The 72089-nt window shown below is 44.4% G+C and overlaps 2 protein-coding genes and 1 long non-coding RNA gene across 4 annotated transcripts; all 3 read right to left on the bottom strand.

Moving 5' to 3' along the window:
- Positions 1-19486: 19486 nt before the first annotated feature.
- LOC142731591 (uncharacterized) lies at positions 19487-22829 on the bottom strand. The gene is made up of 2 exons (XM_075849446.1): positions 22729-22829; positions 19487-21747 (listed from the first exon to the last, which is right to left on the bottom strand). The coding sequence occupies exon 2, from the start codon at positions 21735-21737 to the stop codon at positions 20025-20027; it is 1713 nt and encodes a 570-aa protein (XP_075705561.1). The 5' UTR covers positions 21738-21747; positions 22729-22829; the 3' UTR covers positions 19487-20024.
- Positions 22830-35514: 12685 nt separating this feature from the next.
- LOC142731590 (uncharacterized) lies at positions 35515-38999 on the bottom strand. Its single transcript, XM_075849445.1, has 2 exons — positions 38894-38999; positions 35515-37910 (listed from the first exon to the last, which is right to left on the bottom strand). Exon 2 carries the CDS (start codon positions 37898-37900, stop codon positions 36122-36124), a length of 1779 nt encoding a protein of 592 aa, XP_075705560.1. The 5' UTR covers positions 37901-37910; positions 38894-38999; the 3' UTR covers positions 35515-36121.
- Positions 39000-61026: 22027 nt separating this feature from the next.
- On the bottom strand, positions 61027-64485 carry LOC142731594 (uncharacterized). Of its 2 annotated transcripts, none has more exons than XR_012879034.1 (3): positions 64169-64485; positions 61346-61466; positions 61027-61206 (listed from the first exon to the last, which is right to left on the bottom strand). It is a non-coding gene; the product is annotated as an uncharacterized LOC142731594 (long non-coding RNA). The 2 variants fall into 2 exon arrangements; XR_012879035.1 differs by having other exon boundaries at positions 64184-64485.
- Between the last annotated feature and the right edge of the window lie 7604 nt (positions 64486-72089).

The raw sequence follows: 72089 nt of genomic DNA, 5'->3' as shown, positions 1-72089 counted from the left end.
AGGGGCGGGCTCAAGCCTGCAATAAAAGTCTATGCACGGAGCTCAGCGGCCATTTTAGAGACAGGAGCTGTAGGGATAGCATCTCTGTGCAGTAAGGGAAAGCTTTAGGAATCCAGCAATCGAAGGGGCTCATCCACTACAGCGGGAGTCTACTCTACTCAACAATCAACATCAAAATTGCAATACAAATTCTCCATTTGCCAAGCCAGTGTGTGAATAACCTTTTATAAGGGGCTCATCCCCGTAGCATGGGTTAACATCCAACTTGCAATCCAGGCAGGCAGCTGTAGTACTACAACGCCCAGCATTCCCTGAGTGCACAGTGGCTGATAGAAATTCTCATTCATTGCCATTTGCCAAGCCAGTGTGTGAATAAGCTTTTAGAAGGGGCTCATCCCCGTTGCATGGGTTAACATAACAATCCAACTTGCAATACAGGTAGCCTATGTAGTACTACAACGCCCAGCATTCCCTGAGTGCACCGTGGCTGATAGAAATTCTCATTCATTGCCATTTGCCAAGCCAGTGTGTGAATAAGCTTTTAGAAGGGGCTCATCCCCGTTGCATGGGTTAACATAACAATCCAACTTGCAATACAGGTAGCCTATGTAGTACTACAACGCCCAGCATTCCCTGAGTGCACCGTGGCTGATAGAAATTCTCATTCATTGCCATTTGCCAAGCCAGTGTGTGAATAAGCTTTTAGAAGGGGCTCATCCCCGTTGCATGGGTTAACATAACAATCCAACTTGCAATACAGGCAGCCTTTGTAGTACTACAACGCCCAGCATTCCCTGAGTGCACAGTTGCTGAGAGAAATTCTCATTCATTGCCATTTGCCAAGCCAATGTGTGAATAAGCTTTTAGAAGGGGCTCATTCCCGTTGTATGGGTTAACATAACAATCCAACTTGCAATACAGGCAGCCTTTGTAGTACTACAACGCCCAGCATTCCCTGAGTGCACAGTTGCTGAGAGAAATTCTCATTCATTGCCATTTGCCAAGCCAATGTGTGAATAAGCTTTTAGAAGGGGCTCATCCCCGTTGCATGGGTTAACATAACAATCCAACTTGCAATACAGGCAGCCTTTGTAGTACTACAACGCCCAGCATTCCCTGAGTGCACCGTGGCTGATAGAAATTCTCATTCATTGCCATTTGCCAAGCCAGTGTGTGAATAAGCTTTTAGAAGAGCTCATCCCCGTTGCATGGGTTAACATAACAATACAACTTGCAATACAGGCAGCCTTTGTAGTACTACAACGCCCAGCATTCCCTGAGTGCACCGTCCGTGGCTGATAGAAATTCTTATTCATTGCCATTTGCCAAGCCAGTGTGTGAATAAGCTTTTAGAAGGGGCTCATCCCCGTTGCATTGGTTAACATAACAATCCAACTTGCAATACAGGCAGCCTTTGTAGTACTACAACTGCCAGCATTCCCTGAGTGCACAGTGGCTGATAGAAATTCTCATTCATTGCCATTTGCCAAGCCAGTGTGTGAATAAGCTTTTATAAGGGGCTCATCCCCGTTGCATGGGTTAACATAACAATACAACTTGCAATACAAGCAGCCTTTGTAATACTACAACGCCCAGCATTCCCTGAGTGCACCGTCCGTGGCTGATAGATATTCTCATTCATTGCCATTTGCCAAGCCAGTGTGTGAATAAGCTTTTAGAAGGGGCTCATCCCCATTGCATGGGTTAACATAACAATCCAACTTGCAATACAGGCAGCCTTTGTAGTACTACAATGACCAGCATTCCCTGAGTGCACCGTGGCTGATAGAAATTCTCATTCATTGCCGTTTGCCAAGCCAGTGTGTGAATAAGCTTTTAGAAGGGGCTCATCCCCGTTACATGGGTTAAAATCCAACTTGCAATACAGGCAGCCTTTGTAGTACTACAATGACCAGCATTCCCTGAGTGCACCGTGGCTGATAGAAATTCTCATTCATTGCCGTTTGCCAAGCCAGTGTGTGAATAAGCTTTTAGAAGGGGCTCATCCCCGTTACATGGGTTAACATCCAACTTGCAATACAGGCAGCCTTTGTAGTACTACAACGCCCAGCATTCCCTGACTGACCGGTACCTTATAAGTCACTGATTTTCCGCCAGTCTGAATAACAATTTAAAAGGGCCTCATTTCTGTCTAAGGGTTTAATTCAACGTGCTAATTAAGTACAGCCGGTGCCTTTGGTGCTATTATACAAGTCACAGCATACACTGACTGCCACCTATTCACAGTCACTCATTTTCAGCCATATTTTATAAGTGCCTCATTCCTCTAGTAGGGGTAGGGGTTTTGATTAAACTTGCTGCACGCCAGCACAGCAGTGAAATGTCTGGTAAAAAAAAAGTTGTGAAAGGACGGAGTAGAGGAAAAAACACCCATGCCATGTCATCTTCCAGTTCAAATGTTGGATCTGTTGGTGCCAGACCTAGTACCAGCATTTGTGGCACAAGACATGTGCCCAGTTCTACTAGTAGCAGCAGCCATGTCTTGTCCATCTCCTCCGGTGGGTGGGTTACTTTAGACAATACGGCCATTGTGGACTGGTTGGCTGGCTCGCGGTCATCTCAGCAGGAAGACTCTGATGATCTGGCTTCAAGTCAGGTTTAGTTGGATTACAGATGCTCTACAGTTCCTTGGCACAGTGACAGTAGTAATATGGCTATTTCTAGCGTTTCCATTCCATCATCTATGTCTTCATTCCCCCTTCCTAGCGGGAAGCCATCTTTCCTGAGAGTCCTAAGAGACATCTCCTCGGGTGCGAAGGAAGATACTGAACAACATAGTGATGATGATTTGTTTTTCGCGAGTCAGCCAACGGAGTGTGTTGCGGCGGTGGTGGAGGTGGAAGCGGTGTCCGAGACGCATAGCTGTGCTAGTGGGGGTGTTGGTGGTAGCCGTGGTGGCAGACGCAGTAATGAGGGGGGGGGGGCATGGAGCCCGCCATGATGTCACATCACATTCACAACACAGTGACAGAATTTGCGGGGATGATGAGGAGGGCTATGATGATGTTGTTTTAGACAGGACGTGGGAACCAGGTGACGAGGTGATGACGGCGTCAGAGGAGGAGGGTAGTAGTGGCGGCACTGGCAGTGATAAACAGCCAAGCCGAGGTAGGGGCAGAAGTCAATCTGCAAAACGTTGCAGCGGTAGGATCAGCTCAGGAGCCGGTGACGGCGACACTGATGCTACTGGTGTAGGCTCCCGAAAAAAGCCTGCCAGACAAGGGGCAAGCTCGGGTGGTGGTGGACGTGGTACTACCTCTTTACGGTACTCTGCCGTGTGGCAATTTTTCTGTACCTTCCCGGAGGACGAAAACAGTGCCGTATCTGCAAGCAGAAAATAAGGCGTGGGCAGGGCAGCAATGTAGGAACTACCGCTCTACGTAAACACATGGAGCGGCATCACAAGGCCATGTGGGACAATCGACATGCCCCACCATCATGTACATCTAATGAAGACCCCTCTTCCACTGCTGCTGCTGCTCCGAGTCCCTGTCATCTAAGTAGTAGCCAGGCCTTATCCACCATGTCGTTGTCATCATCATCATCACTGTCATCTAGTGCTCCTCCTACGTCCCGTCAGTTATCCATTACAGAATCGTTGTCCAATAAGCAACAATATATACCCAGTCATCCACTTGTCATGCGGCTTAATTCACACCTGGCTAAGTTGTTGGTGGTGCAGTCGCTGCCGTACCACCTGGTCGACTCCGCCGGCTTCAAGCAATTGATGGCGTGCGCTCAGCCTAGGTGGCGAATACCTAGCCGCCATTACTTCTCCAAAACAGCTGTCCCTGCCTTGCACAAGCACGTGGAGGAAAAGGTGGGCCAGTCCTTGCAATTATCCGTGTGCAGCAGGGTACATGCCACCGTCGACACGTGGAGCAGCAACTATGGGCAGGGACAGTACATGTCTTTCATGGCCCACTGGGTCAATATTTTGCAGTCCGATGCACCACCGCAGCAATGCCAGGCATTACCACCTCCACGCTTGTATCTTTCTGGTTCAACTCCGGACACCAGGCGCCTACGATCCTCCTCCTCCTACTCCTCCTCCTTGCCCTCCTCAATGGAGGTCTTCCCGTCCCCGTCAGGACACAGCGTATCTTCCACTCCTCCTCCCTCCTCTTTTCATAGGTGCAAGGTGAAGCGCCACAACGCTATCTTACACCTGCTGAGCCTGGGCGAGAAAAGCCACACAGGGCAGGAGCTGCTGCTGTGCATCAAGGAGGAAATCGCACGCTGGCTGTCTCCTTTGAAACTCACACTGGGCAATGTTGTCTCTGATAACGGGAAGAACGTTGTGGCTGCACTGCGTCTAGGTCACCTGACACATGCTCCTTGCATGGCACATCAATCTGGTCATAACACGCTTCTTAAAGTCATATGTTGGTTTGAAGGGTGTGCTGGCCACGTCCAGGAGGGTTTGCGTTCGCTTTAGACGTTCGTATACATTTAAGCACACCCTCCTGGACTTGCAGCGTCAAAACAATCTCCCAGAACATAGCCTGATTTGCGACGTTCCAACACGCTGGAATTCCACCCTGCACATGTTGGACCGTCTGTACGAACAACGGAAAGCCGTGAATGATTTCCTGATGCAGCAGACGGGCAGCGTTTGGAGCCAGTGTAATTTCGAGCTCAGGCACTGGCAGCTGGTTAGAGACGCATGTCGCGTTTTGAGGCCCTTTGAAGAGGCCACACGATTTGTGAGCCGTGACGCTAGCGGAATGAACGATGTTATGCCGCTGATATTCATTATGGAGCAAACGCTCACAGCGATGATTCAGCAAAGGATGGAGGAAGGATCACATCTGGCTATGGATGTTGAGGAGGAGGAGGATGAGGATGAGGAAACAGGACCTGAAGAGGAGCTGGATTTGGAGATGGAATCACAGGAAGGGATAGGGGACGAGGCAGCCGCACAACATGACAGTGATGGTGATGACGAGTCTGACGACGACCTTGATGATGGACAACAATGGCAGTATGGGGCGGAGATGGAACCAACCGGGCCCTCTGAAATGCTGGCCAGGATGGCAAGCTGTAAGCTTCGTTACTTGAGCGCTGACTGTCGTATTGTTAGCATGAAGCAAAAAAAAAGATTAGTACTGGATAGCCACACTTTTAGATCCTCGGTATAAAGCCAGAATGGGGGAGTTTTTTGCGCCTTCCGAGAGGGAGGAAAAATTGGCTTATTATCGAAAGAAGCTATGCAGCCAGCTTGTCACGGCTTTCAAACGGCAAACACCTGCTGCAAGCATGTCTGATCGGGGGGCCACTCTCCGCTCCCCACTTGACCTGCCTAAGTAGAGTCATGTGTTATTGAACCTTCACTTATCCCTTTCTTTCCCCCCACCCCCACCTTTTAGAAAAGACACGTGACACTGAGGTTGGATGTGAAATGGCCACAGCAGCCGTTTATTAATTTCACAGTTTTTGAAAATGCAATTTAAATCCGAAACATTCGGATACTAATTAGAAATCCAACCAGAGAATTCCTCCTAATAATTCACATGACCCAACATGGGTCAGAATCATAAATAACAATTTAACGTTAACATTAATCCGAGCAGGGGAAGTCCTTGAAGACATTTTAGATATTCCTTTTAAACACTCGAGTTAGCCATCTGCAACACCACCAAGACCTTACCTCCAGCCGTAAACCAGCTCGGAGGCACCGCTCACCTCTGCAGATGGCTCCAAACACCAGAAGACCACTTCAAAGGGATAACACCCGATGAAGTCTTCAACCATGTACCTTTTTTGGGGGACGCATACCCCCGATGCGACCCCCCCACCATTTTGTACTGACCGACCTCAAGGACTCCCCCCGCCACAGCGAAACAGGCCTTGACCACCTTAAGCCTGTGAGTTCCGCCACACCACCACCGCCCTTTCAATTCCCTCTGCTATTGCCAGGCTCCACAGATCAATCCCAACCTTGGTCAGATGAACCCCATCACTCCTCCAGTAGTTCCCCACTCCTGACTCCAAATCCCTGTGCCGCACACAAATGCCCCCATTCTTGGCTACAAAACGGGACACAGCACGGTTAACCTTTATGCGAGCCTTATTGACTCTTTCCACTGACCTAGCCAGCCGCCAATGCTTCCTCGGAACAATGTCCGACCACACTATAACCAACCCGGGATAAGAAACCCACAAGCACAGCATATCGTGCTTGATATCCCGCACTAACTCACGAAAGGGGCGGACCCCCAAATCATTCCCACCCACGTGCAACACCAAGACTTCAGGAACCCTATCCAGCCGGGCGTATGTCTGGAATTCCGCTAACACCCTGCTCCACAACATACCTCTAAATCCCAGCCAATGCAAAACCGCGTCCTGCCGCGGAATGCGCAACTGGCGACCGTCCGGGCGGACGTCCGCCCTCAAAGCCCCCCAATGAACGTAAGAGTGGCCCAACAACCACACAAGACACGGAGGCTGATCTGAAACGGAAAAGAAAGTTAGATACCAGCACGCAAACGTTTTTTAACTGCTAACATGACTCATAACAAATGGGGGCGCACATAGGACCTAAATCTGTTGGACTCCCAACGACCGATGCGCCGCACCCCCTCATCATCCAACCCCCAGCGCCCCGCTTCTGTTGCTGCGCCAATCCTGAAGGAATGAGATGAATACGGACCCTCTGCGACACCGATCGCCGCCAAGCATTTCTTAAATACAGCTCCAAATTGAAATCTGGACAAAAATGACCCATCCTCGTGACATAGCAATGGCAACTCGGGAGACCCCCCCCCCCCCCGTGGCTTAAAAACCTGCATGCAAGCGACCGGGCACATCGCCGACCCCGGGAGGGCGAACAAAACAATCAGCTCTCCTTTTCCCAATTGGTCAGTTTTTGACCGGCGCAACCATACCTCGAGCCGATCCGCATACAGGCTCACCTCCCCCAGTCTCAACCCCCCTACCCGCTTGGTACTAGGTGACACCAGCTCACCAATTCTAAATGCCCCAAAGAACGCTAAAGAAAATGCTAACCGAAACAACTCCACCTCGGACGAAGAACGACAGACCGATACTAATGATACGCCCAAAGAGCTAAGCAGAGAAAACGACACAGGCCTTCTACAATCCACTTCGACCCTACCTCGGCGCAAACCCTTTAAAGCCTGTCCCACTAAAAATTATTTTGATACATCCCGAAAGCCACGTAACTTAAAACCAAAAGCCACCGCAGACATGAAACGATTAACCTTTGCCAACGAAAACCCCACCTCCCAGGCGTCCCCCAACCAGTACAAAAGTGCCACCAACCTGTCTCTATCCGTGGTGACGTCACCCAACTCTCTTACCCACTCCTCCCGCTGCCTCCAACAAGCAGAATAAGCACTCCACGTTGTGCGCGCCAAAGACCTTTCCACCAACCGAGACCAGATCCCAGAGATGTTCCGGACAAGCCAAACCGAGGCGGTCCGCTCCCGGTGCCAATTGCCGAAACCGGTCCACTGTGAGCGAGAAAGAGCATCAGCGATACAATTCCGTACCCCCGGCACATGCACCGCCACCACCCACGCGTTCAACGACAAGCACACCAACACTAAATGTCGCAACAACTGAACCACCGGAGGAGAGGATGCAGTGATGTTATTAATGGCCAGTACCACCCCCATGTTGTCGCAGTAAAAACGAACCTTCTTATCCCTGAGCCTGTCCCCCCAAATGGTCGCCGCAACCACGATAGGGAACAGCTCGAGCAGAGCCAGATTCCGCGTGAGTCCACTGGACACCCAGCTAGGCGGCCATTGACCTGCGCACCACGGCCCTCCCCCGTACGCTCCAAAACCGCCCGCCCCAGCCGCATCCGTAAAAAAATGTAAATCACTCGTATCCTGCGCTTGAGCCATCCATAGCGAGCGCCCGTTATACTGCCCCAAGAAGTCATCCCAGACCTGCAGATCAGCTCGATGCTCCTCCTTGAGCCGCACAAAATGATGTGGCGCACGAACCCCCGCCGTTGCAGCCGCCAAACGTCTACTAAACACCCTCCCCATTGGCATAATCAGGCAAGCGAAATTCAACTTCCCCAGCAAAGACTGAAGCTCGCGCAGCATAATTTTCTTTAACCTACAAGCCCGACGAACCTCCTGATTCAATGCCCCCAACTTATCCGCGGGAAGACGACACTCCATCGCCACCGAATCAATTTCAATTCCCAAAAAGCAAATCGTCGGTACCGGGCCCTCAGTCTTATCTGGCGCCAAGGGGATCCCAAAATCCCTCGCGACTCTCTGCAGTGCATGAAGCAAATTACCGCAAACCGGCGAACCCCCCGGGCCGACGCACAAGAAATCGTCCAAGTAATGTATCAAAGAGTCGACCCCAGCTACTCCCTTCGTCACCCACTCGACAAAGCTACTAAATGCCTCGAAGTATGCGCAAGAAAGGGAACACCCCATCGGAAGACACCTATCCACGTAAAAAGCCCCATTCCAAAAACAACCCAACAGCCGTTGGCTCTCTGGATGAACTGGCAACAACCGGAAAGCCGCCTCGATGTCGGTTTTCGCTAACAGTGCGCCGGGACCCGCAGCACGGACTAACCCCACCGCCTTATCGAATGAGGTATAAACTACAGAGCACAACTCGTGATCAATCCCGTCATTTACCGACGAACCCTTGGGAAACGATAAATGCTGAATCAAGCGAAATTTTTGGGGCTCGCGCTTTGGCACAATACCCAACGGGGACACCACTAAATCTTTTATTGGCGGATCAACAAAAGGCCCCGCCATACGACCCAACGAAACCTCTTTAAACAATTTTTCCGATACGACCTCGGCATGCAAGTAGGCCGACTTAAGATTCCTCCGCGTAAACGGGACCTCATAAGGAGGCGGAGGAATAATAAAACCAACACAAAACCCTTCGAAAATTAACTTGGTCGCCGCCCTATCCGTATACTCATTTAGATAAGGGGCCATCCTTTCCACCCTCACCGGTGACAACCCCTTGACTAGCCGAGGAGGGCTGGTTCCCTGACCTCTTCTTCCGCATACATTTCGCAGCCCCGTGGGATGCACCGTTACACTCTGAACACACGTGCTTGAAATTGCACGTGGCCCCGAACTTACACTGGCCATCGTTGAATTGCCAGCAGAATCCCAACTTTGCCCCTGCACCTGGCCCGGCCTGACTGGACTGGCCTCCCTGGCAAGGACTGCCTAACCGGAGCCGTAACCCTTAACCAAAGAACAATATCCTTCTGGTCCCACCGAATCGCCGGCCGAACCGCTTTTCGCTGACGGAATTGCTCGTCGTATCTTAGCCACGCCTGCCCCCCGTACGCCCTATGGGCCTCCCCAATGGCATCAAAATAGCAAAACAACGCCGAACAATTTTCCGGCGCCTTTTCCCCTATCACACTGGCTAATATGGCAAACGCCTGCGACCAATTGACGAACGTCTGCGGGATAAGCCTATACACGTTCCTCCTCATCCTTCTTACTCTCGTCCCGCTTGCTCTTATCCAAATTGAATTTAGCAAGCGGCAGGAGAGAAAAAATCTCGACATATTCGTCCTTCCAGATACGCTCACTCACCTCCTGCTTTAAATGCGTCCCCAACGGACCTTCGAAGCAAACGTACACCTCCCCACGAGCGCGATCATCAATACGCACCCTATCGCCATCTTTTTGGGCCTCAGTCTGTACTGACACCGCAACCGCCTCCTTAGCCGCCATCCCAGAACGCGCCTGTAATGATCCAACTTCCCGGGGACCCTCCCAAACTACCGCCGGGGACACCTCCATAACTACTGGAGCCGCCGCCCTATCTAGACGTCCGACCAGCTCCCACAAGCAACCCACTAAATCCACTAGACCCGCATCGTCGCGCCCGACCGCGCCGCTACCGGCAGCCAATGCTACACTTACCGCCCCCCAACCGACACCCGACATTAAAATCGCTGGATATGGCAAAGACGGAGTTATACACTCACCGGGCTGCCCAGGCGCTGTGTTCCCGTCAGCCGGACCATCCTGACCTCGCCTATAAACGTCCAGTTCGCCTTCTTCCAGATCCTCTCTCGCAGACGACTGGCCATCCCACCGACATCTCCTACACGGGGACGACGACGCGCTGGCAGATGGGCCGGCAACCTGCCGCCCGACCGCTGGGACCCAGAATTTCCGACCGGACCTGTTGTCTCGTCGTCGCTGCAGCTCTAGGCGTCCGTCTTGACGATCTCGATGAAGCCTGCCTCCGGCCAGCCTGCCTCCGGAACATCACCAGGTGGGGCGGCCGTAGATAGTCCTCCAACTCTTGCATCCGATGGGGGAGGGGTGACAGGGCGCCCGGCCTGCGACTCCCTGTTTATCGCCGGACCTCGTCGCGGCTGGGGATTCCTGCCAGGACGCAGGGCCTGGGAAGAGGCGGCCCTCCCAGCTACCTGGCCTGCAGCGTCCTTTGTAGGGCTCCCCCTGCGACGCCGTGTCCGCGGGACCACCTCAGGGCTGAGGCGTTCTGGAGGGCGGGACCGCCAGGAGCGACGGGGAGACCCGGCCTGAGCCACCGTCGCCCCTGGAGACGCTCTCTGCCTCCTCTGAGCAGGAGCGGGTGTTGCCGACTCCCCCCCCGCCGCCATATTACTAATATGGAGGGGGCCGGGGGAGGGGAGCCTGTCCCCATTTGCAACAGACCTCGGGTGCCGGGCCTGACGTGGCGATGCTTCGGCCTCCGGGATCCTGGTAAGTGCCGCCACGGTCTCCTCCAACCAGCCGGGACCGTGGTGAACAGCTGCAGCATGCAGCCGCTCGAGTATGTCGGCATCCGACATTACAGGGCACAGAGCGGAACAACGCAGGGAGCTTAAGAATTTTTGTGTTACTCCTCCCGCTGCTTCCGGCTCAATGCCGAAAGCAGCGGGAAGACCAGTAACGGCCCCTAACTCCTCCCTGCCTCCCATCCACCTCCCCCTACCTCTCCCTCACAGTTAACTCTTTCCCTACTAGGTCCCGTCATGGAGGCTTCCCTCTGAAGCCCTGCAGGCTGCGTCCAGCCTCTTCTGTCTCATCGTTCCACCGCCTCTGGCAGAGCTACCTCTGCAATAGGCAGCGGCAGCAGCAGCAGCAGCCAATTCAGTTTGGAAAATATGATGACAACATTTTTACATCCAATACCCCGACCTGACACACATCGTAGTCACCAAAGGGATGTTCACCATCACCAGCACCTAAACAACCAGGTTCACTCATACCTAGACTGTGCCCTTTCTCCGTCAGAAATCCTGATCCCAGACCCCATGGACTTCTGTGTCAGCAGATTGGATCATTGGCAAGAACTGGCCCAGTTTGCCATGGGTGTACTGTCTTGCCCACCCTCCAGTGTAGTGTCAGAGAGGGTATTCAGCGCGGCAGGGGGCTTCGTCACCCCTAAGCGAACAAGATTGTCTGCCAACAGCTTGGAAAATCTCACGTTTCTGAAAATGAATCAAGCGTGGATCGGTGAGGATTTTAAAACTCCTGTGCCTGATGCCACTGATTAGATCTGACACTGCCGCCTGCTACTACGGGATTCTGTCCTGTCCACTCTTTTTTTAATGTGCCGCTGTTGGTGCTGCTACTACTTCTACCACCAATCCACCTCAAGTGCCGTCTGCTACAAGCAGGCCTGCCCCACCACAGGGCTTTGTCCTGTGACTGTCCAGTGTCTTTTAATGTGCTGCTACTACTACCACCACCACCCTTGCTGTCCGTTGGCTACCTCTACTACCACCAATACACCTCCACTGCCGTTTGCTACAAGCAGGCCTGCCAGAAGAAATACAGGAGGAAAAAACGGGATACACGGCGCTGCTTAAGGTAAATGATTTAATAACGATAATTGCTACGCGTTTCGATACCGGACCGGCATCTTCATCAGGCATATCAAGGGGATAGTACAAAAAGACACATATATATATACACAAATGTACAAAATTGAAAGCAAGTTCATTGGGCCAGTTCAGACCAGCCTCCTGGCCAGAAAAACAGCCAAAAACAGCAGGTCAAAGTTCAGCAATGTCAAAAAATAAAAAACATAGTAAACTGTAAAAATGGGGTGAATAAAGTCACAAATGGGTTGCTAACAGATAATAATTGATATTAAAGGCCACATTTAATTCAGTTAATAAATAAACATAATGATCCGTTCAGTCAAAGAACCACAGGGAATTGCGGCACTCAATACAAACGTTATGTTGTTCATACAAGTGTTTTATATGTAGTATGTGGAAGGGATAGATGATGTGGAGTTCTCAAGGGGATGGTGAGAAAGTATGTTGTCAAAATAATGTACGAGATCTTAATACAGCGCATAGTAGCGCGTTGTCATGGTAACCTGTAAACACAGACATACCGGAAGAGAAGGGAAACTATGTTGGAACGCATAGTGAAGCGCAAAGCGCGCAGGGGGGAAGTTTTACAAAAAGGCTAATGAGCCAGTCTTCGTTTTTAATCAGTCATAAATGGCAAAATAGAAGCAGCAGGGTATGTGTTTATTATAAGTGTAACAAAACTACTATAAAGACTATGTCAAATAGTAAGGTATTGTAAATAAAGTGGTCATGACGAACACTAACAGCTACAGTGGCCGAACAGGTTCAATGCAGGGAAATATAACATGAGTCAAATGGGCAGCTTGCAGGAGCATATCGCATAATTATATCATAATTAAAGCTATTAGACAAAAATGCAATTGTATATGCAGTATAAATGTATAAAAAATAAAAATTATATAATAAAAATAACACTTAGTTGTGAGGATATATGTATACCCTCAGCATCGGACAGATCTGGAAATATTAGTAAATATAAATAACTAGATGTAGACATTAAAATATAATATATCAATGAAATTGAAATTAGTGCATAAACATTAATAAAATTAGATTAGTATAGACATTAAAATGCAACGTATCAATAAAATTAATAAATAAAATTAATACATTATAATAAATGAAATTAAATTAAATGGTTGAAACTGTAATGAGGAGTATTGACATTAGTCCAACGCGGACTCTGCAATGTCATTAAGGCCATTGGGGTATAAGGTCACCAGTTTATATATCCAAAAATTTTCTCTTTGCTTTAATCTAATAAATCTATTAGATATATCAAGGGGTATTTTTTCAATGGGAGTCACAGTGATAGAGTCAAAATTGCACTTATGTTCAGTAGCACAGTGACGGGACACTCTATGTTTTTCAAACACTGTCCTAACATTGAATCTATGTTTGTTAACCCTACATCTAAGGGTTTGGGTGGTACGACCCACATATTGTCGATCGCACGTGCATTGTAACAGGTAGATGACGTAGTCACTACCACAGTTGAGAAAACTTTTTATCGGAAAACTTTCATTCGTAATCATGGAAGTGAAGTGCGTTTTTTTATTTGCAATATTTAGACAACAAAGACATCTAGATTTGCCACAACGATACGACCCATTAATAATTAATGATGTTTTTGGAGGGTCTTGAGTAATTTTATGCAGTTTGCTCGGCGCTATCATATTTCTTAGCGTTTTTGCCCTTCTATATGTGATCTTAGGCCTGATGGGAAGGATACTTTTCATGAATTGGTCATTTTTTAGAATGTGACCAATGCTTCAGAAGTATAGCATTAATTAGTTTACTCCCTTTATTAAAAGTAGTGATAAAATTACAGTTAAAATCGGTCGGTTTCACAGCAGCTTGCGCTTTGGGGTTGATACACTCAGAATGCGTTAATGCCTTTGCTCTAGACTCTGCTCCCTTAATCAAACTAGTTGGAAAGTTTTTTTGTTTAAATCTTTTTTTCTAAATATTACATTCAATGGAGAAATCTTTATCGCTAGTACAATTTTTTCTTATTCGTTTGAATTGGCCAAAAGGTACATTCTTAAGCCATGGACGATAATGTGCACTTTTAAAATTTAGATAGCTGTTAACGTCAACTCCTTTAAAATGTGTCTTGGTACTTAAAAAGCGGCCATTTTTTTCAATTGTTAAGTCTAAAAAGTCTATTCGTTCAACGGATGATGTATGCGTGAATGAAATACCAAAATTGTTGTTATTAAGGTGGCTAACCCAATCAAAAATTACAGTTGCATCTCCTTTAATGAAAAAAAGGTCATCTATATAGCGTTTGTAAAAAATAATATTATCCTTAAAATTATGGTCACCGTATATATAAAAGTCTTCAAAGGCCCCCATGTACAGGTTAGCGTACGACGGGGCAAACCTTGACCCCATCGCACAACCCTTTACCTGTCTATAAAATTTGCCCTCAAAAGTAAACACATTGCGTTTAAGTATAAAATCAATACAGTCCATCAGAAAATTGATCTGATTATTCGGGAAAAGAGGGTTAGAGGTTAAATAGGTTAAAGACGCTTGCATGCCAAGATCATGTGGGATATTCGTATAAAGCGATGTCACATCTACAGTTAAAAACCATAGATCAGTAAAATCGTGGGCGGTTTGTAATTTGTACAGTTCTCTAATTAGATGGGTAGAATCTACCACCACAGGGCTTTGTCCTGTGACTGTCCAGTCTCTTTTAATGTGCATCTACTACTACTACCACCACCCTTGCTGTTAGTTGGCTACCTCTACTACCACCAATACACCTCCACTGCCGTCTGCTACAAGCAGGCCTGAGGCCAGCCCCACCACAGGGCTTTGTCCTGTGACTGTCCAGTCTGTTTTAATGTGCTGCAACTACTACTACTACCACCACCCTAGCTGTCCGTTGGCTACCTCTACTACCACCAATACACCTCCACTGCCGTCTGCTACAAGCAGGCCTGAGGCCTGCCCCACCACAGGGCTTTGTCCTGTGACTGTCCAGTGTCTTTTAATGTGCTGCTACTACTACCACCACCCTTGCTGTCCGTTGGCTACCTCTACTACCACCAATACACCTCCACTGCCGTCTGCTACAAGCAGGCCTGAGGCCTGCCCCACCACAGGGCTTTGTCCTGTGACTGTCCAGTGTCTTTTAATGTGCTGCTACTACTACTACTAGCACCACCCGTGCTGTCCGTTGGCTACCTCTACTACCACCAATACACCTCCACTGCCATCTGCTACAAGCAGGCCTGAGGCCTACCCCAACACAGGGCTTTGTCCTGTGACTGTCCAGTCTCTTTTAATGTGCTGCTGCTACTACTACTACTACTACCACCACCCGTGCTGTCCGTTGGCTACCTCTACTACCACCAATTCACCTCCACTGCCGTCTGCTACAAGCAGCCCTGGAGGGCTTGTGAAAAGCCATTGCTTGTTGCTTTTACATCCATGTATGGATGAACCCCGGCAGGCATCTGCCAATAAAAAGGGTAAATTTTTGGAGGGCTTGTGAAAAGCCATTGCTTGTTGCTTTTACATCCATGTATGGATGAACCCCGGCAGGCATCTGCCAATAAAAAGGGTAAGTTTTTGGAGGGCTTGTCAAAAGCCATTGCTTGTTGCTTTTACATCCATGTATGGATGAACCCCAGCAGGCATCTGCCACCATAAAGGGTATATTTTTTGAGGGCTTGTCAAAAGCCATTGCTTCTTCTTTTACCACCTTATTTGTATGAACCCTGGCAGGCATCTGCCGCCAAAAATGGTTAATTTTTGTATCTTTTTTAACAATGCATTAAGCATACAACATGCACAAGTGCAGTGGTTTCTGTTAGTTATCACCGTGTCCCATCCGTTTTCCTATAGCCATACATGTTGGCGTAATTTTGACACTAACTTTGCCTTAAAGGCAGCTCAAAAGTACTTGGATACACTCATGGGTGACCTAAGAGTGTTATACAGGGCTTCTAGGGCTTTTAAACAGTGTTATACACAGTTTTTAGGGGCTTTCTTGAATTACAGGTTCGGTCAGAACTAGTTCGGTCCGAATCGAACTTTTTCATGAAATTCGGCGAACCAGCCGAACCGAACTTTTCATAAGTTCGCTCATCTCTACTGGCTAGTGCCAGGAGAAAGGAAGGGATTGAATGGTCAAACCTCCTACACTGTGTGTCGCCATTTTTTGAGCTAACACACAGTGTAGTAGGTTTACATACAGTAGTAATCACACACTAAAACATGTACATACACAGACCTAACTTACCTGTTCCTGCCGCCGCCGCTCCCTCCGGTCCGTCCGCTCCGTCTGCTCCCTCCGCTCCAAGTGCTTGCTTCAGAACACAAGTCCGGAAGCCGCGACCGGAAGTAGTAATCTTACTGTCCGACCGCGGCTTCCGGTCCACAAGAAAATGGCGCCGGATGTCGCTCGGCCGAAGACCTTCAATTTGGACTGTGTGGGAGTGGCGCATGCGCCGTTCCCACACAGACGGCGTACAGCATAGTGGATGGAACGGGTCCCGTTCGCATTCACTATGGGGCTGTATGTGCCGTATTCCATGTCTGTATGTGTCGTTAATCGACACATACAGAGATGGAAAAAAAAATCGCAGCCCCCATAGACAAGAAAAAGTTAAAAAATAAAAAAAAGTAAAACACAAACACACAAATAAATACAACATTTTTTAATAAAACACTAAAAGCAAATTGATATAAAAACATTTTTTTGCGACACTCGTCCTTTAAGGACCAATGATGGGCAGATAAAATAAAGCAGCTGCAGCCTAGCATCACCAGGGTGGGAAGGGCCACGTTTTTTGACCCTTCCCAGCCTCATAATACCAGCCTGCGGCCTAACCGTCGTTTCAGATGGTCAGGCACTGAATTGAACTCGACTCTTTCTGGTATCCCTGGCGGCAGTGGGATTGGGGTAATAATAGGGGTTAGTGATAGCCTTGTTACTGGCTAATGCTAAGCCCCAGCCTTAGTAATTGAATGCTGTCAATCAGACAGCAGCCATTACTAAGGCCATAATAAAGTATTAAAAAAAACAGCCATAAGAATTTTTTTTTATTGAAATGAAAACTCCCCCATGCAACCCTCTTTCACAATTTTTTTTATTTTTTTTAAAAGTAGATCATTGAAGTAGTCCAATGAATCTACGACGTAGTCCAAACGGTCCAGCGGAACCTACCAAAAAAAGTTAGCAGTATAACATTTAAAAAAACTTAAATTTGCCCCAATTTGCCCTGATCCTCCTTTTGCTGCGTTGTTGATCTATGATACTAAAGTAACACAGTAAGTAGAATTCTTAAAAACTTTTCTATACCTCAAACAGCACTTTAGCAAATAAACAAAAAATGTTTTCCTATTTAACCCCTTAATGACCGGGCCATTTTGCACGTTAATGACCAAGGATTATTTTTTGCTTTTTCATAGTTGCATTCCAAGAGTCGTAACTGTTTTTGTATTCCGTCTATATAGCCGTATAAGGGCTTGTTTTTTGCGGGACGAGTTGTATTTTGTAATTGTACCATTTTTAGATGCTTATAATATATCGATTAACTTTTATGAACTTTATTTTAGGAGAGAATTGAAAATAAGCAGCTATTCCAGCATTGATTTTCACGTTACAAATTTACGCCGTTTACTATGCAGCGTAAATAACATGTTCACTTTATTCTATGGGTCGGCACGATTACGGGGATACCAAATATGTAAGGGTTTTATATGTTTTCCTACGTTTACACAATAAAAAGCCTTTTAGAAAAAAAATACTTGTTTTTGCATCGCCGCATTCCAAGAGCCGTAACGTTTTTATTTTTCCGTCAATGTGGCCGTATGGGGGCTTGATTTTTGCTGGCCAATGTGTAGTTTTCATTAGTACTATTTTGGGGTACATAGGACTTATAGATTAATTTTTATTTATTTTTTTATGGGGGAATGGGAGAAAAGAGAGAATTTTGCCGTTGTTATTTGCGGTTTTTTTGGACGCCGTTCATCCGGCGGTTTAATTAATGTGTTCATTTTATTTTTCAAGTCGTTATGATTGCGGGGATACCATATATGTGTATGTGTGATTTGTTTTGACACTTTTACTAAATAAAACCACTTTTTGGGTTTTATTTGATTTTCACTGTAATTATTATTATTTTTTTTCACCAACTTTATACTGATTTACATTTTTTTTTTTGTACCACCAGGGGACTTCCCTATGCGATCTGCTGATCGCATATATAATGCTTTGGTATACTTAGTACACCAAAGCATTATTGCCTGTCAGAGTAAAACTGACAGGCAATCTGTTAGGTCATGCCTCCGGCATCGCCTAACAGGCAGATGCTGAAGGCAGACCTGGGGGTCTTTGTTAGGCCCCCCGCTGCCATGGAAACCCGACGGCGACCCGCGATTTGTTTGCGGGGGCGCCGATGGGATGACAGAGGGAGCTCCCTCCCTCTGTCAAACACATTAGATGCCGCTGTCACTATTGACAGCGGCATTTAATGGGTTAAGCTGCCGGAATCTGAGCGCGCTTCGATTCCGGCAGTTGCAGCAGGAGCCAGGCTGTGTATAACAGCCGTGCTCCTGCCGCTGATCGCGTGGGTACAGTCTCAGTACCCGCGCCATCACAGGACGGATATATCCGTCCTCCTGCGCGAACTAGCAGCTGCAGAGGACGGATATATCCGTCCTTCGGCGTTAAGAGGTTAAAAAAATTAAATGCTGCGTGTTTGTTGTGTAAAGCTAGTAATGAGAAAACTCTGATAAATGGGGGGGGGGGCGTCTTTTTATAGTTCGCCTCAGGCAGCAGAGGGGCTTGGTTCACCCCTGCTCATAGTTCTGGGTGGTCATGCACCAGGCTGATCAATTTCTCCACATCCATCTTGCTGGGAACTTTGGCACGCCCTGCCGTTGCTTGGCAACGGATTCGTCAAAAACTTACCCATAGGCTTCAATGGCCGTCTAAAGAGTTATTCCCAACTGGTGAGGCGCCCATTGGCCACAGATTCCAAATGGAAACTAGCAGACAGGGGGCAACGGCCTCCTGTTCACTAGTTCCAGCCTGGAATCTGCAGCCAGTGGCAGCCCCACTTCAGTGTGTGAACTACGGCATTAGGAATTTTCTCATTAGAAAGGAAATAAATTTCTTGTTTTCAATAATTTTCATTCAAGCATTGACTTCTCACTTCTGTTCAGAAACAGAACCATTATCAAGTCATTTAAGTAGTATTATAGTCAGTTCCGTCATTAATTCTGGCCTATTAGGCATCACCCGGCAGTAACAGGATCCCAGCATCATTATTCTTCATTGTTGTTCATACTTAGATGGCCAGTGGAATTATTAGACCTGACATTCCCCAATATAAAGATAAATGATATTAAGGTGTACCTTTTGTACCATTTGTGACCCGCTTAAAAACCTTTTAGGATATGAATCTCAGTGTAAAAAATTCAAGAATCTAGTCTACAATAAAAAACAATGAGTGCATTATACTTTTTATTAGCTTCAGTCACTTGCAGGCTACACACCCATTAATTTCAATATAAAACAGAGTAGACTTTTATTTTTTGATGTGTCATTACATCTGTATATTATATGTGGAGTTGTCATTATACACCGTCTCTATGATCTGATGACGGGCATATTCCCCAAACTGCACCACCATGCTGCCCATACACTGACTGTATAGTCTGTCTCGCCAGCTAAGTCCTTGGTCTCCGTCATCTAATGTTGACGGATAACTGGCATCGCTGGACTCCACCGGCCGGTGAGTCCGCGCCTTGTTCACACTCCTCGATGTAGGCCTGAGGCTCGTTCGCAAGTCAGACTGCTAGCTCTGCCCCCTAGATGTTAATATTGATGTTCAGGTCTTGACAGCTGATATTGATGTCCACAACCATTGGATAGTACATGGGGAAGTGATCTACAACCTTGATGTCTCTGTCCTCAGCGTTTCATCCCTGATAAATGCATTTTATTTGTTGCCACTGCCGATGTAAAGCCACTTGGTGGCCAGGATGGAGATGGCTCTTTCAGTGGCTTTTCTGATATTACATGAGAAGCCTTCGCAGTGCAGTGTGGCCAGAGCTAGGCTGAGACTATATAAGTCCAGGTCTTACATGACATCATGGTTGATGGCATCTTTAAGAAATTCAACATGTCTGACTACAGCCTCCTTGTCCTCTGAGTTGACCAGATAGCTTGGGATCTGGAGGTGCCCGTCTTCATCAATTTTGGGTGGTTATGAGCCAGACAGCTGTAGATGGATTTCAGGTCATTGATGTTTGGAGAGATTTCCGTCCGGAAAAATCCCCGAATGTTGGCTCCTTTGATGTAGGAGAGGCAGCTCTGCAGAGATGAAGTACTGGCTGCTACTATCTCCTGGTTGTCACTATGTAATTTCAGGAGTAAAGTTGGTATACAGCTCCTGACTTTGTCTGTAAAATATCCAAATAGCGGAAGGCGGCAGCTCTCTGTCAGATCCCTTAACAGGTTTATGGCCGCAATCTGGACTTCTCCATCCGGATAGTCCATATGCTCCCGGGATATTTTAATGAATAGTCTACTGAGGACAGAAAGCTTCAGGCGTCTGATAATGGAGGACAGCGCCCTCAGTGCCGCCATGATGATCTTGATGCTGCTGGTTTTTGATAGTCTAAACTCCATGTGGGCAATGATCTTATTCTTGTAGCTCTCCACCAGTCTTGTAGCTCCGGTGGTGGCATTCCCCAGTGCCTCCATGGCGATGCTGCACAAGATGTTATCGTCCTCTTCTATGATCTTCAGCAGATGTTGGATTGCACACTCTTGGTATTTCTGCTTCATAAGTCTTGGATGCTTCAAAGCCTCATTGAAGAACATAGCTGCTGTCGTTTTGGCCTTTGGGTCCGCATTCTTCAGGGCATTGAGCAGAAACTGAAGGAAATCTTTTGTTATTTTCCTGCCAGATACCAGAGATGTCACAAGCATGTTCATCCCAATACGCTGCTTCTCTGTATCTTCCAGTTCCTTATTCTCTGCCGCAACTTGCTCCCTGTACTTTTCTAGGAGCTCGGCGTGAGGAAGGGTCTGTAACTCGTCATTGACTGGCTCGGTCGGCTGGTTCTCCGATGATTCGGGTACAGTAAAGAATTCCAGGGCAACTTTGGTGGAGTCTTGAAGCTCAGCATGGACATCAGGCAACCAGGTTGAAATGTTGGCCTTCATGTTGCTTATGGCCTTCATAAGTTGCACTTTGCAGCTGCCACCCTTCACAATATATTCTTGGATGCTGCCGCATAAACGTCTTATAGCATAGCACAACGTCTCCTTAGATAGTTGGTCTGGAGCATTTTTGACCACTTGGCCCAGCACTGGCAGCATGTCCAAGATGTGTGGCATGATGACTGTAGCACACAGAGATGTCACTTCTGTCAAAGTGTCGACAATGGCAGCATTGAAATCCTCATAAACGATGTTGTATCTCAGTTCCCCGACCACCGCTTCAAGATGGAGGATGCTCAGCCAGACAATAACCTTCTTAGTCATGGCGTAGGAATAGTATTGTCCCTTCATGTACTCCACCTTCAAGTGCTCACATAGCACATTGATTATATATTCCTTCAGGTAGTGTGCCGCGTCTCTTCTGTACTGAATGACTCTGATGAAGAAGCGGCACATGGCGGCGTTGTATTGAGATGGCAACAGGCTACTCAGAATGGCTTTCTGAAACACATCCGTATAAGTGAGGAGATCTTCAGCCACCTTCTCCTGGATGAAATAAGGGACACAGGCTCCTAAGACGTCTTCTTCCACCAAATTCCAGGTGTCCAAAGCATTTCTGAGCTCTTGATTTGTGTCCACACAGAATGTCTGATGTTTTCTATTCATGATCTTCATATCCACAAATCTGCTGAGGCGAGAAATCATCGTGTGGTTACTTGTTTCTAAATCATCTTCCAAAAAGAAAATAGATTCTAGACTTCTCTGTCCTCAATTATCAGCCCCCTCCCCAATAAACATGTGATAACTGCATGAAGAGCGCCCTCCCAAGGCAGAGACAGGACAGTGCAGCCAGAGGAGACAGCGGCACTCCTCTACACTGCGCCCTCTGGTGGTGTAAGAATTTAAAGGTTTCAGAAAATGAAAGCCACATATAAGATTATATGTAATATTATATAGGATATTTTATTTGGGTAAATCAAAGATGGGTATAGTTGCGTTTCTTAATGAAATGCGTCTCATCCGTTTACAAGATTCCTATTGTTTACCCTGATTCTCACAATAAATGACCCCGACTTTCACAGGTATCTCTTACAGGTGCTAACCAGTAGTGTGAACCCAGTCTTACCCATGGACAAACTCAGGATGTCATAAATGCTAAAGGTGGTTGATAAGTGGCACCAGTATTCTATATCCGCATGTTACATGAGGGGGGAGTTCTTTTTATCAGGAGGTCACACTATTTGTCTCTAAGAGGGGCAGACAAGGGGGCATAAAAGACCCAAGCATGACATGAGGGCAGCCACTTGGGAGGCCACTTGAGGAGGGACATACTGGAAAGGAGACTTCCTGGAGTGTGGGGAGACCATGGATGGTAACTATAACCTGCCATGTAATTATTGATGATAAGGAAAAAGTGTCTCTGTAAAGTTCCTTGTTTATGGCTGTCGCTATGTACAAATCTCCATAGAAGTCTCAGAATAACTAACAGTCATTTCACTCTTTATACAATATACATTTTCATACACTCAATCTTGTATTTCATTTATTGCGCCTGACCTTAGAATCTAACCCAGTAAGAGGGTGAAAGAGAAACATTCTTACAGTGGCAGCACATGGAACTCGCTGCAATACTTCACAAGAAACATTCTACATGTTCTCCTCTTACCTCTGAATCGTGGATCTGAAGCTTCTGGATAAAGCAAGATTTCTAGAAGTCACAGGACTCAAGAAAAAGTCAAGTGAGAGCGACGTACCAAAAAGCAAGAAACTATTGGTCTATAGCGGCTCAACGGAATGTGACTGATCTGCAGCTTTTATAGAGAAGGTGAATTATGACATCACTGATGACCTCACACTTACCTTACATTCTAACACACATCAAATCAACATCACATCAAATCACACATTTCAATATCCAGTGATTATAAATATCATAATGCTCAACAATTTATCTGCACAATTTACATCAGACAACATATATCTCCCCAATCCCATCCCCCTCCCACCCCAAAGATCATTAAGTACCATAAAATTATAACCTTTTTATGATAAAATAATAATTATACCTTCCTATAAAACACCAATCAATTCCATATCCCCAATATTTCCTCCCACTTTTTTATACAATTTTTCTTGTCTGCTCTTATTTTCTCATATTCTTTAATTGTCTTAACCAACTTCAACCAATCCATAAAAAATTGGGGATTTACCAGCCATCCAATTTCTTGCAATTATTATTTTTGAGTAAAAGAGAACATTAACCCCTTTGTGCACCGTGACGTGCTGTTACATCCGGGTGCGGGTGGTGATGTTTGGAGTGCGCTCCATATGCTGCGTGTGTCGGCTGTGTTTTACAGTGGACACCCGGGACTAACAGTCGGGAGCAGTGATCGTGCTGCTCCTAGCTGTTTAACCCCTCAAATGCTGCGGTCAATCGCGAGCATCTGAGGCATTGAAAAAAGGGGGGCGGCCCCCTCTGACAGTTCATCACCCCCCCAGTTAGATCAGGGGGTGACAATGATTGTAATGGCAGCTCATGGGCCTAATGATGGCACCCAGAGCTGCCTTCACTTAACTTAAGCCTGTAAAAATGACAATATACTGCAATACGTTAGTATGATCGCTGGTTCAAATCCCCTAGGGAGGCTAATAAAGTAATGTAAAAAATAAAAAAGTTTAATAAAATTGGTATTGCTGCATGCGTAAAAGTCTGAACTATTACATTATAGCGTTATTTAATGTGCAAGGTGAATACTGTAAAAAATAGAAAATGTAAAACGTCAAAATCGCTGTTTCTTGGTCAACCTAGCTCCAAAAATTTTTTCATGAAAAGTGAGCAAAAATTTCTACGTACCGAAAACTGCTACCAATAAAAACTACAGCTCAACCCGCAAAAATTAATCCCTCACACTGCTCAATCAGTCAAAAAATAAAAAGTTATGGCTCTTAGAATGTGGCGACACAAAACATTTTTATTTTAACTAAACATTTATTATCAATAAAAGTAGTAAAATATAAAAAAAAAAGTATATAAATTTGGTATTCACCGTAATCGTATTGAGTCACAGAATAGAGATAAGTTGTCATTTGTACCGCACGGTGATCTGACATTGCTGCTGCTGCTGCCGCCTGTTGCTGCCGCCTGCTACTACGGGATTCTGTCCTGTCCACTCTTTTTTTAATGTGCCGCTGTTGGTGCTGCTACTACTTCTACCACCAATCCACCCGCTGTGCCGTCTGCTACAAGCAGGCCTGCCCCACCACAGGGCTTTGTTCTGTGACTGTCCAGTGTCTTTTAATGTGCTGCTACTACTACCACCACCCTTGCTGTCCGTTGGCTACCTCTACTACCACCAATACACCTCCACTGCCGTCTGCTACAAGCAGGCCTGAGGCCTGCCCCACCACAGGGCTTTGTCCTGTGACTGTCCAGTCTGTTTTAATGTGCTGCTACTACTACTACTACCACCACCCTTGCTGTCCGTTAGCTACCTCTAGTACCACCAATACACCTCCACTGCCGTCTGCTACAAGCAGGCCTGAGGCCTGCCCCACCACAGGGCTTTGTCCTGTGACTGTCCAGTGTCTTTTAATGTGCTGCTACTACTACTACTAGCACCACCCGTGCTGTCCGTTGGCTACCTCTACTACCACCAATACACCTCCAATTTTTGGAGGGCTTGTGAAAAGCCATTGCTTGTTGCTTTTACATCCATGTATGGATGAACCCCGGCAGGCATCTGCCAATAAAAAGGGTACATTTTTGGAGGGCTTGTGAAAAGCCATTGCTTGTTGCTTTTACATCCATGTATGGAAGAACCCCGGCAGGCATCTGCCAATAAAAAGGGTACATTTTTGGACGGCTTGTGAAAAGCCATTGCTTGTTGCTTTTACATCCATGTATGGATGAACCCCGGCAGGCATCTGCCAATAAAAAGGGTACATTTTTGGAGGGCTTGTGAAAAGCCATTGCTTGTTGCTTTTACATCCATGTATGGATGAACCCCGGCAGGCATCTGCCAATAAAAAGGGTACATTTTTGGACGGCTTGTGAAAAGCCATTGCTTGTTGCTTTTACATCCATGTATGGATGAACCCCGGCAGGCATCTGCCAATAAAAAGGGTACATTTTTGGAGGGCTTGTCAAACGCCATTGCTTGTTGCTTTTACATCCATGTATGGATGAACCCCGGCAGGCATCTGCCAATAAAAAGAGTACATTTTTGTAGGGCTTGTGAAAAGCCATTGCTTGTTGCTTTTACATCCATGTATGGAAGAACCCTGGCAGGCATCTGCCAATAAAAAGGGTACATTTTTGGAGGGCTTGAGAAAAGCCATTGCTTGTTGCTTTTACATCCATGTATGGATGAACCCCGGCAGGCATCTGCCAATAAAAAGGGTACATTTTTGGAGGGTTTGTCAAAAGCCATTGCTTGTTCCTTTTACATCCATGTATGGATGAACCCCGGCAGGCATCTGCCAATAAAAAGAGTAAATTTTTGGAGGGCTTGTGAAAAGCCATTGCTTGTTGCTTTTACATCCATGTATGGATGAACCCCGGCAGGCATCTGCCAATAAAAAGAGTACATTTTTGGAGGGCTTGTGAAAAGCCATTGCTTGTTGCTTTTACATCCATGTATGGATGAACCCCGGCAGGCATCTGCCAATAAAAAGAGTACATTTTTGGAGGGCTTGTGAAAAGCCATTGCTTGTTGCTTTTACATCCATGTATGGATGAACCCCGGCAGGCATCTGCCAATAAAAAGAGTAAATTTTTGGAGGGCTTGTGAAAAGCCATTGCTTGTTGCTTTTACATCCATGTATGGATGAACCCCGGCAGGCATCTGCCAATAAAAAGAGTAAATTTTTGGAGGGCTTGTGAAAAGCCATTGCTTGTTGCTTTTACATCCATGTATGGATGAACCCCGGCAGGCATCTGCCAATAAAAAGAGTACATTTTTGGAGGGCTTGTGAAAAGCCATTGCTTGTTGCTTTTGCATACATGTATGGATGAACCCCGGCAGGCATCTGCCAATAAAAAGAGTAAATTTTTGGAGGGCTTGTGAAAAGCCATTGCTTGTTGCTTTTACATCCATGTATGGATGAACCCCGGCAGGCATCTGCCAATAAAAAGAGTACATTTTTGGAGGGCTTGTGAAAAGCCATTGCTTGTTGCTTTTACATCCATGTATGGATGAACCCCGGCAGGCATCTGCCATAAAAAGAGTACATTTTTGGAGGGCTTGTGAAAAGCCATTGCTTGTTGCTTTTACATCCATGTATGGATGAGCCCCGGCAGGCATCTGCCACAATAAAGGGTAAATTTTTTGAGGGCTTGTCAAAAGCCATTGCTTCTTCTTTTACCACCTTATTTGTATGAACCCTGGCAGGCATCTGCCGCCAAAAATGGTTAATTTTTGTATCTTTTTTAACAATGCATTAAGCATATAACATTCACAAGTGCAGTGGTTTCTGTTAGTTATCACCGTGTCCCATCCGTTTTCCTATAGCCATACATGTTGGCGTAACTTTGACACTATCTTTGCCTTAAAGACAGCTCAAAAGTACTTGGATACACTCATGGGTGACCTAAGAGTGTTATACAGGGCTTCTAGGGCTTTTAAACAGTGTTATACACAGTTTTTAGGGGCTTTCTTGAATTACAGGTTCGGTCAGAACTAGTTCGGTCCGAATCGAACTTTTTCATGAAATTCGGCGAACCAGCCGAACCGAACTTTTCATAAGTTCGCTCATCTCTACTGGCTAGTGCCAGGAGAAAGGAGGGGATTGAACGGTCAAACCTCCTACTGTAAAGGATCTGCCAGGCACAACTTCTGTGTATACGCCCATAGGTAATCAGTCTGCACCTGAGTCTATGTCTCTGAGACTGACTCCATCTTCCACCACTCAGGATGGCAGGCTTAGGAGTGGGAGAGCCTATCACAGCCTGGCCAGACGGAGCTAGCTAGCTAGTATTTATACCTGCCTTTCCTGTTCCTCCTTTGCTTGTGATTCTTCTCGTGTGGTTTCCTGGCCCAGCTACAGCTTCTACTATTTGATCCTGCTCCATACTGACCCTGGCTTACTGACTACTCTCCTGCTCTGCGTTTGGTACCTCGTTCTCTCCTGGTTTGACTCGGCTCGTTCACCACTCTTGTTGCTCACGGTGTTGCCGTGGGCAACTGCCCCTTTTCCCTTAGCTTTGTGTACCCTTGTCTGTTTGTCTCGTGCACTTACTGAGCATAGGGACTGCCGCCCAGTCGTACCCCGTCGCCTAGGGCGGATCGTTGCAAGTAGGCAGGGACAGAGTGGCGGGTAGATTAGGGCTCACTTGTCCGTTTCCCTACCCCCATCATTACATAATCACAAGCCCATATACCTAGTCTACCCTGGTCCCTGACACTACTATGGACCCCCTTGAGACCCTGACCCAGCAAATTCAGGGTCTCTCCCAACAGGTCCAGGTCCTGGCTCAGAGGGTCAACCATCCTGACGCTGCCATGGTATTACCCCTCACCTCACCTCTTGAACCCCACCTCAAGTTGCCTGACCGGTTCTCAGGGGACCGGAGGACTTTTCTCTCCTTTCGGGAGAGTTGTAAGCTCTACTTTCGCTTAAAGCCCCACTCCTCAGGTTCTGAGAGCCAGCGGGTGGGTATAATTATGTCCCGGCTCCAGGAAGGGCCCCAAGAATGGGCCTTCTCCCTGGCTCCTGACGCCCCTGAACTTTCCTCCGTTGACCGTTTCTTTTCTGCTCTCGGACTCATTTATGACGAGACTGACAGGACTGCCTTTGCCGAGAGTCAGCTGGTGACCTTACGTCAGGGTAAGAGACCTGTGGAGGAGTATTGCTCTGACTTTAGGAAGTGGTGCGTAGCTTCTCGGTGGAATGACCCTGCCTTAAGGTGCCAGTTTAGGTTGGGTCTGTCGAACGCCCTGAAAGACCTGCTAGTTAGCTATCCCTGTTCTGACTCCTTAGACCAGGTTATGGCTTTAGCGGTACGACTTGACCGACGTCTCAGGGAACGACAACTTGAACGGTTTTGTGTTTTCCCCTCTGACTCCCCCATGATGCCTCCCGAGGTCCCGTTGCTTCGCTCTTCCACGGAAGACTCGGAGGTACCTATGCAACTCGGGGCCTCCGTGTCCCCTAGACAACGTAGAGAGTTCCGCAGGAAGAATGGTCTCTGCTTCTATTGTGGGGATCACAAACATCAAGTGAACACCTGTCCTAGGCGTAAGAATAAGCAGCCGGAAAACTTCCGCGCCTAAGTGATCATCGGGGAGGTCACTTGGGCGCACAGGTATTTCCCGTAAATATGAAACGTAATAAAATCTTGCTTCCCTTTCAGGTCTCTTTTGGTGGTAGGTCTGCTACTGGCAGTGCCTTCGTGGATTCAGGGTCTTCTGCTAATATCATGTCTGTGGAATTTGCTATGTCTCTAAGCCATGCCTTTGATTGATTTGCCTAAACCTGTCCCGGTAGTGGGTATCGACTCCACTCCTCTTGCTAATGGTTATTTTACACAGTATACCCCTGTTTTTGAACTCCTTGTTGGCTCCATGCTTTTGAAGCAGTGCTCTGTACTGTTGATGCAGGGATTATCGTCTGATTTGGTTTTAGGCCTTCCCTGGTTGAGGTTGCATAATCCCACGTTTGACTGGAATACTGGGGAGCTTACCAAATGGGGTAATGAATGCTTGACGTCATGTTTTTCTGTTAATTCTATTTCTCCCCCTGAGGAGGTGAACACGCTACCTGAGTTTGTTCAGGACTTCGCTGATGTTTTCTCTAAGGAGGCCTCCGAAGTGTTACCTCCTCATAGAGAATACGATTGCGCTATCGAATTGGTACCAGGAGCTAAGCTCCCTAAGGGTAGGATATTTAATCTTTCTTGTCCCGAACGTGAAGCCATGAGAGAGTATATCCAGGAATGCCTGGCCAAGGGTTACATTCGCCCCTCTACTTCTCTGGTGGGTGCTGACTTCTTCTCAGTAGGGAAGAAGGATGGTGGTCTTAGGCCATGCATTGACTACCGTAACTTGAATAAGGTCACTGTAAGGAACCAGTATCCCCTTCCTTTGATTCCTGATCTCTTTAATCAGGTTCAGGGGGCCCAATGGTTCTCTAAGTTTGATCTACGGGGGGCGTATAACCTTATCCGCATCAAAGAGGGGGATGAGTGGAAGACTGCGTTTAACACGCCCGAAGGTCACTTCAAATACCTCGTCATGCTCTTTGGGTTGTGTAATGCTCCTGCGGTCTTCCAGAATTTCATAAATGAGATTTTAAGAGATTACCTGGGGGTACCTTCTCCCACATTGAGCATGTCAGGAAGGTGCTCCAGGTCCTTCGGGAAAACAAACTCTTTGCTAAAACCGAAAAATGTGTGTTTGGGGTACAGGAGATACCATTTTTGGGTCAAATCCTCACTCCTCATGAATTCCGCATGGACCCCGCCAAGGTCCAGGCTGTGGCGGAATGGGTCCAACCTGCCTCCCTGAAGGCGTTACAGTGTTTCTTGGGGTTCGCTAATTATTACAGGAGATTTATTGCTAACTTCTCGGTCATCGCTAAGCCTCTTACGGACCTCACTCGCAAAGGTGCTGATCTCCTCCACTGGCCTCCAGAGGCTGTCCAGGCTTTTGAGGTCCTTAAGAAGTGTTTTATCTCGGCCCCGGTGCTGGTTCAGCCCAACCAAATGTAGCCATTTATCGTGGAAGTTGACGCATCCGAGGTGGGAGTGGGGGCTGTCTTGTCCCAGGGTACCAGGTCCCTCACCCATCTCCGCCCCTGTGCCTACTTCTCCAGGAAGTTTTCGCCCACTGAGAGTAACTATGATATTGGCAACCGCGAACTCTTAGCCATTAAATGGGCATTTGAAGAGTGGCACCACTTCCTGGAGGGGGCTAGGCACCAGGTAACGGTCCTTACCGACCACAAGAATCTGGTTTTCCTAGAATCTGCCCGGAGGCTAAACCCGAGACAAGCTCGATGGGCGCTATTTTTTACCAGATTCAACTTTTTGGTTACCTATAGGGCTGGGTCTAAAAATATTTAGGCCGATGCACTGTCGCGTAGCTTCATGGGCAGCCCTCCTTCGGAGGAAGATCCTGCTTGTATTTTGCCTCCTGGTATAATCATTTCTTCTATTGATTCTGATTTAGTCTCGGAAATTGCGGCTGATCAAGGTTCAGCTCCCGGGAACTTTCCTGAGGACAAGCTGTTTGTTCCCCTGCAATTCCGGCTAAGGGTACTTAGGGAAAGTTATGACTCTGCACTATCTGGTCATCCAGACGTCCTGGGTACCAAACACCTCATTGCCAGAAACTATTGGTGGCCTGGGTTGCCTAAAGACGTTAAGGCCTATGTTGCCGCTTGTGAGGTTTGTGCTAGGTCCAAGACTCCCAGGTCCCGACCAGCGGGCTTACTACGTTCTTTGCCCATTCCCCAGAGACCTTGGACACATATCTCCATGGATTTTATCACCGATTTGCCTCCATCTCAAGGCAAGTCGGTGGTGTTGGTTGTAGTAGACCGCTTCAGTAAGATGTGCCACTTTGTGCCCCTCAAGAAACTACCTAATGCCAAGACGTTAGCTACCTTGTTCGTCAAACACATCCTGCGTCTCCATGGGGTCCCTGTCAATATTGTTTCGGACAGAGGGGTACAATTTGTTTCATTGTTTTGGAGAGCCTTCTGTAAAAAGTTGGAGATTGATCTGTCCTTCTCCCCTGCCTTCCATCCTGAAACTAATGGCCAAACGGAGGGGACTAATCAGTCTCTAGAACAATATTTAAGGTGTTTTATCACTGACTGTCAATATGATTGGGTCTCATTCATTCCCCTCGCCGAATTTTCCCTTAATAACCGGGTCAGTAATTCGCCAAGGGTCTCCCCCTTTTTCTGTAATTTTTGGTTTAATCCACGGTTCTCCTCCGCTTCACCTGATAGTTCCAACAATCCCGAGGTAGAGGTCGTTCATCGGGAACTGTGCACAGTCTGGGCCCAGGTTCAGAAGAACCTAGAGGCGTCCCAGAGCGTACAAAAAACTCAGGCTGATAGAAGACGTTCTGCTAACCCCTTGTTTATGGTCGGGGATCTAGTGTGGTTATCATCTAGGAACTTGCGCCTTAAGGTCCCGTCCAAGAAGTTTGCTCCCCGGTTTATTGTGCCGTATAAGGTGATTGAAGTCCTCAATCCTGTCTCCTTCCGACTGGAGTTGCCCCCATCGTTTCGGATACACGACGTGTTTCATGCCTCCCTCCTTAAACGCTGCTCCCCGTCCTTGGCTCCCTCGAGGAAACCTCCTGTTCCCGTTCTCACCCCTGAGGGGATGGAATTCGAGGTGGCCAAGATTGTGGACAGCAAGATGGTCCAAGGCTCCCTCCAGTACCTGGTCCATTGGAGAGGATACGGGCCTGAGGAGAGGACTTGGGTACCCGCCCGGGATGTTCACGCTGGGGTATTGGTCAGGAGGTTCCACCTTTGTTTCCCCAATAAACCAGGTCCACTTAGAAAGGGTCCGGTGGCCCCTCATAAAGGGGGGGGTACTGTAAAGGATCTGCCAGGCACAACTTCTGTGTATACGCCCATAGGTAATCAGTCTGCACCTGAGTCTATGTCTCTGAGACTGACTCCAGCTCCCACCACTCAGGATGGCAGGCTTAGGAGTGGGAGAGCCTATCGCAGCCTGGCCAGACGGAGCTAGCTCCCGCCCTCTGTCTAATTATACCTGCCTTTCCTGTTCCTCCTTTGCTTGTGATTCTGCTCGTGTGGTTTCCTGGCCCAGCTACAGCTTCTACTATTTGATCCTGCTCCATACTGACCCTGGCCTACTGACTACTCTCCTGCTCTGCGTTTGGTACCTCGTTCTCTCCTGGTTTGACTCGGCTCGTTCACCACTCTTGTTGCTCACGGTGTTGCCGTGGGCAACTGCCCCTTTTCCCTTAGCTTTGTGTACCCTTGTCTGTTTGTCTCGTGCACTTACTGAGCGTAGGGACCGCCGCCCAGTCGTACCCCGTCGCCTAGGGCGGGTCGTTGCAAGTAGGCAGGGACAGAGTGGTGGGCAGATTAGGGCTCACTTGTCCGTTTCCCTACCCCCATCATTACACCTACACTGTGTGTCGCCATTTTTTGAGCTAACGCACAGTGTAGTAGGTTTACATACAGTAGTAATCACACACTAAAACATGTACATACACAGACCTAACTTACCTGTTCCTGCCGCCGCCGCTCCCTCCGGTCCGTCCGCTCCGTCTGCTCCCTCCGCTCCAAGTGCTTGCTTCAGAACACAAGTCCGGAAGCCGCGACCGGAAGTAGTAATCTTACTGTCCGACCGCGGCTTCCGGTCCACAAGAAAATGGCGCCGGATGTCGCTCGACCAAAGACCTTCAATTTGGACTGTGTGGGAGTGGCGCATGCGCCGTTCCCACACAGACGGCGTACAGCATAGTGGATGGTACGGGTCCCGTTCGCATTCACTATGGGGCTGTATGTGCCGTATTCCATGTCTGTATGTGTCGTTAATCGACACATACAGAGATGGAAAAAAAAATCGCAGCCCCCATAGACAAGAAAAAGTTAAAAAATAAAAAAAAGTAAAACACAAACACACAAATAAATAAAACATTTTTTAATAAAACACTAAAAGCAAATTGATATAAAAACATTTTTTTTGCGACACTCGTCCTTTAAGGACCAATGATGGGCAGATAAAATAAAGCAGCTGCAGCCTAGCATCACCAGGGTGGGAAGGGCCACGTTTTTTGACCCTTCCCAGCCTCATAATACCAGCCTGCGGCCTAACCGTCGTTTCAGATGGTCAGGCACTGAATTGAACTCGACTCTTTCTGGTATCCCTGGCGGCAGTGGGAATTGGGGTAATAATAGGGGTTAGTGATAGCCTTGTTACTGGCTAATGCTAAGCCCCAGCCTTAGTAATTGAATGCTGTCAATCAGACAGCAGCCATTACTAAGGCCATAATAAAGTATTAAAAAAACAGCCATAAGAAAATTTTTTTATTGAAATGAAAACTCCCCCATGCAACCCTCTTTCACAATTTTTTTTATTTTTTTTAAAAGTAGATCATTGAAGTAGTCCAATGAATCTACGACGTAGTCCAAACGGTCCAGCGGAACCTACCAAAAAAAAGTTAGCAGTATAACATTTAAAAAAACTTAAATTTGCCACAATTTGCCCTGATCCTCCTTTTGCTGCGTTGTTGATCTATGATACTAAAGTAACACAGTAAGTAGAATTCTTAAAATCTTTTCTATACCTCAAACAGCACTTTAGCAAATAAACAACAAATGTTTTCCTATTTAACCCCTTAATGACCGGGCCATTTTGCACGTTAATGACCAAGGATTATTTTTTGCTTTTTCATAGTTGCATTCCAAGAGTCGTAACTGTTTTTGTATTCCGTCTATATAGCCGTGTAAGGGCTTGTTTTTGCGGGACGAGTTGTATTTTGTAATTGTACCATTTTTAGATGCTTATAATATATCGATTAACTTTTATTAACTTTATTTTAGGAGAGAATTGAAAATAAGCAGCTATTCCAGCATTGATTTTCACGTTAAAAATGTACGCCGTTTACTATGCAGCGTAAATAACATGTTCACTTTATTCTATGGGTCGGCACGATTATGGGGATACCAAATATGTAAGGGTTTTATATGTTTTCCTACGTTTGCACAATAAAAAGCCTTTTAGAAAAAAAATACTTGTTTTTGCATCGCCGCATTCCAAGAGCCGTAACGTTTTTATTTTTCCTTCAATGTGGCCGTATGGGGGCTTGATTTTTGCGGGCCAATGTGTAGTTTTCATTAGTACTATTTTGGGGTACATAGGACTTATAGATTAATTTTTATTTATTTTTTTATGGGGGAATGGGAGAAAAGAGAGAATTTTGCCGTTGTTATTTGCGTTTTTTTTGGACGCCGTTCATCCGGCGGTTTAATTAATGTGTTCATTTTATTTTTCAAGTCATTATGATTGCGGGGATACCATATATGTGTATGTGTGATTTGTTTTGACACTTTTACAAAATAAAACCACTTTTTGGGTTTTATTTGATTTTCACTGTAATTATTATTATTTTTTTTCACCAACTTTATACTGATTTACATTTTTTTTTTTGTACCACCAGGGGACTTCCCTATGCGATCTGCTGATCGCATATATAATGCTTTGGTATACTTAGTACACCAAAGCATTATTGCCTGTCAGTGTAAAACTGACAGGCAATCTGTTAGGTCATGCCTCCGGCATCGCCTAACAGGCAGATGCTGAAGGCAGACCTGGGGGTCTTTGTTAGACCCCCCGGCTGCCAAGGAAACCTGACAGCGACCCGCGATTTGTTTGCGGGGGCGCCGATGGGATGACAGAGGGAGCTCCCCCCCTCTGTCAAACACATTAGATGCCGCTGTCACTATTGACAGCAGCATTTAATGGGTTAAACTGCCGGAATCGGAGCACGCTTTGATTCCGGCAGTTGCAGCAGGAGCCAGGCTGTGTATAACAGCCGTGCTCCTGCCGCTGATCGCGTGGCTACAGTCTCAGTACCCACGCCATCACAGGACGGATATATCCGTCCTCTTGCGCGAACTAGCAGCTGCAGAGGACGGATATATCCATCCTTCGGCGTTAAGAGGTTAAAAAAATGTAAATGCTGCGTGTTTGTTGTGTAAAGCTAGTAATGAGAAAACTGATAAATGGGGGAACATCTTTTTATAGTTCGCCTTAGGCAGCAGAGGGGCTTGGTTCACCCCTGCTCATAGTTCTGGGTGGTCATGCACCAGGCTGATCAATTTCTTCACATCCATCTTGTCTCTTGAATGCTGGGAACTTTGGCACGCCCTGCCGTTGCTTGGCAACGGATCCGTCAAAAACGTACCCATAGGCTTCAATGGCCGTCTAAAGAGTTATTCCCAACTGGTGAGGCGCCAATTGGCCACAGATTCCAGATGGAAACTAATAGACAGGGGGCAACGGCCTCCTGTTCACTAGTTCCAGCCTGGAATCTGCAGCCAGTGGCAGCCCCACTTCAGTGTGTGAACTACGGCATTAGGAATTTTCTCATTAGAAAGGAAAATAATTTCTTGTTTTGAATCATTTTCATTCAAGCATTGACTTCTCACTTCTGTTCAGAAACAGAACCATTATCAAGTCATTTCAGTTGTATTATAGTCAGTTCTGTCATTAATTCTGGCCTATTAGGCATCACCCGGCAGTAACAGGATCCCAGCATCATTATTCTTCATTGTTGTTCATACTTAGATGGCCAGTGGAATTATTAGACCTGACATTCCCCAATATAAAGATAAATTATATTAAGGTGTACCTTTTGTACCATTTGTGACCCGCTTAAAAACCTTTTAGGATATGAATCTCAGTGTAAAAAATTCAAGAATCTAGTCTACAATAAAAAAACAATGAGTGCTCTATACTTTTTATTAGCTTCAGTCACTTGCAGGCTGCACACCCATTCATTTCAATATAAAACAGAGTAGACTTTTATTTTTTGATGTGTCATTACATCTGTATATTATATGTGGAGTTGTCATTATACACCGTCTCTATGATCTGATGACGGGCATATTCCCCAAACTGCACCACCATGCTGCCCATACACTGACTGTATAGTCTGTCTCGCCAGCTAAGTCCTTGGTCTCCGTCATCTAATGTTGATGGATAACTGGCATCGCTGGACTCCACCGGCCAGTGAGTCCGCGCCTTGTTCACACTCCTCGATGTAGGCCTGAGGCTCGTTCGCAAGTCAGACTGCTAGCTCTGCCCCCTAGATGTTAATATTGACGTTCAGGTCTTGACAGCTGATATTGATGTCCACAACCATTGGATAGTACATGGGGAAGTGATCTACAACCTTGATGTCTCTGTCCTCAGCGGTTCATCCCTGATAAATGCATTTTATTTGTTGGCACTGCCGATGTAAAACCATTTGGTGTCCAGGATGGAGATGGCCCTTTCAGTGGCTTTTCTGATATTACATGAGAAGCCTTCACTGTGCAGTGTGGCCAGAGCTAGGCTGAGACTATATAAGTCCAGGTCTTACATGATCATGGTTGATGGCATCTTTAAGAAATTCAACATGTTTGACTACAGCCTCCTTGTCCTCTGAGTTGACCAGATAGCTTGGGATCTGGAGGTGCACGGTCTTCATCAATTTTGGGTGGTTATGAGCCAGACAGCTGTAGATGGATTTCAGGTCATTGATGTTTGGAGAGATTTCCGTCCGGAAAAATCCCCGAATGTTGGCTCCTTTGATGTAGGAGAGGCAGCTCTGCAGAGATGAAGTACTGGCTGCTACTATCTCCTGGTTGTCACTATGTAATTTCAGGAGTAAAGTTGGTATACAGCTCCTGACTTTGTCTGTAAAATATCCAAATAGCAGAAGGCGGCAGCTCTCTGTCAGATCCCTTAACAGGTTTATGGCCGCAATCTGGACTTCTCCATCCGGATAGTCCATATGCTCCCGGGATATTTTAATGAATTGTCTACTGAGGACAGAAAGCTTCAGGCGTCTGATAATGGAGGACAGCGCCCTCAGTGCCGCCATGATGATCTTGATGCTGCTGGTTTTTGATAGTCTAAACTCCATGTGGGCAATGATCTTATTCTTGTAGCTCTCCACCAGTCTTGTAGCTCCGGTGGTGGCATTCCCCAGTGCCTCCATGGCGATACTGCACAAGATGTTATCGTCCTCTTCTATGATCTTCAGCAGATGTTGGATTGCGCACTCCTGGTATTTCTGCTTTATAAGTCTTGGATGCTTCAAAGCCTCATTGAAGAACATAGCTGCTGTCATTTTGGCCTTTGGGTCCGCATTCTTCAGGGCATTGAGCAGAAACTGAAGGAAATCTTTTGTTTTTTTCCTGCCAGATACCAGAGATGTCACAAGCATGTTCATCCCAATACGCTGCTTCTCTGTATCTTCCAGTTCCTTATTCTCCGCCGCAACTTGCTCCCTGTACTTTTCTAGGAGCTCCGCGTGAGGAAGGGTCTGTAACTCGTCATTGACTGGCTCGGTCGGCTGGTTCTCCGATGATTCGGGTACAGTAAAGAATTCCAGGGCAACTTTGGTGGAGTCTTGAAGCTCAGCATGGACATCAGGCAACCAGGTGGAAATGTTGGCCTTCATGTTGCTTATGGCCTTCATAAGTTGCACTTTGCAGCTGCCACCCTTCGCAATATATTCTTGGATGCTGCCGCATAAACGTCTTATAGCATAGCACAACGTCTCCTTAGATAGTTGGTCAGGAGCATTTTTGACCACTTGGCCCAGCACTGGCAGCATGTCCAAGATGTGTGGCATGATGACTGTGGCACACAGAGATGTCACTTCTGTCAAAGTGTCGACAATGGCAGCATTGAAATCCTCATAAATGATGTTGTATCTCAGTTCCCCGACCACCGCTTCAAGATGGAGGATGCTCAGCCAGACAATAACCTTCTTAGTCATGGCGTAGGAATAGTATTGTCCCTTCATGTACTCCACCTTCAAGTGCTCACATAGCACATTGATTATATATTCCTTCAGGTAGTGTGCCGCGTCTCCTCTGTACTGAATGACTCTGATGAAGAAGCGGCACATGGCGGCGTTGTATTGAGATGGTAACAGGCTACTCAGAATGGCTTTCTGAAACACATCCGTATAAGTGAGGAGATCTTCAGCCACCTTCTCCTGGATGAAATAAGGGACACAGGCTCCTAAGACGTCTTCTTCCACCAAATTCCAGGTGTCCAAAGCATTTCTGAGCTCTTGATTTGTGTCCACACAGAATGTCTGATGTTTTCTATTCATGATCTTCATATCCACAAATCTGCTGAGGCGAGAAATCATCGTGTGGTTACTTGTTTCTAAATCATCTTCCAAAAAGAAAATAGATTCTAGACTTCTCTGTCCTCAATTATCAGCCCCCTCCCCAATAAACATGTGATAACTGCATGAAGAGCGCCCTCCCAAGGCAGAGACAGGACAGTGCAGCCAGAGGAGACAGCGGCACTCCTCTACCACTGCGCCCTCTTGTGGTGTAAGAATTTAAAGGTTTCAGAAAATGAAAGCCACATATAAGATTATATGTAATATTATATAGGGTATTTTATTTGGGTAAATCAAAGATGGGTATAGTTGCGTTTCTTAATGAAATGTGTCTCATCCGTTTGCAAGATTCCTATTGTTTACCCTGATTCTCACAATAAATGACCCCGACGTTCACAGGTATCTCTTACAGGAGCTAACCAGTAGTGTGAACCCAGTCTTACCCATGCACAAACTCAGGAGGTCATAAATGCTAAAGGTGGCTGATAAGTGGCACCAGTATTCTATATCCGCATGTTACATGAGGGGGGAAGTTGTTTTTATCAGGAGGTCACACTATTTGTCTCAAAGAGGGGCAGACAAGGGGGCATAAAAGACCCAAGCATGACATGAGGGCAGCCACTTGGGAGGCCACTTGAGGAGGGACATACTGGAAAGGAGACTTCCTGGAGTGTGGGGAGACCATGGATGGTAACTATAACCTGCCATGTAATTATTGATGATAAGGAAAAAGTGTCTCTGTAAAGGTCATTGTTTATGGCTGTCGCTATGTACAAATCTCCATAGAAGTCTCAGAATAACTAACAGTCATTTCACTCTTTATACAATATACATTTTCATACACTCAATCTTGTATTTCATTTATTGCGCCTGACCTTAGAATCTAACCCAGTAAGAGGGTGAAAGAGAAACATTCTTACAGTGGCAGCACATGGAACTCGCTGCAATACTTCACAAGAAACATTCTACATGTTCTCCTCTTACCTCTGAATCGTGGATCTGAAGCTTCTGGATAAAGAAAGATTTCTAGAAGTCACAGGACTCAAGAAAAAGTCAAGTGAGAGCGACGTACCAAAAAGCAAGAAACTATTGGTCTATAGCGGCTCAACGGAATGTGACTGATCTGCAGCTTTTATAGAGAAGGTGAATTATGACATCACTGATGACCTCACACTTACCTTACATTCTAACACACATCAAATCAACATCACATCAAATCACACATTTCAATATCCAGTGATTATAAATATCATAATGCTCAACAATTTATCTGCACAATTTACATCAGGCAACATATATCTCCCCAATCCCATCCCCCTCCCACCCCAAAGATCATTAAGTACCATAAAATTATAACCTTTTTATGATAAAATAATAATTATACCTTCCTATAGAACACCAATCAATTCCATATCCCCAATATTTCCTCCCACTTTTTTATACAATTTTTCTTGTCTGCTCTTATTTTCTCATATTCTTTAATTGTCTTATCCAACTTCAACCAATCCATAACAATTGGGGATTTACCAGCCATCCAATTTCTTGCAATTATTATTTTTGCGGAAAAGAGAACATTAACCCCTTTGTGCACCGTGACGTGCTATTACATCCGGTTGCGAGTGGTGATGTTTGTTGCGCTCCATATGCTGCGTGTGTCGGCTGTGTTTTACAGTGGACACCCGGGACTAACAGTCGGGAGCAGTGATCGTGCTGCTCCTAGCTGTTTAACCCCTCAAATGCTGCGGTCAATCGCGAGCATCTGAGGCATTGAAAAAAGGGGGGCGGCCCCCTCTGACAGTTCATCACCCCCCCAGTTAGATCAGGGGGTGACAATGATTGTAATGGCAGCTCATGGGCCTAATGATGGCACCCAGAGCTGCCTTCACTTAACTTAAGCCTGTAAAAATGACAATATACTGCAATACGTTAGTATGATCGCTGGTTCAAATCCCCTAGGGAGGCTAATAAAGTGTGTAAAAAAAGTGAAAAAAAGTTTTTAGTAGTGAAAAAAATAAAAGACAAATAGTTAAAGAAATTTTTTCCCATTTTCCCCCTAAAGTATTGTAAAAAATAAAAGAAGTAAACAAAATTGGTATTGCTGCATGCGTAAAAGTCTGAACTATTACAATATAGCGTTATTTAATGTGCAAGGTGAATACTGTAAAAAATGTAAAACGCCAAAATCGCTGTTTCTTGGTCAACTTAGCTCTAAAAAATTTTGAATGAAAAGTGATCAGAAATTTCTACGTACCAAAAACTGCTACCAATAAAAACTACAGCTCAACCCGCAAAAAATAATCCCTCACACTGCTCAATCAGTCAAAAAAGAAAAAGTTATGGCTCTTAGAATGTGGCGACACAAAACATTTTTATTTGAACTAAACGCTTATTATCAATAAAAGTAGTAAAATATTTAAAAAAACGTATATAAAATTGGTATCACCGTAATCGTATTGAGTCACAGAATAAAGATAAGTTGTCGTTTGTACCGCACGGTGAAAGCCGTAAAAACGAAACCCAAAAAACAATTGTGGAAAAAGTTTGTTTTTTATGTCATTTGGCTGCTCTGAATTTTTTACCTCAGATTGTGTTGGTCATCAAGGCTTTTCTTAGAATGATGGGTTTTGCTGTCGCATTACCATGTTGGTATCTCCACACGTTTGATGGCTTCTGCTTTCGGATTATTAACCCCATCCCGCTCCTTGACGTACTATTACGTCATGGCAGCTGTATCGTTCGCGCTCCATGCCGTAATAGTACGTCTCGGGAGTAACGGCCGTTTCGGCCGTCCTCCCGACACATACAGGAGCTGTGACGCTGCTGTCTTGTTCAGCAGCTGTCACAGCTCCTACAGCGGGGACCGATCGCTGTGTCCCCGCTGATTAACCCCTTAAAAGCCGCGTTCTATAGAGATCGCGGCTTTTTAGGGGTTAAGCTGACATCGCCCGGCCTGCTACGCGATAGCGGCCGGCGATGGTGACTATGGCAACCGGACACCAAACAATGGCGTCCGGCTATGCCATAGACGGAAGCCTAGTGGGTCCTGACAACGTCAGGACCCACTATGCTTGCTGTCAGTGAGTAGCTGACAGTTCTAATACACTGCACTACGCATGTAGTGCAGTGTATTAGAATAGGGATCAGGGCCTCCTGCCCTCATGTCCCCTAGTGGGACAAAGTAATAAAGTTAAAAAAAAGTTAAAAAAAGATGTGTAAAAATAAGAAAATAAAAGATTTAAAAGTATTAAAAGTAAAAATCCCCCTTTTTCCCTTATCAGTCCTTTATTATTAATAAAAATATATAAACAAACAAATAAACTATACATAATTGGTATCGCCGCGTCCGTAACGGCCTGAACTACAAAATTATTTCATTATTTATCCCGCACGGTGAACGCCGTAAAATAAAATAATAATAAACCGAACCACAATCACAATTCTTTGGTCACTTCACCTCCCAAAAAATGGAATAAAAAGAGATCAAAAAGTCGCATGTACCTAAAATGGTACTGATCGAAACTACAGTTCGTTACGCAAAAAAATAAGTCCTCGCACGGCTTTATTGATTGAAAAATAAAAACGTTATGGCTCTTAGAAAAAGGTAACATAAAAACTGAATGATTGTTTACAAAACGTATTTTATTGTGCAAACGCCATAAGACATAAAAAAAAACTATAAACATCTGGTATCGACGTAATCGTATCGCCCCACAGAATAAAGTGAATATGTCATTTATAGCGCACGGTGAACGCTGTAAAAAAAAAAGAAAGAAAAAACAATCGTACAATTGCTGTTTTTTAGTCACCACGCCACCTAAAAATAGAATAAAAACTGATCAAAAAGCCGCATGCACCCCAAGAAAACTACAATGGATTCCTCAAGGGGTCTAGTTTCCAAATTGGGGTCACTTTTAGGGGGTTCCCAATGTTTTGGCACCACAAGACCTCTTCAAACCGGACATGGTGCCTAATAAAAAAGAGGCTTCAAAATCCACTAGGTGCTCCTTTGCTTCGGAGGCCGGTGCTTCAGTCCATTACCGCACTAGGGCCACATGTGGGATATTTCTCAAAACTGCAGAATCTGGGCAATACGTATTAAGTTGCGTTTCTCTGATAAATCCTTTTGTGTTATAAAAAAAATGGTATAAAGAGGATTTTCTGACAAAAAAAAATTTTAATTTCACCTCTACTTTGCTCTAAATTTTTGTGAAACACCTAAAGGGTTCATAATAGTTCTAAATGCTGTTGTGAATACTTTGAGGGGTCTAGTTTCTAAAATGGGGTATTTGATAGGGGTTTCTAATATATGGGCCCCTCAAAGCAACTTCAGAACTGAACTGGAACCTAAAAAAATAAATAAATGAGGCAATACTTCGCTTCTTACATTATACTGATAATGAGCCGTGCCCACCCCGAGATGACCCCAGTTTTGACCGTTTGTATAAACGGAGACCCCTATTAGACCGTTTCAGTGCCCGGTTTTCCCAAGCATACACCCCGAGAAGTGTATTTCTATTGATGAGTCCCTGGTACATTTTAAAGGGAGGGTTCAATTCCGCCAGTACCTGCCGGGTAAAAGGGCAAGGTATGGCGTGAAGATGTATAAGCTGTGAAAGTGCATCAGGGTATACCTACAGGTTTAGGATAGATGAAGGAAAGGCCACCCCCAAACCAGACTGCATCCTGGACTACAATAGGTACATGGGAGGGATGGACTTGTAAGATCAAGCCCTGAAGCCCTACAGCGCCATGCGGTGTGGTATAAGAAGCTGGCCGGGCACATCATACAGATGACATTGTACAATGCGTACATGCTACGTCGATGTGCAGGCCAGACGGGAACTTTCCTGGAATTTCAAGAGGTGATTATCAAGAACCTAATCTTTAGGGACCAAGAAGGGGGGGCACCCAGTACTTCTGGAAGCGAGCCCACACGCATCGTACCAGGGTAACACTTTCCAGGAGAAGTTTCCCAAACTGGCAAGAAGGGAAAAAGTCAAAAGAGGTGCAAAGTCTGCTATAAGAGGACGATAATGGATGACACAATATATCAATGTGACACGTGTCCCGAATAACCAGAGCTTTGTATGAAAGTGTTTTAAAATTTATCATACATCCCTTGGCCTTAAGGGTGTAGTTTTTAAAACGGGGTCACTTCTTGCGGGTTTCAACTGTACTGGTACCTCAGGGGCTTCTGCATACATGACTTCGCACTAGAAAATCCCCAGTAGGCCAAATGGTGGTCCTTTCCTTCTGAGCCCTCCCATGGGCCCAAACGGCAGTTTATCACAACAAATGGGGTATTGCGGCACTCAGAACAAATTGCGCAACAGAATGGGGTATTTTGTTTCTTGTGAAAATAAGAAATTTTCAGCCAAAACTACATATTATTTGAAAAAAATTATTTTGTTTTCATTCCCAGCCCAATTCAAATAAGTTCTGTGAAAAAACTATGAGGTCAAAATGGTCACAACACCCATAAATGAATTCCTTGAGGGGTGTAGTTTCCAAAATGGGGTCATTTGTGGTGGGTTTCTATTGCTTTGATACCTCTGGGGCACTGCAAATGCGACATGGCACCCGAAAACCAATCCAGCAAAATCTTTACTCCAAAGGACACACAGCGCTCCTTTCCTTCTGAGCCCTCCCATGGGCCCAAACGGCAGTATATCACCACAAATGGGGTATTGCCGCACTCAGGACAAATTGGGCAACAAAATGGAGTATTTTATTTCTTATGAAAATAAGAATTTTTGAGCTAAAATGACATATTATTGGAAAAAATATATATTTTTTTAATTCCCAGCCCAATTCAAATAAGTTCTGTGAAGAAACTATGGAGTCTAAATGGTCAAATTACCTATAAATTAATTCCTTGAGGGGTGTAGTTTCCAAAATGGGTCACTTTTGGTGGGTTTCCATTGCTTTGATACCTCTGAGGCTCTGCAAATGCGACATGGCACCCGAAAACCAATCCAACAAAATCTGCACTCCAAAAAACATATAGCGCTCCTTTCCTTCTGAGCCCTCCCATGGGCCCAAATGGCAGTTTATCACCACAAATGGGGTATTGCCACACTAAGGACAAATTGGGCAACAAAATGGGGTATTTTGTTCCCTGTGAAAATAAGAAATTTTGATCACAAATGACATTTTATTGGAAAAAATTAAATTTTTTTCATTTCAGAGCCCAATTCAAATACGTGCTGTGAAAAAACTGTGCGGTCAAAATGGTAACAACAACCCTAAATTAATTCCTTGAGGGGTGTAGTTTCCAAAATGTGGTCACTATTGGGGGATTCCTACTGTTTTGACACCTCAACACTTCTTCAAACCTGGCATGCTGCCTAAAATATATTCTAATAAAAAAGAGGACTCAAAATGCACTAGGTGCTTCTTTGCTTCTAGGGCTTGTGTTTTAGTCCATGAGCGCAGTAGGGCCACATGTGGGACATTTCTAAAAACTGCAGAATCTGGACAATACATATTTAGTAGTGTTTCTCTGGTAAAACCTTCTGTGTTACAGAAAAAAAAATGAATAAAATTGAAATTCAGCAAGAAAAATGAAATTTGCAAATTTCACCTCCACTTTGCTTTAATTCCTGTGAAATGCCTGAAGGGTTAAAAAACTTTCTAACTGCTGTTTTGAATACTTTGAGGGGTCTAGTTTTTAAAATGGGGTGTTTTATCAGGGTTTCTAATAGATAGGCCCCACAAAGCCACTTCAGAACTCAAGAGGTACCTTAAAAAAAAGGCTTTTGAAATTTTCTTAAAAATATGAGAAATTGCTGTTTATGTTCTAAGCCTTGTAACGTCCAAGAAAAATAAAAGAATGTTCAAAAAACGATGCCAATCTAAAGTATACATATGGGAAATGTGAACTAGTAACTAATTTGGGTGTTATAACCGTCTGTTTTACAAGCAGATGCATTTAAATTCTGAAAAATGCAATTTTTTAAAAATTTTCTCTACATTTTGCAATTTTTCACCAATAAACACTGAATATATCGACCAAATTTTACCACAAACATGAAGCCCAATGTGTCACGAGAAAACAATCTCAGAATCGCTTGGGTAGGTTTAAGCATTCCGACGTTATTACCACATAAAGTGAAATATGTTAGATTTGAAAAATGGGCTCTGAGCCTTAAAGGGAATGTGTTGCCAGAAAAACATGTTTTTTTTTTAAAAATTAAACATTTAGTGTGTGGGTGATTAAACATTGTTCAAATTTTATTTATTTTTTTGGCACGAGCCAGGAAATATTATAAATTATTTCTAATTTATAATACTACCCATTTTTGGCCACTAGATGGGGCTGTTCCCAAATTGCAGCATTGCAACATTGGGTTAAAAGCCCTCGCTCTAGTGAGCTCTCAGCATCCCCCCCTCCTTTATCCTGGCTAGTGCCGGGATAAAGGAGGGGTTTGAAAGGTTTAACCTCCTACACTGTGTGTCGCCATTTTTTGAGGTAACCCACAGTGTAGTAGGTTTACATACAGTAGTAAACACACACAAACACTAACATACATTGAAATCTCTTACCTGCTCCTGCCGCCGCGGCTCCCTCCGGCCCGTCCGCTCCGTTTGCTGCCGCTGTTCCATGTGCACAAGTCCGGAAGCCGCGACCGGAAGTAGTAATATTACTGTCCGGCCGCGACTTCCGGTCCACAGGAAAATGGCGCCGGACGGCGCCAATTTCGAATAGGACTGTGTGGGAGCGGCGCATGCGCAGTTCCCACACAGACGCCGTACACGGCAGTCAATGGGACGGGAGCCGTTCGCAGTCCCTATGGGACTGTGGCTGCCGTATTCCATGTCTGTGTGTGTCGTTAATCGACACACACAGAAATGGAACAAAAAATGGCAGCCCCCATAGGGAAGAAAAAGTGTAAAAATAAGAAACAGTAAAGCACAAACACACAAATGAATATAAACGTTTTTATTAAAGCACTAACATCTTTAACATATCAAAAAATTATTTGCGATGACACTGTTCCTTTAAGGCCAAAACTAGGCTGCGTCCTTAAGGGGTTAAGTATGGTACTGTGCTTTTCCTCAATTAACGTCAGAGGACTTAAAAGCCCCTTTAAAAGAAGCTTGCTCTGGCGTGAGGCCAAGGCTTTAAAATGTGACGTTCTATTGGTGTAGGAAACACATTTTCATGTGGAGAAAATTCCTAAATTCTCGAATAAATTTTTCCCACATATTTTCACCTCTTCGTGCCCGGCTAAACGTAAGGGGGTTATGATTGCTATTAAAAACTCGGTAGTTTTCACTTTTAAATCTCTTATTAAAGATCCCCAAGGAAGATTCTTGGGATTTTTGTGTGAAATCAATAACATACTGTATACTATCTTTAATGTGTATTTCCCCAATAAACTGCAACATCATTACTTGAATTCCCTACTCCCGAAAATCAAGGCGTTAACACAAGGTATGCTGGTTGTAGGTGGAGACTTTAATATGACTATTGACCCAGATATAGACTCCACTGCTAGAACTAGACAGTCTTCTCCTTTTGCATCGTCTTTGTTAGAGGGAGGCCTGTATGACGTGTGGAGATGCCAACATGGGGGTGAGAGGGATTATACTTTCTTTCATGTTTCTAGGATCGATTTGTTTCTGGGTAATAACAGGGCACTCCTACAGTCACAATCTTCTGTAATTGGACAGATAACCTGGTCTGATCACGCTCCAATCTCGCTTTCCATAAATGAGAAAATGTCGTCTTCTCTTCCTTCACAATGGCGTTTGAATGATTACATACTCCATCACTCTGATCATGCCCCAACCTTGCTACAAGAATTGAAGCATTATTTTTCAGACAATGTGGGTTCTGTTTCATGTCCTTACATTTTGTCGAATGCGTATAAAGCATTTATGAGAGGGTTATTGATTAAAGCTTGTTCTCAGGCTAAGGCCAGGTTTACACGCGCACACAAAAAAAGTGCAGTTTTGCGTGCGCAAAAGGCACTTAACAGCTCCGTGTGGCATCAGAATATGATGCACGGCTGCGTTAATTTCGCGCAGCCGCCATCATTATGACACTCCGTTTGGATGTTTGTAAACGTGCTTTTCTGTTTTCATTCATCCTTTTCAGTGCTGTTGTGCGAATCACGCTTGTCCCATGGAAGTGCTTCCATGTGACATGCGTGGTTTTCACGCACCCATTGACTTCAATGGGTGCGTGATGCGCGAACAGCGCACAAATATAGAACAGGTCGTGAGTTTTTCACAGCGGACTCACGCTGCGTAAAAATCACGCACCTATCTGCACGGCACCATAGACTATTATAGGTCTGTGCGACGTGCGTGAAAATCACGAGCGCTGCACGGACGTATAACACGCTCGTGTAAATGAGCCCTTAGAGAAAGAGGGAAAAGGAGATTTTTAATATCACTAATCAGATAGCAGTTATAGATTTAAAAAATAAAGCTACGCCCACACCTGCTTACCCTTCAGAATTGAGGACCTTGCGTTTGACATTACAGTCATTGCTTGCGTCTCAGTATGACATTTATCTCAAACGCATGCAAATGACTACCTATGCACATAATAATAGAGCCGGTGCTTTTTTGGCTAAAAAAATTAAAAACAGTCCTCGCCACGCTCCCGCATTGTGTATCTCTTGGATAAAAAGGGTAATAAAGTTATAGATCCTAGGCCGACAGCCGAACAGTTCCAATCTTATTATAGTGCCCTTTACAATACGGTAGTCACCCCTCCTAAACCAGATAAGGATCCCACGTCCCCAGCTAATTTTCGTCCTATTTCTCTGTTAAACTCAGCTATTAAAATATATGCAAAAATCCTCTCGACTAGGTTGTATCATATTATTCCTCAACTGGTTAAATCAGATCAAGTTGGGTTTGTGGCGGGACGTCAGGCCCCTGATGGAACTCGGCAGTTTATGGACTTGGTTCAGTGTGCAGAGACCTCTCGGACGCCTTCTCTGCTTCTTGCTTTGAACGCAGAGAAGGCGTTCGATAGAGTACATTGGGGCTATCTGTCTCAGCTTCTTGAATATTTTGGATTTAAGGGTCGTATAAAATCCTCCATTCTTGCATTATACCCATTTCCCTCTGCTAGAGTTTTCTCTTCGGGGTTTTTGTCTGACCCTTTTATAATAAAGAACGGTACGCCTCAGGGTTGCCCACTCTCTCCCATTGTGTTTGCCTTAGCGATGGAACCCCTCGCAGAACGAATACGACTTAATTCAAAAGTTCAGGGCATTAAAGTACGATCTAAGGCTCATAAAATTGGTCTTTAGGCTGATGATGTGCTCCTGGCAGTCTGTGACCCCTTTAATTCTCTATCCGCCATCCAAGATAACCTTTCTCATAGTTACATAGTTACATAGTTAGTACGGCTAAAAAAAGACACATGTCCATCAAGTTCAACCAAGGGACGGGAAAAGGGTCAGAAAAAAATTTCAACACATAGGAGCTAATACTTTTTTGTTCTAGGAAATTATCTAACCCTTTTTTAAAGCCATCTACTGTCCCTGCTGTGACCAGCTCCTGCGGTAGGCTATTCCATAGATTCACAGTTCTCACGGTAAAGAAGGCTTGTCGTCTCTGCAGGTTTAACCTTTTTTTCTCCAGACGGAGGGAGTGCCCCCTTGTTTTTTCAGGGGGTTTTACATGGAACAGGATTTCACCATATTTTTTGTATGTGCCATTAATATATTTATATAAATTAATCATGTCCCCCCTTAGTCGTCTTTTTTCAAGGGTAAATAGGTTTAATTATTTTAATCTTTCCTCATAACTTAGATTCTCCATGCCCCTAATTAGCTTCGTTGCTCTTCTTTGTATTTTTTCCAACTCCAGGGCATCCTTTCTATGAACTGGAGCCCAGAACTGAACTGCATATTCTAGATGAGGCCTCACTAATGCTTTGTAAAGTGGCAATATTACATCCCTGTCCCGCGAGTCTATGCCTCTTTTAATACATGACAATATCCTGCTGGCCTTTGAAGCAGCTGATTGACACTGCATGCTGTTATTTAGTTTATGATTTACAAGTACACCCAGATCCTTCTCATCAAGTGAATCCGCCAGTGTAGCTCCCCCTAGGACATATGATGCATGCAGGTTGTTGGTACCCAGATGCATAATTTTACATTTATGTACATTAAACTTCATCTGCCAACTGGATGCCCAAACACTTAGTTTGTTTATATCCGCTTGCAATTCACGAACATCTTCCATAGACTGAACTATATTACATAGCTTGGTGTCATCTGCAAAAATAGAAATAGTGCTATTAATCCCATCCTCTATATCATTAATAAATAAGTTGAATAATAGTGGTCCCAGCACTGAACCCTGGGGTACACCACTTATAACCGGGGATCATTCAGAGTAGGAATCATTGACCACAACTCTCTGGATACGGTCCTTGAGCCAATTATCAATCCAATTACAAACTATATTTTCTAAACCTATAGTCCTTAATTTACCCATTAGGCTTCTATGGGGGACAGTGTCAAATGCCTTTGCAAAGTCCAAAAACACTAAATCCACAGCGGCCCCTCTGTCTAGGCTTCTGCTCACCTCATAAAAACAGATTAGGTTAGTTTGACAACTTCTGTCCTTTGTAAAACTGTGCTGGCTGTCACTTATAATACTATTTTTTTCACATAATCCTCTATATAGTCCCTCAATAGCCCCTCAAACATTTTCCCCACGATAGATGTTAAGCTTACTGGTCTATAATTACCCGGGAAAGACCTAGAGCCCTTTTTGAAAACAGGCACCACATTTGCCCTGCGCCAGTCCCTTGGCACTATTCCAGTCACTAGAGATTCTCTGAATATTATGAAAAGGGGGACAGAAATAACTGAACTAAGCTCCTTAAGAACTCTAGGGTGTATTTCATCTGGTCCCGGGGCCTTGTGCACATTTATTTTGTTTAATTTAGCTTGGACCATATCTACATTCATCCAATTCAGTATATCAACTGATATATTAACAGCACTGGCACCGGCTACATCAGCTGCTCTTTCTTCTGTTGTATATACAGAGCTAAAGAACCCATTTAGTAACTCTGCCTTCTCTTGATCCCCTGTGACCAACTTCCCATTACCATTATCTAGGGGTCCTACATGTTCAGACCTTGGCTTTTTAGCATTTATATACTTGAAGAATTTTTTACTATGTTTTACTATCCTTGGCCACCTGCCTTTCATTTTGTATTTTTGCTAATTTTATTACATTTTTACAGATTTTATTAAGCTCTTTATATTTTACAAAGGCTGCAGATGTACCCTCAGATTTGTATTTTTTAAATGCCCTTTTTTTGTCATGTATTGCCCCTTACACAGAAGGTGTAAGCCATGTGGGATTTAGTTTTAGTCGTTTATACTTGTTACCTATAGGAATACATTTTGCACTATAATTACCCAAAGTAGATTTGAAAATCTCCCATTTATCATTTGTCCCATTATTTGACATTAGTTCTTCCCAGTCTATATCCTGAATTGCAGCCCTCATCCTGGGGAAATTGGCTTTCTTAAAAGTAAATGTTTTTGCCCTCCCAGCCTGCGTTTGTTTTTTACAGTATAGGTAAAATGTAACTATATTGTGATCACTGTTACCAAGGTTTTCACGAACATTGACATTCCCAACAAGATCTGCATTATTAGAAATGACCAGATCCAACAGAGCTTCACCTCTAGTCGGGTCTTCCACAAACTGGCCCATAAAATTTTCCTGCAACAGGTTGAGGAAATGTCTCCCCTTTGCAGTTGAAGCTGAACCCTGACACCAATTAATATCCCGGAAATTAAAATCTCCCATTATCACTACAGTACCCGCCTGTGCAGCCGGCTCCATCTGTTTATATAGTTGACCTTCCATCTCCTCAGTTATATTGGGGGGTCTATAGATTACACCAAAAGTAATTTTTTCAGTGTTTACCTCCCTTTCTAGTTCCACCCACAAGGTTTCAACCTCCTCACAGTATTCACCCACTATTGTCTCTTTCACGCTCGCCTTCATATCACTTCTCACATACAGACATACACCACCGCCTTTCCTATTTATCCTGTCTTTCCGAAAAAGTGTAAAACCCTGTAGATTTACAGCCCAGTCATGTGAAGAGTCCAGCCATGTTTCAGCAACACCAACTATATCTATATTTTCTTCCAGTACCAAGGCCTCCAGCTCCCACAGAGAAAAAAAATAAAATGTCTAACCAACCTGAGTCCATATTTGGACCATCCACTCCAGTTATCAGTTATTTTATTAACCTCTAATATATTAAAGTTGCCAATTAATGTTGTGAAACTCAATGCTCCATTTAAATGAAACATTTTTCTTAATTTAACCCCAATTTCATGCATCATATATATTGTTGGATACTCCTTACAATTTCTCAATTGCCCGGACTCCATTACCTCAAGTATATTCTGAAGATGGCCCCTACTAGACTTAGTAATATTTTGTATAAATGGAGATTGTTTCCCACTCAAAATATTTCTCCACTGTCCTGACAAAAAATATATTCTCAAGTCAGGTACTGCCAGTCCACCCTCTTCTCCTCTATCCATCAAGTATTTTAACTTTACCCTGGGTTTCCTTCCTCTCCAAATTAGCTCCCTCATTAAAATTTCTATGTCTTTTCTCCTATCCACATGGGACTGTTAATCAGTGGATACAACAACTGGGGTAATACTATCATTTTAATTACGGCTATTGGATCTGCCATAGAAGGGGGTAACATATTCCATATCTTAATTTTTGGGTGAGAATTTTGTAGCTGGTGTCGATCCACGTAGGGTAGTCTCTTCAATCAACCCATCGGGTTGACCACCAGATCATGGGCGCAGGGGATTTAACAGGAGAGTAATGGCTGTTTTTTCATTTCAAAACATTCCATGCAACTAGTTTCATTTCTCGGACAATCCTTTTAAGGAAATATTTATCGGGGCACAATGCACCATTTCTGGGTGCTGTATCCAATGTTTATCTGGACAGTCGCCTGGTTATTTTTCTGGACTTTGTATGCACTATTTACCTGGATGCTGGGTAATAATTATGTGAGTTAGAAACAGGAGGACCTGCAATCTCATCAACATTGTCCTTTCCTCATAAAATGTTCTTCTTGAGACATCTGATGGATTACTCTGAAAATATGTTGTAGGTGCCAATCAAGGTCCAAAGGTTGACATACTCAATGGCCTCCAGGATCTGAATTATACCTTTTTCTTTCACTAACCCATTTCTCTAGGAGTCATATATAAAGGTTGGGTCTATGGAGCCCAGATGAGCTACATTAGCAACTTTGAAAGAGCAGCCTCAGAGACATTCAGCTCCAGGATGGTCTGTGTCAGATAAGTAGTGGTTCAGAACGCACTGGACGATGTAGGTGCACGAATAGGGTCCCAACCCAATCGTAGTCAAAATAAGTATTCGGCACACAAAGCTGAGGTTTAAAGAATAAATCTTGATTTTATTTCAAGTGGTTGTAGATGCCAGAGGCTAAGGCTGGATTCACACGAGCATGTTACGTCCGTAATAGACGGAAAGTATTTCGGCCGCAAGTCCCGGACCGAACACACTGCAGAGAGCCGGGCTCCTGGCATCATAGTTATGTACGATGCTAGGAGTCCCTGCCTCGCTGCAGGACAACTGTCCCGTACTGTAATCATGTTTTCAGTATGGGACAGTAGTTCCACGGAGAGGCAGGGACTCCTAGCATCATACATAACTATGATACTAGGAGCCCGGTTCCCTACAGAGTGTTCGGTCTGGGACTTGCGGCCGAAATACTTTCCGTCCATTACGGACGTAACATGCTCGTGTGAACCCAGCCTTAGTGCGACGCTTCGGTCATTACATGACCTTCATCAGGCACTGTGCCGTTCTGGTTGCTGGTACATCCAGTAGTTGGCGCTTCGTTCCGAATGGCGGCTGACCACTGTAGTTGGCGCACTTGAGATTTCTTAAAACTTTAGCTTTGAGTGCCAAATACTTATTTTGGTCTGTGTCAGATGTTAGGGATGAAGTCTACAACTGGCCAGACCACCTATCTTTCCTTCGCTCTGGAAATATAGGACAGTCCACGAGGTAGCACATCATGTCTGGTCAATTCCCCTACTACTCTGTACACTAACATCTTCAAAAGAGAAGAGGAAGGTGCAGATGTGACGTTCAGGTTAGGTATTTGTAGCATTGAAGTTGTATTGTGCTCCCCTTGGAGCACTATGCAAAGGCAAAACTCCTTTATTGGCATGATATGTAGATGGTTGGTACTCTATTTGGGTGCGCAGGCTTACTTTGTTGTGTGCTCACTTGGCTAGGTCGGCATTAATGAGTGAAATGTATACAGTACCTTAGGAAAATACAGTGTGAGAAAAAGATGTTAACTGGAGCGCTCCCTAGGGTAATACCTTGAAAAAAAATGTAAACTAGTCTTCTCACCTTGTGAACCTCTTGGTTGATAAGAACATCGACTGGATGCAGTTGTCTCTCTTTTTGTAGATTCTTGTTCTTCTGACACGGAGTACAGTATGTCTCAGGCTGGGGGATCTCTTTGCTGGACTTTGTTGTATGGTGGTGTACGTTCGTCCTGATTATGACCTGTTTTTGTAGCAGGAAGATGTCTTTCTTGTTTAGATGTTACTCCACGGGTTACCCAGCCTACTCATTCTTCAATGAATCAGTGACCATGTCCACAATTGATTACACATGTATAATATAGATTTCATGATAGTTCTTTGGAATTAAAACAAATTATTTTTATGTATTTGTCTATCCATTTTTATTAGAAATACAATAAATACATTGAGATATGTTTTTATTGACATGTGTTGCTATCAGCCAGACAGGAAAAAAAATATAGAAGGCCTTGGGAATCTGTAGGGGCAGCTTTTCTACAGGAAAGGGAGTGCAGAGACCCTACCAAACAGGACGAGGGGAGGCAGTCCATTGCCGGGCATCTGAAGAGACTTGCCATTAAACACCCAAAACCATTGTACTTCACCTCAGCCCTGCGAATCATGGACAAGGCTTCATTTTCAAAGACTTCTCGACAGTTGTCTTTTAATTGGATGGATCTTAAAAACCCCTTCTGGACAGTGGGGGATGGGAAGGAGGAGGTGTGGACGGATGACGTTACGGCATTCTTAGATGGACATTAGTGGTTCATATCTGCTGCCTCTTTAGCTTTCAGGCCTTGATCTGGCACATCCCTTTCCATGGCTGACGTTCCCGACACCAGGGCTTCCGCCTGCTGATGTTGTACGGTACATTCCCTTCAGTTCTGAAACAAGAATAAATAAAATGTCCTAGTGAAGAGTTGCTCTCTTGAAGATATTCCCCGTGACCCACACCAAGACCCTTTGTCTGCCAGGTAGGTAGATAGTGCGTTCTATGTTCAACTAAGTTAAATAAATTCACAAGTAAATCTGCTCAACTTTAAGATGCGGTTAACAGAAATGTTTAAAAACGGGGACAGATAGGGCGCCAAGCAATGGTAGAATTTTATTTAAATACCCGTTTCTGGCACGACTGGTCCCTTTATCTGGTGTTAAACTGACGAAGGGATCAGTCAAGTTTAGTCCCGTACCAGTCCAGTCCAGAAACACAGTCAAAATAAAATGGGCTTTACTTTACTGTCCCCGTGTGAAGTATTTGTGTTACCCGCCGCTTATCTATTTTTGAAGGGGAACTCCAAGAAAAATGTGTCATGCAATCAAAGGCGCAGTGCCCACCCAAACTACATCGCAAGATTTTATTAAAAAAATTAGCTTTTATCTATTGGATTACTCCAATATGTAAAGGCCAATATCACTAACAGCTCCTGGCTCAGCCAGCAGAGGTGGGGTCCGGAGCCGAATGGGACCCAGAGCTGCTGAAGGAGCGGAAAGTACATAAAGGGGATTTGTCCGGGGTCTGAATACATTTTAGGGTTTGTTATTAAAGGGGTTTTCCAGGCTTTATAAAAATTGTAATTCAAACTGAAAATTGCACCATTTAGCAAATACCCACCTTCTAATTCTCTGCGGCTCCAGTGCCGGCGGTTCACAATCCGCCTGCCGGCCTGTTTACACAGGCTGCACCAGTGATGTCCCGTATCGGCACATGATCGCACTAGTCAATCACTGGCCACAGTGGTCACGTGCCATACTTACTTAGATCACTTCTGCAGGCGATACCCTCCCTCTATACTCTCCTTACTGCAATGTTTTTATAGTGAGGATAGAATACAGGGAATATCTGGTACACAAAGCGTATTCTCACTGAACCTGCCCCATGACAAGCCATGCCCAATGAACCACGTTCTGTCAAAGGTACGCCCTGTCAAGTCCTGTCTAAATCCATCTGAAACTAAAGTGTCCCTAGAAAGAAATTCCAAATATTGTCAACTATGCTATATTAGGGTATAGTATGAAGAATCAGTGCAGTAGGGTCTATATACTACTGTATACACAAAGCTGCCATGTGCTGAACATTGCAAAACACCCTTTTCATAAAAGAGCGTTAATTCCAGTCCTGCAGTCACCCTGATGACCTTATACTGTGCCAGTACTTGAGGTAGGTGTGCCCCTTTATATATTACTTGCAGCCAGAATTGGCACCGGGATTATCAGCTCATTGACGAATTCTTGAGGTCACATTTGTGTCTTGATGTCACCAGTCTTATCCAATCCTACGCCACTTGCTCTTTATAGAATTTTCAGAAAAAAAATTCCCCTAGCAATAAATACTGCATGTAAATAATATTCTCATTACAGTACAACAACAAATAAATGGAAAAAGAGCCATATCCCTATTAGGTCCCGCGGACATCATAGAGGTGGTCCTTGACTTCCAGTCCTGCAGTCACCATGAAGACTTTGTGCTGTCAGTGCAGGCAGAATAAACCTGACATGGTGACAATGTAATGTTTTATATGTACTACTACTCCCTGTACTGACTGATAGTAGAGAGAATGGACTAAGCTGAAGGATTCCCGACTCTTATCAATTCTTTAAATAGGGAATATGCCCTGAATACTAACCCCAAATTTATATTACATTCATAGTAGGGCAGATTTACTATTCAAATTGAGCCAGAATTATGGCGTACACGTTGTGCGCCATATTTATTAACCCCTTGAGTACCCAGCTCATTTTGGCCTTGAGGACCAGACCCATTTTTTCAAATCTGACATGTATCACTTTATGTGGTAATAACTCCGGAATGCTTTTACCTATCCAATTGATTCTGAGATTGTTTTCTCGTGACATATTGTACTTTAGTTTAGTGCAAAAATTTGGTCGATAAATTCATTGCTTATTTGTGAAAAACACCAACATTTAGCGAAAATATGAAGAAATTATGATTTTTCCCATTTTAAATGTATCTGCTTGTAAAACAGATAGTAATACCACACAAAATAGTTACCAATTAACATCTCCCATATGTCTACTTTATGTTTGCATCGTTTTTTGAACATCCTTTTATTTTTCTATGACCTCACAAGGCTTAGAACTTTGGCAGCAATTTCTCATATTTTTAAGAAAATTTCAAAAAGCGATTTTTTCAGGGACGGGTTCAGTTCTGAAGTGGTTTTGAGTGCCCTATATATTAGAAACCCCCATAAAACACCCCATTTTGAAAACTGCACCCCTCAAAGTATCCAAAACAGCATTCAGAAAGTGTTTCAACTCTTTAGGCGTTTTACAGGAATTGAAGGAAAGTAGAGCTGAAATTTTCAAATTTCATTTTTTTTTACAAAATTCATATGTAATACATTTTCTTCTGTACCACAGAAGGTTTTACCTGAGAAACGCAACTCAATATTTATTGCCCAGATTCTGCAGTTTTTAGAAATATCCCACATGTGGCCCTAGTGTGATAATGGACTGAAACACAGGCCTCAGAAGCAAAGGAGCACCTCTTGGATTTTGGGGCCTCCTTTTTTCAGAATATATTTTAGGCACCATGGCAGGTTTGAAGAGGTCTTGTGGTGCCAAAACAGTGGAAACCCCCAAAAGTGACCCCCATTTTTTAAACTACACCCCTCAGGGAATTTATCTAGGGGTATAGTTAGCATTTTGACCCCACAGGTATTTTGCTATATTTTCTGGAGTTAGTCTGTGAAAATGAAAATCTACTTTTTTTCTGGAAAAACGTAAATATTTCTAATTTTTGCAAGAAATAAAGGAGAGAAAGCACCCCAACATTTGTAAAGCAATTTCTCGCGATTACGGAAATACCCCATATGTGGTAATAAACTGCTGTTTTGACCCACGGCAGGGCTCAGAAGGGACGGAGCACCATTTGGATTTTGCAGCTCAGATTTTGCTGAATTGGTTTCTGGGGGCCATGTCGCATTTGCAGAGTCCCTGAAGTACCAGTACAGTAGAAATTCCCCAGATGTGATCCCAATTTGGAGACTATACCCCTGAAAGAATTAAATTAGAGGTGTAGTGAGCATTTTGAGCCCTCATGTGTTTTATAGATTTTATTAGAATTGGTCCGTGAAAATGAAAACATTTTTTTTTTCCAATAACCTGTAGCTTTAGCTCAGAATTTTTCATTTCCACAAGGAATACAGGAGAAAAGACACCCCAAAATGTGTTACACAATTTCTCCTGATTACGGAAATACCCCATATGTGGTTGTAAACGGCTATTTGGACATACGGCAAGGGTCTAAATGGAAAAAGTGCAATTTCGTTTTTGGAGTGGAGATTTTACAAAATTTGTTTTTGACGCCATGTTGCATTGCGCTGAGGTACCAGTACAGTGAAAACTCCCGAGAAGTGACCCCATTTAGGAAACTACACCCCTCAAGGAATTCATCTAGAAGTGTAGTGAGCATTTTGACCCCCAAAAGTTTTGCAGAAATTAGTGCACAGTGGATGTTGCAGATTGAAAATTGACATTTTCCACATATATGCTATTTCAGTGCCCAATGCGTTGGGCCCAGCTGGTACCACCGGAGACATACGCCCCATAAATTGTTCAGCAGTTCTCCAGAGTACGGTAATACCCCATATGTGGTCATAAACCGCTGTTTGGGCACACTGCCAGGCCCAGAAGGAGCGCCATTTGGCTTTTGGAGCGCAGATTTTGCTTGGTAGTTTTGTTTAGTGTTTTACTGGTGTCTCAGTTTATAATGTGGGGGCACATGTAATCTGTGCGGAGTACATACATTTTTTGCGTGACACACTGTCGTTTTTATTGGTACCATGTTTGGCTACGCGCGACTTTTTGATCACTTTTTATTCCATTTTTTTGGAAACAACGTGACCAAAAAAGGAAATTCTGCCATTGTTTTTTATGGTATTTTTTTTACGGTGTTCACCGTGCGGGATAAATAATATGATATTTTTTTAGGTCAGGCCGATACGAACGCGGCGATACCTATTATGTCTAGTTTTTGTCTTTTTTTTCATTTTTTTTCTAATTATAAAGGGCTTGAATGGGGAAACAAGGCATTTATTGTTTTTATTACGTAAAACTTGTATTTATTTTTTTATCTAAAACTTTTTTTTTAACTTTTTTTCACTTTTTATTTTACACATACTAGGGGACTGGAAGATCTGATCTTCTGATCCCCTGCACAATACACTGCACTACTTCTGTATGTACTTGTGTAGTGCAGTGTATTGTAACTGTCACTTTACAACTGACAGTTGAGCCTATTACGTCCTGCCTTGGGCAGGACCTAATAGGCTCCCGTACCTGGCAACCAGGAAGCCGTTGCTAGGCTTCCTGGTTGCCATTGCAACCATCAGAACCCTGCGATTTTTCGCGGGGGGGGGCAATGGGGTGCAGAGGGAGCCCCCTCCCTCTGTATCAATCACTTAAATGCCGCTGTCGCTATTGACAGCGGCATTTAAGGGGTTAAACTACAGCGATCGGAGAGGACAGTGATCGCTGTAGTTGCAGTGGGATGTCGGCTGTATATTACAGCCGACATCCGATGAAGATGGAGCGAGCACAGCTCCTGTGCCCGCTTCATCCTCAGGGCGTTACTATACGCCCATTTTCGGGAAGGGGTTAATAAAAAGTGTTTTTTTTTTTTTTACACCGCTTTCTCTGATCTCCTCACGTATCTCACAGAAGTGAGGAGATCAGAGAAAGTGACAGGAGCTTTCTCCTGCAGACGACGTCACAGACGGCTGTGATTGGTCAGTCTTCAGAGACTGACCAATCACAGCAATCGCCGGCATTGGGGACTGCTAATTGGTCCCCAGGCCGGTAGCAGAGACGGTTAGCTGTCAATGACAGCTGCCGCCGCTGTTCTGTCACTATGTGATTTCACATAGTGACAGTTTATTCCTGCGCCGTAATAGTACGTCGTAGGTACGCTGGAATAAGCGGCTAGCGACGTACTATTACGTCAAAGGTACGCAAGGGGTTAATTGTTTTAGCCACATTTTGCGGCGTGCTTGACAAGGGGCGTGGCCTAGAATAAAGGGGCGTGTCTTAAACTAAGTCAACCAAGAGGTGGTATAAGGAAGAGAAAAGTGTCTAACATGACTAGTAAAATCTATCATACATCGTGCACCACTGTGATAAATTTGGCGCAATTTCTGACTTCCTTGTATCAGTTTACACTGTGTAAAACTCAGATAGTTTTAGGCCCCATGCACACGAACGTATTTTTGCAGCCGCAATTCACCCACAAATCTGCAGGTGAATTGCGGCCCCATTCATTTCAATGGGCCCATGCACACGACCGTGGTTTCCACGGTCCGTGCATTGCCCAGGAACCGGGACCGCAAAAACAACGGACATGTCTTATTACGGTCGTGTTTTGCGGTACAGGCTCATAGAAAATAATGCACGCGGTCATATGCACGGCCCGCGATTTGAGGGTGGCCGTGGGTGACACTCCGCGGACGTACGAGCCGCAAGTCAGGGTCAATGCACCTCACTATGGTCGTGTGCATGAGGCCTTAGTAAATCTGCCCCATGGTAATACCAGTGACAGCCCGCTGTTTCCCGGGGGGGGGTACAGTCCTCCGCACATCTTCATCCACGTCTCATCTTGTATGTGCCGGATACTTTTCTCCTTATACCTGAGAAGTAACAAAAATAACATCAGAAACTAAAAAACACAATTCCAAGTATTTCTCCCCATTTCTAAAAATAACATTTCCTGCAGGTGAATAATGGAAAATATAAAGATATAAATATATTCAGGCCTATGTGTCTGTCCAGGGGGTCAGTGAGGGTCCTGCCTGTTATATGTGGGGAGGTCGTGCTGCACAATAACGGAGGGGAAAATGTCTGTACATCAATATATATTTGTCTCTAGGAGCCCCTACAAAGTCTCAGTGAGGGCCCTGTCTGTTATACGTGGGGAGCTTGTATACAGCGTTAGTAACAGGCATGTCACTCCAGTATAGATAATTTGGGTGCCGGTTCTTCGACCCCACTGTCCATAGTTTAATTAAACACCTTAAGAAAATGGATCATCACCAAGAAGTTTTATTTAAAGGGGTACTCCCATCTTACTATTTCTCTGGGACTCACACCTATGTGGAAAACGGAGGTCTCTCCCTGACCCTGTCCTGCTTTTTTCCCACATCCCAGTCCCGTCTAATGGCTGCTGATTCCAGGTGGAGAATGACTTGGGAAAGGCCTCGCACGTCCCTCTCTCTATTCTGTTCTATGGAAGTTTCGGAAACAGCTGAGCGCTGTTGAACTATTTGTGTAACTCCCATAGTACAGAACGGAGAGAGCTGCGTGCATGCGCACAGGTGGATATCACATAAACGTCTGAGATGGAGAAACCCCTCTAAAGAGATTATTTCATTAAAGGGGTTGTACATAATTAGAAAAATAGAGCTGACGTCTTCCAAAAACAGAGCCACACCTGTCCACAGGTGATGTGCGGTGTGTGGACAGCTTAGCCCTATACATTTCAATACAGAAAAGCTGCAATACCACACACAGCCTCTGAACAGAGGTGGCGCAGAGCTTCCATTTGGGTCTTAGAGAGGGTCTCCAGCGTGATACCCCCTCTATGATATCTAAATACCCTTATAGGGCATTTCAGGTGTAACCAGAAGTTAAGGTGATACAAAAAAATATTCCATACAAGAGATTTCCTTAATGGAGATATTGTAACAATAATTACTGAAAATATGTAATTGACTTTTTCCTCCATTGTAGGAAAAGAACCCGAGAAGTGACGTTTTGGACTACGGAACAGTCGATCCTCCGGATGAAATGCTGTGTGGTTGGAGCGCAGTCCCAGGAGCGCTGGTGTTGATGTGCTGATCCATGTTCTTCTTATCTGGAGCTTGTATACAGAACACGCGATCCTTCTGGTCCGACCTACTAACATATATAAGCACAGCCTAAGCACACACGTAATGATATATAATAACATAACATTAACATAACATTACTATGTATCAGCCCTGATACGTCAGTCTCATCATATTTCTGGGGTCCCCGCACACAGGATATACGTTACCTCCTGTGATGATGTCACTTCCCTGTATTTCCTGTATGACATGGCTGCTCTTCCTCTTCCCGTTTCCCTTTCTGATGTATTTCCTCTTCCTGTGTGATAAGACGTGTGCTGTTGCCTCCTGCTGTGTATAACACGAGATGTAACATGTCTTATAAAACATGTCAATAATAATCGCAGAAAGCGAAAAACATTTTGTTCATTTCCATTCACATCAATGGTTATTTGTTTGCAGCCGTTTTTCTGAGCCATACTTGTCTGTTTTTAGAATCAACTACAGGGAGATTTGAGATGTGGTTTGAGAATTTCTTTCCTATGTAAACGCCACCGATAAGGACAGCTAAGAAGCCTCAGTTATCAGCGAGCGACCCCATAATTAGGGTGGGTTCACACGACCACATTAACGTCCGTAATGGACGGACGTATTTCGGCCGGAAGTTCCGGGCCGAACTCAGTGCAGGGAGCCGGGCTCCTAGCATCATAGTTATGTACGATGCTAGGAGTCCCTGCCTCTCCGTGGAACTACTGTCCCGTACTGAAAACATGATTACAGTACGGGACAGTTGTCTTGCAGCGAGGCAGTGACTCCTAGCATCGTACATAACTATGATGCTAGGAGCCCGGCTCCCTGCACTGAGTTCGGTCCGGAACTTCCGGCCGAAATACGTCAGTCCATTACGGACGTTAATGTGGTCGTGTGAACCCAGCCTCAGAGTAAGCAGAGTGCCCCCATACAGTGCCAGCAGAGTATTGTCCCTTAAACAGTGCCAGTATACTGCCCCCTCATAAACAACACTACCAGCAGAGACCCCTCAATAAACCATATTGCCAGCAAAGTGCCTCCAATAATTAGTGCCAGCAGACTGCCCCCAATAACCACTACAAGCAGAGTTCCCCCTCACAAATAGTCCCAGCAGAGTGCCTTCCTTTATGCAGCTACATCATGTAAGATCTTCCCTAGTTTGGAAGTCTCCAGGACAATCTGGGAGAGAAGACAAGTGTGATGTAACCTGGTTGCAGTGTGTAAATGTAGCCTGAAACATCACGTGTAGCTCCTAAGTCTATGTTCACATGTTACATATTTATTGCAGATTTCCATGGTCAAATTGACACATAAAGTATGAATGTGAATAGGGTTCTAGAAAACGGCATAAACTTGCAGCAGTAACAATCTGCAGTAGATTGTAATGCAAAGGATGCACAGCCAAATATGCTGCAAAATCCACATGTAATATATGGAGAAATATTAGGCCTAGTTCACACAGAGTTTTTTGGAGCGTTTTTTGACGTGTAAACCGATTCGAAAATTGCATCAAAAAACTTCCGAAAACTAATCTTATTGATTTCAATGGGATGCAGAGGCGTTTTTCCCACGAGAAAAAAACACTCACAGGAAAAAGCAGCGTCAAGCCCTTTCTTCAAGCGTTTCCGTCTCTGACCTCCCATTGACATCCAGCCCGACCTCCCTGGATGATGCGGCAGTCCATGTGACCGCTGCAGCCTGTGATTGGCAGCAGCTGTCACTTGCACTGAAACGTCATCCCGGGAGGCCGGACTGGAGGAAGAAGCAGGGAGTTCTCGGTAATTAGGAACTTCTATTTTTTTTCTACAGGTTGCTCTATATTGTTATTGGAATCACTGTCCAGGGTGCTGAAACAGTTACTGCCGATCGTTGAACTCTTTCAGCACCCTGGACAGTGACTATTTACTGACGTCGCCTAGCAACGCTCCCGTAATTACGGGTGCACACACGTAGTCACCCGTAATTACGGGAGCCCCATTGACTTCCTCAGTCTGGCTGTAGACCTAGAGATACATAGGTCCAGCCAGAATGAAGAACTATCATGTTAGTAAAACCAGTACGCTCCGCAGCACACATAACATCTGCGGACTTCATTGCGGAATTTTGACTCTCCATTGAAGTCAATTTAGAAATTCTGCAATGAGTCCGCAACAAGTCCGCTACACGTCCACAACAGTCAGTGCATGCTGCGGACACCAAATTCCGCACCGCAGCCTATGCTCCGCAGCGAATTGTCCGCAACGTGTAAACGAACCCAACTAAAAAGCTGTGGAAAGCAATGGAGAAACGTGTACGCTGCGGATTTCTGCTGCGGACTTTCTGCAGCGGAATTCCAGAGCAATTCCGCCACGTCTGGTCATGCCCTAAGGCTCTGTTCACATCTGCATTGGGGTCCCGTTCTGACGTTCCGTCAGAGGTTTCCGCCAGAACAGGACCCAGAGCAGACACAAACTGACCCAGACGGAAACCAGGGGTTTCCGTTTTCATCATCATTGATTTCAGTAGTCGACTAAGCTATTGCTTCCGGCAAAACGACGGGTCCGGTGCATAAAAGAGACAAACGGAAACCACGGGCACCGGCTCCGTCACCATTGAAATCAATGGTGATGGAAACGGAAACCCCTGGTTTTCGTCGGTGCCTGCTCAGGGTCCCGTTCTGACGGAAACCTCTAACGGAACGTCAGAACGGGACCCCAATGCAGATGTGAACAGAGCCTAATATGGATGAGAAAGGGGAGGTGGGACTACTCATTTATTATGCCCTGATACTGAACTGGTATTACTAGTATTATACCCTGTTCTATGAACTTTACCCGCTGGAGTACCCCAAAGATGCTTGTACCACTGATCGAGGTGACATGTGTTTTGTAGTAAAATTAAATTGGTATTTGATTATTTTTTTTACAGTTAATATTTATTAAAAATTAGGTTTTAAAGTCTTTTGCCTGGCAGTGATAGTTTAATATTTGTCCAAAACCTATTTAGTTCCATTTTCATGGATATTATGAGGTGGGACGACTCACCTAACCAGTATGTACCTGACGGGAGCTGCATGCGTCCATCTCATCAAGTCTCCGATCTCCTGGCAGCTCCACTTTCTACAGATCCTACAATGAAAATCTATGCAAAAAGTTTACACCAAAAAAACAGAAAATTCTACTGCGGAACCAGGATTGTTGTTGTGTGGCAGGGCTGCACCTCGCCCTTCTGCTGCCGGAGGTAAACAGTGAAATAGCGCCACCACCTGCATCACCATAGAGTGGCCATGTGGGGTAGAGAAAAGATAGCAAAGAAAATATAGAAAACCTTTATGTTTACATGTAGTAGAAATCTATTTAATACAAGAGAATAATATTTATAAAAATCTTGATCACATGCTGCATTAATTCTGCAGTGTATTACTGATATACCTACCTACCTGCACTCACTATATTACACTCATCCATTATATACCTACCTGCACTCACTATATTACACTCATCCATTATATACCTACCTGCACTCACTATATTACACTCATACATTATATACCTACCTGCACTCACTATATTACACTCATCCATTATATACCTACCTGCACTTACTATACTACACTCATCCATTATATACCTACCTGCACTCATTATATTACACTCATCCATTATATACCTACCTGCACTTATTATATTACACTCATCCATTATATACCTACCTGCACTCATTATATTACACTCATCCATTATATACCTACCTGCACTCATTATATTACACTCATCCATTATATACCTACCTGCACTCATTATATTACACTCATCCATTATATACCTACCTGTACTCATTATATTACACTCATACATTATATACCTACCTGTACTCATTATATTACACTCATACATTATATACCTACCTGCACTCACTATATTACACTCATCCATTATATACCTACCTGCACTCATTATATTACACTCATACATTATATACCTATCTGCACTCACTATATTACACTCATACATTATATACCTACCTGCACTCACTATATTACACTCATTCATTATATACCTACCTGCACTCATTATATTACACTCATCCATTATATACCTACCTGCACTCATTATATTACACTCATCCATTATATACCTACCTGCACTCACTATATTACACACATCCATTATATACCTACCTGCACTCACTATATTACACTCATCCATTATATACCTACCTGCACTCACTATATTACACTCATCCATTATATACCTACCTGCACTTACTATACTACACTCATCCATTATATACCTACCTGCACTCATTATATTACACTCATCCATTATATACCTACCTGCACTTATTATATTACACTCATCCATTATATACCTACCTGCACTCATTATATTACACTCATCCATTATATACCTACCTGCACTCATTATATTACACTCATCCATTATATACCTACCTGTACTCATTATATTACACTCATACATTATATACCTACCTGTACTCATTATATTACACTCATACATTATATACCTACCTGCACTCACTATATTACACTCATCCATTATATACCTACCTGCACTCATTATATTACACTCATACATTATATACCTATCTGCACTCACTATATTACACTCATACATTATATACCTACCTGCACTCACTATATTACACTCATTCATTATATACCTACCTGCACTCATTATATTACACTCATCCATTATATACCTACCTGCACTCATTATATTACACTCATACATTATATACCTACCTGCACTCACTATATTACACTCATTCATTATATACCTACCTGCACTCATTATATTACACTCATCCATTATATACCTACCTGCACTCACTATATTACACTCATACATTATATACCTACCTGCACTCACTATATTACACTCATACATTATATACCTACCTGCACTCACTATATTACACACATCCATTATATACATACCTGCACTCACTATATTACACTCATCCATTATATACCTACCTGCACTTACTATACTACACTCATCCATTATATACCTACCTGCACTCATTATATTACACTCATCCATTATATACCTACCTGCACTTATTATATTACACTCATCCATTATATACCTACCTGCACTCATTATATTACACTCATCCATTATATACCTACCTGCACTCATTATATTACACTCATCCATTATATACCTACCTGCACTCATTATATTACACTCATCCATTATATACCTACCTGTACTCATTATATTACACTCATACATTATATACCTACCTGTACTCATTATATTACACTCATACATTATATACCTACCTGCACTCACTATATTACACTCATCCATTATATACCTACCTGCACTCATTATATTACACTCATCCATTATATACCTATCTGCACTCACTATATTACACTCATACATTATATACCTACCTGCACTCACTATATTACACTCATTCATTATATACCTACCTGCACTCATTATATTACACTCATCCATTATATACCTACCTGCACTCATTATATTACACTCATACATTATATACCTACCTGCACTCACTATATTACACTCATTCATTATATACCTACCTGCACTCATTATATTACACTCATCCATTATATACCTACCTGCACTCACTATATTACACTCATACATTATATACCTACCTGCACTCACTATATTACACTCATACATTATATACCTACCTGCACTCACTATATTACACACATCCATTATATACATACCTGCACTTATTATATTACACTCATCCATTATATACCTACCTGCACTCATTATATGACACTCATACATTATATACCTACCTGCACTCATTATATTACACTCATACATTATATACCTACCTGCACTCATTATATTACACTCATCCATTATATACCTACATAGTTACATAGTTACATAGTTAGTACGGCTGAAAAAAGACACATGTCCATCAAGTTCAACCAAGGGAAGGGAAAAGGGAAGGAAAAATTTCTACACATAGGAGCTAATATTTTTTTGTTCTAGGAAATTATCTAACCCTTTTTTAAAGCCATCTACTGTCCCTGCTGTGACCAGCTCCTGCGGTAGGCTATTCCATAAATTCACCGTTCTTACTGTAAAGAAGCCTTGTCGCCTCTGCAGCTTGAACCTTTTTTTCTCCAGACGGAGGGAGTGCCCCCTTGTTTTTTGAGGGGGTTTTACAAGGAACAGGATTTCACCATATTTTTTGTATGTGCCATTAATATATTTATATAAGTTAATCATGTCCCCCCTTAGTCGTCTTTTTTCAAGGCTAAATAGGTTTAATTCTTTCAATCTTTCCTCATAACTTAAATTCTCCTTGCCCCTTATTAGCTTCGTTGCTCTTCTTTGTATTTTTTCCAACTCCAGGGCATCCTTTCTATGAACTGGAGCCCAGAACTGAACTGCATATTCTAGATGAGGCCTCACTAATGCTTTGTAAAGTGGTAATATTACATCCCTGTCCCGCGAGTGCATGCCTCTTTTAATACACGACAATATCCTGCTGGCCTTTGAAGCAGCTGACTGACACTGCATGCTGTTATTGAGTTTATGATTTACAAGTACACCCAGATCCTTCTCAACAAGTGAATCCGCCAGTGTAGCTTCCCCTAGGACATATGATGCATGCAGGTTGTTGGTACCCAGATGCATAACTTTACATTTATCTACATTAAACTTCATCTGCCAAGTGGACGCCCAAACACTTAGTTTGTTTAAATCTGCCTGTAATTCATGAACATCTTCCATAGTCTGAACTATATTACATAGCTTGGTGTCATCTGCAAAAATAGAAATCGTGCTATTAATCCCATCCTCTATATCATTAATTAATAAATTGAATAATAGTGGTCCCAGCACTGAACCCTGGGGTACACCACTTATCAGTGGCGGATTAAGTGTACCATGGGCCCTGGGCTGTTGATACAACTTGGGCCCCCCTCACACAGAGTTCACAGCAGCACAGAATCTGCACGCTCCTCTCCTGAAATACTCTGTGCTGCTGTGAACTCTGCTCTTACCATTACGTGGTGACTTGCCAATCATTTGAAGGTGTTATTGAGGACAGGAGTGGAGGAGTGGTAACAGACTGAGCTACGTAATGGTAAGAGCAGAGTTTACAGCAGCACTGAATCTGCACGCTCATCTCCTGAAATACTCTGTGCTGCCTTAAACTCTGTGGACAGGTCAGGATCCTGTTTTTTTTTAAATGCTGCACTGTAGCGCAGCCTTATATAATGGATCGAGCGGGTTCCCCAGCAGCATTTAAAAGAAACAGGATCCTGACCTGTCCACAGAGTTTAAGGCAGCACAGAGTATTTCAGGAGAGGAGCCTGTGATTGGCTGCAGAGGCCGCTGCAGCCTGAGATTGGTTGCAGAGGCCGCTGCAGCCTGTGATTGGTTGCAGAGGCCGCTGCAGCCTGTGATTGGCTGCAGAGGCGGTCACGTGGGATGAAGCGTCATCCCTGGAGGCCGGCCTTCTGACGTCATCCTGACGTGCGTGACCGCCACTACAGCCTGTGATTGGCTGCAGCGGCGACATGGATGACACGTCACCGCTGGAGGCCGGACAGGAGGAATGTAAGTATGAACGTATTTTTTTTTTTTTTTTATTACATTAAAATTGTATTTTCCGTGCGCCGAGCATGTACTGTCAAGGTTGTTGAAAGAGTTAGTGCAGCCCATTAACTCTATCAGCACCCTGGACAGTACCATGCTCGGCGCACGGAAATTACAGGTTCGGTCCGAAACAAACTTTTTCGTGAAATTCGGCGAACTAGCCGAACCGAACTTTTCAGAAGTTCGCTCATCTCTAGTCATAATGATGGCGGCTGCGCGAAAATCTCGCAGCCGCGCATCATACACTGATGACACATGGAGCCGTTAAGTGCTTTTTGCGCACGGAAAACGCCGCAGTTTTTGCATGAGCAAAACGCACACGCTCGTGTAAATGAGGCCTAAAGGGTAAGTCAATTTTTAACAAACTTCTAACATGTCATAGTGACATGTCAGAACTTTTGATGGGTGGGGGTCCGGGTGCGGAGACTAAGCGGCAGAAGCGCTCATGTGAGCAAAGAGCCACTTCATTTCTGTTTGGCTTTTTCCGGAAAGCCAAAGTAGCGGTGTACGGGCTCATTGACTTTCTATGAGACCGTACATAAGCTGCTCAGCTTTCCGGAAACAGAAACCAAGTGGCTCAGCGCTCACACGAGTGCTTCCGACGCTTACTTTTAGTGATCAGAGGGAGTCGGCGAGAGACACTGCTTCCGTAACCATCATTCAGTTTTATGGGACTTACGGATGGTGGATATGTCATACATTTTTCTTATGGGAAAACTGAGGGCTGTATGGGGGGATTATATTGCAAGGGGAGGTGAGTTTGTCTGACTTCTGGGGGCTCTATAGGGAGGTCTGAGTGTCTGATTCTGACATCTCTGTGGGGGGGGGTAGCCCCCCCCCATAGAGCCCGTCGCTCAGACCCCCCTATACAGCCCCCAGAAGTCAGACAATTTGACTTACCCTTGTAATATATTAGTAACTAGTGAGGGCTCTATGAGAAGGGGGGATTATACTGAATGGGGGAGGGGGGTTCTAACCATCTAAGTGACTCCAGAGGACTCCATGAAGGGGGGAATAACCCCCCCATCCCATCCCCCATAGAGCCCTCAGTATTTCAGTATTTATTATACAGCAGGGAGATTTGAGCGTGTAACTCACTGCTGAGTGTCTATGGAGGGAAATTATTGTCCCCCCATAGAGTCCTCTGCAGTGAGTTACACCGCTCAAACCCCCCCTGCTGTATAATAAATACTGAAATCCTGAGAGCTCTATGGGGGATGGGATGGGGGGTTATTCCCCCCTTCATGGAGTCCTCTGGAGTCACTTAGATGTAAATTAAGATGGAGACGAACATGAACACTAACCTCCTCGTTGCTCGACCACCGCCCTTCTCGTCTGTTCCTCACTGGCGGTACGTGAAGCGTCAGAGGGGCGTGTTCTACCACGACTAGCAGACGCACGTCTGCTAGTCCTATCCAGACATTGATATCCATCCCCCTCCTCCTCATCAGCACTGCGCTGCCCTCTGCTGCAGTCCGCCCGCCCCTCCCTCTCAACGGCCATTAGCGGCGCTTCTTGTGAACGGCCATTAGTGAGTCCGACCGGATTTAAAATGATGTGCGTTTCGGGTTGCGATGGGCCCCCTAAAAGCTTGGGCCCCGGGCGGCCGCCCGAAACGCCTATATTATAATCCGCCACTGCCACTTATAACCGGTGACCATTCAGAGAAGGAATCATTGACCACAACTCTCTGGATACGGTCCTTGAGCCAATTCTCAATCCAATTACAAACTATATTTTCTAAACCTATAGTCCTTAATTTACCCATTAGGCGTCTATGGGGGACAGTGTCAAATGCCTTTGCAAAGTCCAAAAACACTAAATCCACAGCGGCCCCTCTGTCTAGACTTCTGCTCACCTCTTCATAAAAACAGATTAGGTTAGTTTGACAACTTCTGTCCTTAGTAAAACCGTGCTGGCTGTCACTTATAATGCTATTTATTGTCACATAATCCTGTATATAGTCCCTCAATAGCCCCACAAACATTTTCCCCACGATGGATGTTAAGCTTACTGGTCTATAATTACCCGGGGAAGACCTAGAGCCCTTTTTGAAAATAGGCACCACATTTGCCCTGCGCCAGTCCCTTGGCACTATACCAGTCACTAGAGATTCTCTGAATATTATGAAAAGGGGGACAGAAATAACTGAACTAAGCTCTTTAAGAATTCTAGGGTGTAACCCATCTGGTCCCGGGCCTTGTGCACATTTATTTTATTTAATTTAGCTTGGACCATCTCTACATTCATCCAATTCAGTATATCAACTGATATATTAACAGCACTGGCACCGGCTACATCAGCTGCTCCTTCTTCAGTAGTATATACAGAGCTAAAGAACCCATTTAGTAACTCTGCCTTCTCTTGATCCCCTGTGATCAACTCTCCATTACCATTATCTAGGGATCCTACATGTTCAGACCTTGGCTTTTTTGCATTTATATGCTTGAAGAATTTTTTGGGATTTGTTTTACTATCCCTGGCCACCTGCCTTTCATTTTGTATTTTTGCTAATTTTATTACATTTTTACAGATTTTATTAAGCTCTTTATATTTTACAAAGGCTACAGCTGTACCCTCAGATTTGTATTTTTTAAATGCCCTTTTTTTGTCATGTATTGCCCCTTTCACAGAAGGTGTAAGCCATGTGGGCTTTAATTTGAGTCGTTTATACTTGTTACCTGTAGGAATAAATTTTGCACTATAATAACTCAAAGTAGATTTGAAAATCTCCCATTTATCATTTGTTCCATTATTTGACATTAGTTCTTCCCAGTCTATATCCTGAATTGCCGCCCTCATCCTGGCGAAATTGGCTTTCTTAAAATTATATGTTTTTGCGCTCCCAGCCTGCGTTTGTTTTTTACAGTATAGGTAAAATGTAACTATATTGTGATCACTGTTACCGAGGTTTTCACGAACATTGACATTCCCAACAAGCTCTGCATTATTAGAAATGACCAGATCCAACAGAGCTTCACCTCTAGTCGGGTCTTCCACAAACTGGCCCATAAAATTTTCCTGCAACAGGTTGAGGAAATGTCTCCCCTTTGCAGTTGAAGCCGAACCATGACACCAATTAATATCCCGGAAATTAAAATCTCCCATTATCACTACAGTACCCGCCTGTGCAGCCCGCTCCATCTGTTTATATAGCTGAACTTCCATCTCCTCAGTTATATTGGGGGGTCTATAGATTACACCAAAAGTAATTTTTTCAGTGTTTACCTCCCTTTCTAGTTCCACCCACAAGGTTTCAACCTCCTCACAGTATTCACCCACTATTGTCTCTTTCACGCTTGCCTTCATATCACTTCTCACATACAGA

This window comes from Rhinoderma darwinii, unplaced genomic scaffold (genome assembly GCF_050947455.1).
Source record: "Rhinoderma darwinii isolate aRhiDar2 unplaced genomic scaffold, aRhiDar2.hap1 Scaffold_83, whole genome shotgun sequence".
NCBI classification, from domain to species: domain Eukaryota; kingdom Metazoa; phylum Chordata; class Amphibia; order Anura; family Rhinodermatidae; genus Rhinoderma; species Rhinoderma darwinii.
This window is presented reverse-complemented; position numbering and strand designations above follow the sequence as displayed.

What these genes read in the sequence shown, in the direction of transcription:
- LOC142731591 (XM_075849446.1), bottom strand. Translation starts at nt 21,737, where the DNA reads ATGAAGATCATGAATAGAAAACATCAGACATTCTGTGTGGACACAAAT.
- LOC142731590 (XM_075849445.1), bottom strand. Translation starts at nt 37,900, where the DNA reads ATGAAGATCATGAATAGAAAACATCAGACATTCTGTGTGGACACAAAT.